The sequence below is a fragment of the Brachionichthys hirsutus genome, chromosome 5 (assembly GCF_040956055.1).
Source record: "Brachionichthys hirsutus isolate HB-005 chromosome 5, CSIRO-AGI_Bhir_v1, whole genome shotgun sequence".
NCBI lineage: Eukaryota > Metazoa > Chordata > Actinopteri > Lophiiformes > Brachionichthyidae > Brachionichthys > Brachionichthys hirsutus.
Window position 1 is genome coordinate 5,655,833 of NC_090901.1, and position 60,002 is coordinate 5,715,834.

The 60,002-nt window shown below is 43.5% G+C and overlaps 9 protein-coding genes and 1 pseudogene across 10 annotated transcripts; 8 read left to right on the forward strand and 2 right to left on the reverse strand.

Moving 5' to 3' along the window:
* The first annotated feature begins 606 nt into the window (after window positions 1–606).
* LOC137894474 (protein mono-ADP-ribosyltransferase PARP6-like) lies at window positions 607–6,242 on the forward strand (annotated as a pseudogene).
* Window positions 6,243–8,036: 1,794 nt separating this feature from the next.
* On the forward strand, window positions 8,037–8,932 carry LOC137894477 (ribonuclease P protein subunit p25-like). The gene is given in 3 exon segments (XM_068739955.1): window positions 8,037–8,666; window positions 8,669–8,736; window positions 8,896–8,932. Coding segments are annotated over 3 exon segments (735 nt in total).
* A 380-nt stretch (window positions 8,933–9,312) lies between these two features.
* cox5aa (cytochrome c oxidase subunit 5Aa) lies at window positions 9,313–12,080 on the forward strand. The gene is made up of 5 exons (XM_068739372.1): window positions 9,313–9,445; window positions 10,252–10,368; window positions 11,273–11,394; window positions 11,492–11,610; window positions 11,688–12,080. The coding sequence occupies exons 1-4, from the start codon at window positions 9,373–9,375 to the stop codon at window positions 11,603–11,605; spliced, it is 426 nt and encodes a 141-aa protein (XP_068595473.1). The 5' UTR covers window positions 9,313–9,372; the 3' UTR covers window positions 11,606–11,610; window positions 11,688–12,080.
* Window positions 12,081–13,468: 1,388 nt separating this feature from the next.
* Window positions 13,469–19,916, forward strand: LOC137894181 (AT-rich interactive domain-containing protein 3B-like). The gene is made up of 9 exons (XM_068739660.1): window positions 13,469–13,492; window positions 14,084–14,662; window positions 16,385–16,459; window positions 16,583–16,655; window positions 17,404–17,587; window positions 17,822–18,051; window positions 18,579–18,845; window positions 18,937–19,026; window positions 19,777–19,916. The coding sequence occupies exons 1-9, from the start codon at window positions 13,469–13,471 to the stop codon at window positions 19,914–19,916; spliced, it is 1,662 nt and encodes a 553-aa protein (XP_068595761.1).
* Window positions 19,917–22,096: 2,180 nt separating this feature from the next.
* On the forward strand, window positions 22,097–24,501 carry edc3 (enhancer of mRNA decapping 3 homolog (S. cerevisiae)). Its single transcript, XM_068739639.1, has 6 exons — window positions 22,097–22,260; window positions 22,339–22,565; window positions 22,646–22,984; window positions 23,071–23,224; window positions 23,850–24,067; window positions 24,167–24,501. The coding sequence occupies exons 1-6, from the start codon at window positions 22,097–22,099 to the stop codon at window positions 24,499–24,501; spliced, it is 1,437 nt and encodes a 478-aa protein (XP_068595740.1).
* Window positions 24,502–30,672: 6,171 nt separating this feature from the next.
* Window positions 30,673–34,668, forward strand: LOC137894331 (tyrosine-protein kinase CSK-like). Its single transcript, XM_068739811.1, has 12 exons — window positions 30,673–30,735; window positions 30,813–30,926; window positions 31,072–31,184; window positions 31,331–31,550; window positions 32,039–32,132; window positions 32,243–32,308; window positions 32,492–32,591; window positions 32,676–32,766; window positions 32,852–32,925; window positions 33,146–33,341; window positions 33,429–33,515; window positions 33,881–34,668. The coding sequence occupies exons 1-12, from the start codon at window positions 30,721–30,723 to the stop codon at window positions 34,064–34,066; spliced, it is 1,356 nt and encodes a 451-aa protein (XP_068595912.1). The 5' UTR covers window positions 30,673–30,720; the 3' UTR covers window positions 34,067–34,668.
* Window positions 34,669–35,040: 372 nt separating this feature from the next.
* Window positions 35,041–38,112, forward strand: mapda (N6-Methyl-AMP deaminase). The gene is made up of 10 exons (XM_068739812.1): window positions 35,041–35,164; window positions 35,290–35,420; window positions 35,926–35,986; window positions 36,080–36,167; window positions 36,268–36,349; window positions 36,465–36,591; window positions 37,000–37,080; window positions 37,156–37,294; window positions 37,374–37,474; window positions 37,879–38,112. Exons 1-10 carry the CDS (start codon window positions 35,120–35,122, stop codon window positions 38,068–38,070), a joined length of 1,047 nt encoding a protein of 348 aa, XP_068595913.1. The 5' UTR covers window positions 35,041–35,119; the 3' UTR covers window positions 38,071–38,112.
* Window positions 38,113–38,350: 238 nt separating this feature from the next.
* Window positions 38,351–44,663, reverse strand: nat10 (N-acetyltransferase 10). The gene is made up of 28 exons (XM_068739810.1): window positions 44,550–44,663; window positions 44,368–44,459; window positions 44,110–44,281; window positions 43,877–43,999; window positions 43,730–43,791; window positions 43,513–43,627; window positions 43,229–43,336; window positions 43,003–43,136; window positions 42,821–42,914; window positions 42,633–42,731; window positions 42,408–42,544; window positions 41,998–42,122; window positions 41,755–41,905; window positions 41,365–41,461; window positions 41,165–41,281; window positions 40,778–40,879; window positions 40,602–40,676; window positions 40,407–40,523; window positions 40,182–40,315; window positions 40,036–40,084; window positions 39,856–39,952; window positions 39,667–39,774; window positions 39,409–39,581; window positions 39,209–39,328; window positions 39,001–39,099; window positions 38,774–38,847; window positions 38,597–38,677; window positions 38,351–38,511 (listed from the first exon to the last, which is right to left on the reverse strand). Exons 1-28 carry the CDS (start codon window positions 44,661–44,663, stop codon window positions 38,361–38,363), a joined length of 3,120 nt encoding a protein of 1,039 aa, XP_068595911.1. The 3' UTR covers window positions 38,351–38,360.
* Window positions 44,664–45,406: 743 nt separating this feature from the next.
* caprin1b (cell cycle associated protein 1b) lies at window positions 45,407–52,358 on the reverse strand. Of its 2 annotated transcripts, none has more exons than XM_068739136.1 (18): window positions 52,222–52,358; window positions 50,932–51,096; window positions 50,769–50,831; window positions 50,569–50,655; window positions 50,241–50,479; window positions 50,049–50,131; window positions 48,974–49,171; window positions 48,829–48,881; window positions 48,654–48,737; window positions 47,886–48,059; window positions 47,710–47,818; window positions 47,554–47,615; window positions 47,385–47,477; window positions 47,125–47,268; window positions 46,660–46,813; window positions 46,338–46,514; window positions 46,063–46,169; window positions 45,407–45,936 (listed from the first exon to the last, which is right to left on the reverse strand). In XM_068739136.1, the coding sequence occupies exons 2-18, from the start codon at window positions 51,094–51,096 to the stop codon at window positions 45,850–45,852; spliced, it is 2,079 nt and encodes a 692-aa protein (XP_068595237.1). In that variant the 5' UTR covers window positions 52,222–52,358; the 3' UTR covers window positions 45,407–45,849. The 2 variants fall into 2 exon arrangements, with proteins under 2 accessions (XP_068595237.1, XP_068595236.1); XM_068739135.1 differs by having other exon boundaries at window positions 46,338–46,517.
* Window positions 52,359–56,979: 4,621 nt separating this feature from the next.
* On the forward strand, window positions 56,980–59,700 carry lmo2 (LIM domain only 2 (rhombotin-like 1)). Its single transcript, XM_068739230.1, has 3 exons — window positions 56,980–57,020; window positions 57,710–57,925; window positions 58,661–59,700. The coding sequence occupies exons 1-3, from the start codon at window positions 56,980–56,982 to the stop codon at window positions 58,884–58,886; spliced, it is 483 nt and encodes a 160-aa protein (XP_068595331.1). The 3' UTR covers window positions 58,887–59,700.
* Window positions 59,701–60,002: the final 302 nt, after the last annotated feature.

The window sequence follows — 60,002 nt, forward strand, 5'->3', positions numbered from 1 at the left end:
ACATGTTGACTCTCCTCAGCACATGCAAGTTTGGATTTGGTTGCTTTACATGCTTGCTGTTCATGGTGATGGCAGCACTGTGAACGATGTCCGCCACATATTAAACACCCACTCATGTCCAATTGGATTACTCTGAGAAAGGTGCTCGTGGAGAGGAGACCTGCACTGATGAATGGAGTGTCTAATCCAGCCAGACTGCAGCAGCAGGCGGCGGCTAACAAGGGTAACTGCTGATTAAGGTCAGGCTGCAGCACAGCAAGCAGACAGGAGCACCAATAAATGTTGAACGAAAATCACCAGGCCTCCAACCAACCGAATCTTCCACCAGGGAACCTTGACTTGAAGATCGTCCTGGACCGGGACACCTTACTCTGAGCTGACGATGCTGACACCACATGGATGGGACAGGCTGGACCGGAGGATTAGGCTGTCAGCATGCAGCCGATCATGTGACACAAGTCCATGAGGGACCTCCCTTCAAAGGCGGAGAGAACAGCAAAGACAAACAGCCAGGAATATTCTGTTTCTGCAGGACGCATGGACACCCCACATCTAGTGGTTTTTAAAAAAAAAATATGTAGATATCGTTATTTGCTCATCGGGTGGATGTGGAGTGGACAGATTGCTTCTTGGGAAGGAAAGGTAAGAACTTGTGTGACTGACATCATGAGCAAATTATTGTTTCTCCTGATGTTTGGATAATTATATCAGACGTTTAGATTATTTCCCTGAAGACGCTGAGCAGGGAGCTAAATAAGCACTACATTAAACCTACAATTATAATCATATTATACTCAGTATGTATGTGACGTTAGGAAATAACTGATTCATGCATGGTTGTCCAGCAGAGCGTTAATTCAGACTTCTGGCTGTTGCCGAAGGGGAGCTGAACACATGGTGAGTGTGTCATTATGATCAATGGTTATTACCATGGTCTGATCTGAATTTTGGGGAAAGTATTTGTTTGCATTGACAAACAGGAAGACACTCTTTTTCAGAACTGAAATCACCAACTGATTGATTAGCTGATTAGTTTTGGAATAAATGTAAGTAATGTAAGTTAATTAAGATCCATGTATTGGATTTAAATGGTACATGTTTTACACTAAATAAAAATAACGAACATCATGGATTGTTGAAGACAGTAATCGTTAGTGCATATTCTATCTTGTTTGCCACTACCGCAATGAGTTGCGTCATTTTATGCAAAACAACTGCTTTATCCTTCAGAGTAGATGTCGTGTCAGCAACAGTCTAATCTGCACGATTAGTCCATTGTGTCTAATTAGCAGCATAAATAAGAGGATCTTTTGCTTTCAAATGTCTTCCAGGAGACTGAGTGTGAGCAGTGGCGCGACAGTCAAACGGAAGACAGCAACACCGAGGACATCCTGAGTGGATTCCATGTAAGCATTTCATGCATTAGTGCAAGTTGTCATCACAGATTTACAATTACAGAAATTGCCACGCGTAAAGTCTTGAAAGTCTCAAGGTATCGAATTCATTATTATAAAAATAATGAAAATGCCTTATAACGCTATATAATAACTGTAAGCCAATAGTTAGGCATTTAAATCCAAGTGTTTAGTTTAAAAAGTGAGAATTTATTATCAGTTCTAACAGTATGTGATCAAGGGTTAAAATTAAACAGTTGATCACACACTGTTGTAAGTTTCTAAATCATGAATAAAACGTTTATTCTCTAGTAGCTTGAAAAAAGAGGACTCAAAATCCAATCATGAGATTTCTCCAGGAGCATTTAGCAACATCCTGAGGCCATCACTATTAATGTAATTAAATTAAATTAAATACAGTTGACAAATACTTTAATAAACCCAGTTGTCATTAGACTTCTTACAATGGTGCAGCTTTAAGTTATACGTTGTTTATGTGCTGACTATTAGTGTAAATAAAATAGGGGTCAGTAGGATGAAGTCTAAAGTTGTAACCTTCAGCCATTGTTCTGAGCGTCTGAGTGGGTTAATCCCTCGGCCTCCTGCAGCTCTGAGCTGTTTGCGCCGTGAGATGAGTGTGTGTTGCCGTTTGTCTTCGACAGGAGGGCGGCGCCGCTAACCTTTGTCGCCACCCCCAGCTGGAGGCCGACATCGCGGCGGTCAGGACTTTGTATTCAGACTCCGCAGTCTCTACTGGGTCAGATCATCTACCTTCATTGTGGCCTTGAAGGAAATCATCTCTGCTGCCTTCATGCAACACCTCTCCTTTTCCTTCTCTCCTATCAGAGTTTACGGTTTAATTGACGGTGTGGATGTCGACTTAAATATAAACACAGGTTTTTTGGATGTAAGTTAAATGTACAAAGCATTCAGTCAAGTAGAGTCTACAGAGATACTTGTTTGGGTTTAAGATGATTACACTGTTTACTACCCACAGAAGGAGGTGACTAAAGCCTGGAGGATTAACCCGTCAGAGCCCATTGTTATCCGTCTGCACTTCTCCCTGTCTCAGTATCTGGATGGGCCGGGTAAGCTTCAAAATCCCTGCTGCAATCCAGCTTCACTGACAAAACACATTGTCTGATTTGGTGATGTTTCTCACTGCAGTGCCTTCTGTCAAAGTCTTTCAATTGCCCAACAAGGATCATTTCTGCCTTGGGAAACAACTGCAGAAGTGAGTGGCCCTTCCTTTATTTCAACAGGAAGGACCTCGGTGATCCAGATTATATCAACACATTTCCTTTTGACAGAAGGCAGATCTCCAGATTTTAGGAATTTGACCTTTTTCTATATAGCTCTGTAAATCTTTTGTTCAGAGCTGGACTTGACAGACCTCTTTGTTTCTGTTCCCCAGTATTCTCGCGGTCTTCTTATCCCAGGAGTGGAAACATTTGACCAATGAGAACATCGTTCGAAGGAAGAGGAGACAAACCTGGTTCAGGCCAAGTGGAACCATCAAGAAAGTTCGTGCAAAGCGTAACATCTGACTCCCACCATCAATGTCAGATGTTTTTTCACTGATTCAACCTGTTCTTCAGTCTCTATTCCACGCTGCCTCACTCGCCATGAGCAGGCCCGATGGACAGAAGGAATCTTCAAGGATCAGTCTACCAGCAATGAAACGCAACCCGTTCTCTCATCGTACAACTTCCTACACCGTCAAGAATCCGTCAGGAGAGCTCTTCGCTTACACACCGAGTGGAAAGGCAGGGATTGTCTCCTCAGCGCTGTCGTTCTCTATTCCTCCCTGTTACATTTGAGTTCTTTAAGTCTTTAAATGTTTGTGTCCTTCCTCCACAGAGGGTGGTGGTGTCAGCGGTTAAATCATCAGCACACCTTAGTACCAGACAGCTGATGGAGCTGCTCTTCTCCTCCCAGGCCATCAGGCACTGCAAGACCAGCCCGACCCTGCAGCATGGCTTCCTGGTTCAGGTAAAGCTGTGAGAAATCAAATGACTTCATCTGACTGTTCCAGACTCGTGGGTGCTTCAAACTGGCATTTATGGCTAAAACAACCTGCAACTTATGCTACATTAAATCAGCCTTAGTAATAAAAAACACACTGGTTTTTATACACCACTATTAGCAAAGGCCGTAAGATTGAAGGTGTACAGTCATCTCTCTCGGGTGTTACGTTCAAGGACCCCCGCAATAGCTAAAAATCCACGATGTAGCGACACCATAAATATTGTATTGTATTGTATTATATTATATTATATTATATTATATTATATACACCTCCCCTGGGAAGCATCCTAAATAGATGCGACAGTCACCTCAGCTGACTCCTCTCGATGCTGAGGAGCAGCGGCTCAACTCAAATAAACTTCCAACCAAGTTAATCATAGATTTCATTTCTAACGTTGATCACTGTGTGCACAGGTGATGAGGTATGCTGAGCAACGGCTGCTAACGCTGAATGAATACTGTGTCCTCTGTGATGAGCGCCACGTGTTCCAGAATGGCCCCATGTTAAAGGTAGGCCCTCACAAAGACACAAGATGGTGGCTTCATCTCGACTGCTAACGTATCACCGCTGCTCTGCCGGGTGTGTTTCTAGCCAGCGGTTTGCACCCGGGAGCTGTGTGTGTTTTCCTTTCATACGTTGGGGGTCATGTCTGGAGCTACAGAAGAGGTTGCCACCGGTGCCGAGGTTTGCAGCACATGTAATCTGTCTTATCATACAATGTTTGAGCTGTACTGAAGCAGCATCTGTTCTACAGGTAGTTGACCTGCTGGTGGCCATGTGCAGAGCCGCCCTTCAGTCTTCACGCAAAAGTATCATATTTGAACCGTACCCGTCTGTCGTTGATCCCTACAACCCCAAAATTCTGGCCTTCAGTCCGCAGGTATAGACTGAACTAATCTAATTGATTTGAATTATCTAATCATTATGTCGGTTCTTCATACTGTAATACTACATTCTTTTATTGTGGCAGAGGAAGAGCTACAAAAGGCTGCAAAAAGCTCTGGACGGCATCTTGTTGATCCGAAGGATGGCTCAGGTGATATTCAAATTAATCATCAACTGGTTCTCTAGTCTGAACGTTGGACAATATGCATTAATTTTACATGGGTTAAACTGAATTTAATCACATTCAGGGTCCATATTCTGAAATAAAGAAACAAATGGACACGATCGACCCTCTAGCACATCCTTTACTACAATGGTAAATGGCATAATCTAATACTTTTGTTTTAAGTCATGTTTTAAAAATGCAACTATTTCTTTGACTCATTTTCTAATTGAATGTTTGTATGATTGACACAGGATTTTAGCCAGCAACAGATCACACATTGTCAAACTTCCACTGAATAAGGTATGATATCATTTAAAGTACTAGTAGATTAAAAATAACCAAATATGACTTTTGTAGTTTGATACAAACTTCACTCTCATCCATTTTTCTTATTCCTTGGTGCACAATAGCAACTTAAGTTCATGCACACACCTCATCAGTTCCTGCTGATCAGCAGCCCTCCATTTAAAGAGGCTCATTTTCAAAGTGCCAGGAAGCTTTATGGCAGCACCTTCGCTTTCCAGTGAGCAAAAGAAAACATAAACCCTTCACATCAACACTACAGTTTCCCTCCTTTGTGCACTAATACCTTTTATTTATTTATTTATTTGTTTACATTTTTTAGTGGCTCCCACATTGAAAACTGGCACTCCATTCTGAGAAATGGGCTTGTTAACGCATCTTACACAAAGTTTCAGGTAGAGTATGATCCTTAAAAAATGGTTTACTATTATCTGACTAATATAATAATTTAAATCTGATGTCAAAGGAGATTTCTGAATGAATATTTGCCACACCTTTACCACTTTTAAGATGCATGGAGCCGCATATGGAAAAGGCATCTATTTGAGCCCTATTTCAAACATATCATTTGGATATTCTGGTAAATATTCACATTTTTTAATAAGAATAAGATCTACAAAGATTACTTATTAGATCTAATTTGTTTTTTTAATTGTCTTTTTGTAAAGAGATGGGTCAAGGGCAACATCAAATAACCAGCAAAGAGCAACTCTTAAAGAAATACAACCAAATAAAAAAAATCCAGGTGGATTATCTCCTTAATTCCTTTACATGTGGACTCAATCTCCTAAATAAAATAATTTATTCTGTGTCTTTGTACCTTTTTTTGCACAACTCCTCTATTCCTGTCTGGTCTCAGGAACAGCCAGGAAAGAGCAGGTTTCTAGAAAGTAGGAACTTGAACTGCATTGCTCTCTGTGAAGGTATATTTTGAATCTAAATATCTGATTTTATTTTATACTACATATTATTTTATAAGAGATGTTTCTATGTCTTGACAGTAATAACTTCAAATGATCTTCAAAAACATGGAAACATTTGGGTGTGTCCAATACCTGACCATGTGTGCACCCGTTTCCTGTTTGTGTGAGTGTCACAGAAAGAAGCGGAACCCTTTCTGCCTCCCAATGTCTAAAGAAATATCCACGCTTCATTTTAGATTTCCACAGCATCCTGCTTTCTTCTTTCACAGGTATGAGAATGGCCAGGTGGGAAACGTCCACATCAACACTCAGGAAGCTGGAATCCACAAGGAAATTTTACAAATAATTGCCTCAAATTCCTGCTGAAGTTGAGAAGCAAGAGAACACACCGACTGAAAATGCATCTGGATTTATTTGTGGTTAAAGCCATTGCATTTTACTTTTCATGGCTAGGCAAGATACAGAAAACAATGAGGTGATGGAGAAAAATACCAAAATCAGTTTGCAGAGAATATTTTCTGTTATCTGCAGATAAATATCAGATGAAGTTTGTCAAATCATGGACACGGAAAGCCTTTGCAGCCTTATATCTTTACACATTGGTCTGAACTGTCCTCCTTGTTGTTACACTTTTTCCATGGCTAATATATATTTTTAAATAAAAAAATTCAATATGTAATATAATATTTGTTCTTGTTGTTAAATCAATGTCACATTTTGCGTTTGCTTTTTGCAGAAACTAAATAGATATATATATATTTTTTCCACTTCAAAAGTTGTGAAATAGTTATTTAAGTAGAGGCATTGATCCCTGGTAGGCCACAAATCCACTTTAGGGCATTAACAGTCGGTGCTATATTTATGTTATATATTAGCGAGAGTACACTTGGCTGTCAAAACGAGCTTACTCCTGTCCTTTTACAATATATTTATTCTTTTTCAAAACATCTGTAAATTTCGGGAGGCATTGAGGAAGGGTAAAACATTGTGAAAACAGGCTGTGTATACGATGGATACAATAAAAACCTTCAATGGTTATAATCCTAATATGTCTGTTTGGCAGGCCGCTCCACTGGTGAGCCTTGCATTCTGCAACACTAGTCAATTGTTCATAGCAAAGCAGATGTGCCACAGGGTCACACATGCATAACAATCAAGTTCTATTAAAAACAAGATAATGATTTTCTTTAGACCACCATCATTATCCACATTAAATATATATTATTCACTGCTGAGCAAATATTTGTCATTTAATTTGCCATCAAGGATAGTGGACTATTCTCCGGGGGGAAACAGCAGTAATTAGCTGAATTGTGTTTACATTATTTAAAAAACATACATGTGCCCGTTGTTCGAGTCAATGAATACGGCGTGTATATCACCCAGTGAGGCAGAAACACACCATTATAACAGCATACTGGTTCCACATGAGGCCAACGGCTGCCCTCTGGCCATCCCTCTTTGCTCAGTTACTTTGAAGAAAGCTTTGAGGAAAACACGTCTCTGTGTATCTTCTTACAGATTAATCTATGCTCTGTGTTTCCTGGTACTGCGGCGAGTATGATTGTCCTCATAAATGTCACTGATTGAAACAAAGCAAAAACTAGGTAGCAAGCATTTTCTGGGTCAGCCCAGCGGGCGATTAGTGAAGACGCTGCAGTAGCCCCGAGGAAGACGTTATGGCTCTGTGATGAGGGGAAGTCATGCTGAAAGTCAGGATTTATTGTGGGTTGCCTTAACTATTATATTAATCTGAAAATGTTTACCGCTGTGAAATTGTATTGCGGGACAATTACATCAAGAATGGACGATGTCAACGATACGCAGAAAAACAAAAGCTTATTTCAGCTGTGTTTCTTGTTAAACTTCCGTTTAAATTAAAGCAAGCGCATGAATGAATAAAATATCTCAGCCCCAAATGCTAATGAAAATGTGCCTTCAAAATCACCTAATATGAGCACAGTAAATGTTGCATGTGCCTTTAAGAGCACTATGTCCTGCTCGCCATGTCTCTCTCTGAGCCTCATGTGTTTGTTGGCATCAGCTGTCCTCAGTGCTGAATAGAGCAAGGACATCTTTTCCTTCACATCAATGGGATTAGAGCAAGAAAGACCCACTTCACACTTCTGGCTGCCAGTTCAGTGCTCAGAAGACCAAGTGGACCCGTCAATTTAGGGCGGAAAGAAGATCTCAAATATCCCACGTTTGGATTATACAAAATGTATCACTTTTTATTTCTATATGATGGAAGAGACACGTGATTCTGATGTCAAGGGAGATACTCAAATAAGACGACACGGCACATCTTCCAGTTACTTTTCATAATTTTCTAAAAGATGACTGAACCCAGTTGCCAGATGAGAAGTTCAAATACTACCAGCAGCTCCATGCTGGAACTGCAGTCTGCTTCATTCAGCTCTGATGCCCTGGCTTCATCATTGTCTCGGCAGCTTGGCCAGAGCAGCTTCAGGAGAGTCAGATGCGCAGAGGACAGCTGTCCCTGTCCGATACCTGGCCTGGCATCAGACGTCCTGCACATGAACGTGAAAGAAGGGAGCAAGATCCGCAATTTGCTGCGGTTTGCGACAACCCGCATGCAAGAGGAAGAAAAGGATGGCCATAGGACGACAATAAGGCAGGTGGTATTTGCTGGCTCAGGTAGAGGAGTCACCAAGACCATCACCTGTGTGGAGATTCTGAAACGAAAAGTGGCAGGGCTCCACCAGGTGTCCAAGCTCTACTACAAGACGATGAAAGAGGTCGGGGAGAGTCCAGAGCAAGGAGCACCAGCTGTAAGAAAGCAGAAGACCGTCCCTGGAATCTCTATTCTGCTCTCTAAAGACCCTCTGGATCCCCAGGAACCTGGATACCAACCCCCCCAAACCTTCAATGTCCCCACGGAGGACGCAGATCACAGTCCTTCCTCACAGCACATAGCCAAGAGAGTCTGTCTGGATGACGCCGCTGTGTGTTCTCCAAGAAGGCGCAAATTCTTAATGCATCACATGAAATATTAGAAACTTCAAAGGATGCATGGTTTGTGAGTTTTAATGATGTCTTTTGGAAGCATTAAATTTGTCTGAAATCTGAAATAGCCCCCAATTTCAGCTTTTTTTAAAAATGTATGTTGGATATTCAGCGTCAAGTGATTGTTTGCCATTACATTGTTGTTATTGCTGTTATTGTTGATGGCAGTCATAAGGGCTGTCCGATGCTCTACTACAGGGAATAAGAGAATACATCTGTTCGTGTCGGTGCTAACGAATGAAGGAATGATGGACACAGGAATATTCATATGTAAAACTCTATGTAATTATACTATGTATGATTTTACTGTCTATATGTATTTTGTGACAGTAAATATTCCTCTATTATTGTCATTATTCCGTCTGGTTATCGTGTCTGTTGGAGAAAAGGTGATTTAAGGATATTTGGTGGACTTGTTCCCGAGTTCCTGTAAAGATAGAATAACTGTTTAAAAAAATAAATAAACATTACACGTATTAGTTGCTGTAGGTCAAAGTTATAACCAGTAGGTCAAAATACAGGAAAACATATGAATATTTCGCATATTGCGCATGCGCAGTTTGGACTAGTTTAGGCGACCGTCAGAGCGAAGGACTCACTTCCTCGTGGGGAATCTCACCGGCTAGTTTTGCTCGTTCCCTCATCATGTTCAGAGCTGCCGTCCGACTCTCGGTCTCCGGTGTCCGGAGTTTGACTCGCACGAAACCGGCGTGTCAAGGTACGCGTTCGTTTACCGATCACCTCTGATTGATATTGTATAATTTGACATTTGGTGCAGCAGCCAGGACGAAATCTAATGTGGCCTTCAGCCCATTGGAGCAGCTAAGCTAGTTATTTTACATTAGCTTAGCCAGGTTATCTTAACCATCATTTAGAGCAAGGTGCGCCGTTGAATGTGTGAATATTTCGGTCAAATCGTGTAGTATTCAGTTCTGATATGCTGACTGTGTTCGCCTATAAAACGCCGGTGTGTAGCGTCTGTGCCCTTGCCATGACCCGGTGGGAAGGATGAGAGTGCGGCCTGCTGAGCTGCTGCGGATGCTAGCATGCTAACGCTGTATTTTTGTTAAATATTTTCTAGCTTTTATAACAGTGGTTTATGGATTATTACAGACAGCAACCACCAGGAAGTACGTGAATTGTGAGAATTACGAGGTTTGACCAATAGTTTTACCTTTTTATACCGGAAGGTTTTTGTTTTACCGGATGCACGATATGCACTTTATGCTAACCGAGTACTCGTTTTCATATTTCCACTTTCTCACACAAATATCGCACCAGCCGTAGTACAATCACGAATGAACAAATATTTTTTGTCCGTATGTACTTTGTGTTGTGCAGTGCGCGTCATATCCGGGTGGTTTAGCTTTAATAGCTACACTGCATTTGCCCTTATTCCACTTGGGCCTAGGCTTGATACCCTTGACTGTGCTCGCCCTTCTGCCTTGCCTCTAGATGTCGCTGTGCTTTGTTTGCTTGCTCGTAAGTCCCAAGTATAAAACTACAATCTTGTTTACTGCACAGCTCTTTTGACCTCGAGGAGTTACTCTCATGAGAAGCAGGAGACCGATGAAGAGTTTGACGCCCGCTGGGTCACCTATTTCAGTAAACCAGACATCGACGCATGGGAGCTGAGGAAAGGTACGTGATTTAATACGCGTTGGTGTAACGTAAGGAAATTCTTGCATACATCTACAGATGTGAATCTGCTTTCTTGCTCCAGAAGGCAGTTTATCTTCTTCTTCATTGTTTTAGCAATATTCCACTGTGCGGCCCTATTCTGTGAACAATGAGCACATGAAACTCAAAAACACACGACTAACTTTTTATACACAATATGAAGTTATGAGGCCCAAGTACTATGGTAGAACAATTTTATAAATCGTGTCCAACATGCGATAGCTGCATATCAGTCTGAGCTAAGGCTGGTGTTTCTTTTCACTACTTTACTCAGACATTTTTACTCGAGACAAAGTGATAATGAAAATTTCATGTGATGTGTGTCTACCTTTTTGATTTATGGAGGTAATGCTCTCTAGTGGGGGGGGGGGGGGGGTCGTATCAGTCCATTGTTGTATTCACTCAATCATCATCTTTTATTTGTTTATTTAATTTATAGAGCTCCTCCCCTACAGGTGGTATTGTTGGATTGTTGTAGAAACACTGAATATGCGGCTACAGTGCGGAGCATGAGTTTCTGTATTGTAGATTGTTTTATGGTTGAAGTGTTCTAATATTTTGATACCAAATTTTTGATTTTCACAAGCAGCAAGCCATAACTATTGAAATAACAATAAGGGCAATGTTTATTTCCATTTGTTTAATAAGTCAAAAATACACGCATTGCACTGGTTCTGTTTTTATTTTATTACAGGAAAAATGAACTTTTCCATCCATCCACGCTCTCGTAGAAGAGGCAGCCTCTGCCGTCTCGTCCGCCGCTTTATCAACGGGTGTTCTCTTGTTTTTTTTAGGTGCACCTGTGGCACCGCTTCTCTTGGTTTCTGACTAATGTCCAGTTAAAACCTGTTATTCCATCTTCCAGGGATGAACACATTGATTGGATATGATCTGGTGCCTGAGCCCAAGATTATCGACGCAGCACTGAGAGCCTGCCGGAGGTTAAACGACTTGGCCAGCGCTGTCCGGATTTTGGAAGCTGTGAAGGTAAGGAAAGAAACTGTCTAATCTTTTTAAGAAACCAGGTTATTGCCTCACAGCTTGTTTGTAGCTGCCTGTCCTAAGTGTTTATTTATTTCCTCAGGACAAAGCTGGACCTCATAAAGACATCTACCCGTATGTGATTCAAGAGCTGAGGCCGACTTTAGACGAGCTCGGTATCTCAACGCCTGAAGAGCTTGGCATTGATAAACTGTAGATCAAGTAAGTGTCAAAATTCTCTATTAAGTTGTATGCAGATTTATTATGGGATGGCTTTCTAATAGAAATGTTTGTTTCAGATCTGATTTCAGTGGATCCCCCCCCGGACACAGAGACCTTTTTATCCTACATCTTTGCCTCAAAAAATATGTGTTGTATTTAATTTGACCTTTATTAAGTTCTTTTGCTTGTATAATATTGAGCCTAATAAAGAAAATGTATCTTCACGGAATCTCGCAAGAATGTTTGGGATATTTTTTTACATCTAAAGTTTGAATATTGTTGAGGTGATACCTCCAGGGCATTGCTTTGCAGTTCGTGTTCTCTGGTCTGGATCGCTCTGCGACTCGTTCTTTACCACAAGGGAGCAGCATTTGTCATGAATGTAATGTAATCATTGTACTGTACTCAATCTACGTGCCGTCGGCTTTCATTTCAGGGAAAACGTGATAAAATAAACCAATTCAAATGCATGTCGGTGTTATTTTATCAAATTCACGCCCGTGGGCCTACCTTTAGTAGCTGTAGGTTGGCTCTGGGACGAAACTGGAAAACCGAGAGAACCCACACAGGCGTGTGGAAACGCCACAGAAAAGATTCCTGGGCACCAACGTGGATTTGAATTTTTACCTCGGCCAAGGAGGTTGTTTTGTCTGTCTGACAGTTAGCTACATAACTCTAAAAAGTTACTGACGGATCTTGACTAAAGTTTCAGGAAATGTTGGGAATGTTACCAGGAAGAGATGGCTACATTTTGGTGATGATCCAGAAGAGATCCTGGATTCTGGATCACTTTTAACCTTTTGGTAACGTTGCGGTCAATGGACCTTCGGAATTTGTCCAATATCTCAGTTGATTATTGACCGGTGTCTGTGGACTTTGACAGTCATGTAGGGTGGAGACCTATCTCACCGCCATATTTTATCCGGATTAGATCTAGATCTCAAGATTTGTCAAATCAAAACTATGGGTAATTTCGAATGGGGAAATTGCCTGCGCAATAATTGGTTTCTGTTTTCTGATAACATTTCAGTGCTTTCGTGTCCAAAAAATACAGATTAAATAAATGTCGGACTAATTTTTGGTGTAAATTACAATATAGCGGGACTGAGCTGCTTGGCGGAGGTCTGCGCTCCGAGTGCTTTTCTAAGGCTGTTGCCTTTTTCTGTGAGGAATAGCAGCGCTACCCACTGCGCCACCTTCCGATTTCAAATCGATAAATTCAATAAAACTCCATGGGTTTTAAATCGACTCGAATTATTCACGCTACTATGAATGCATGAAGTAAAGACGGCCAACAGTCCCTTGAAAACATGTTGGGATCTTTCTTTTACGCTTACTTCACCCTGCTCCGGGGCAGGTAGGGGCACCGCAGGGCAATGAAGGCAATCACGGGGAATGTGCACGTAATATATGCTGTAAAGGTATGGCTGATCTTCCTGAGGAGAAGGTCCAGTCCGCGGGGTTGACTCAAATATGATTTACTTTTGCGCACAGAGTGGAGGGCGCGTTGCGCGAACCCTGTAAGTTAATAGAAGTGGGTGCAGGAAACCCACTTTACGAGCTTTCTGCATGGGGCGGGCCTTTCATTCATCTGGGCTGGGGTGGGTGGGGGTGTAGGCCACTCGCTGAAAGACAATCAGAGATGTTTGCGTTTCCATGCGCAGTGACCAGGGAGGCGCAGCGCACGGCAGAACTACCCCTCCTCCAGCTCCAAATACCCCCCCGACGTCCGCATTACGGGGAGGCTTTAGATCAAATCAGACCAGAAGGATCCGAAATGTTTGAAGACTGGTCCTGAGATGCGATTGAATTCCACGGCAGCAAAGAAGGGACGACGAGACACGACCTGTTGGCGAGGATGGATTACTCGAAGGCGCAAATGGTGAGCGCGTCGACGACTGATTGGAAACGTTCCATCTCGTGATCGTTACAGTAACAAAGCAAACGACCGGTTCTCGCAATGTTCTTTATTCTCAGAAACTTGTCGACCGAGTTCTCTTTGTAGTTATTGATCCGGTTATTTATTGCTTGTTTTATTTTTTTAATGCAGGCTTTTTATTCGCATTCATTGTGATCAGATGTAGAGTTTATCTTTAGTTCATGAAGCCTAAGAAACGTGAAATCAATTATCAGCAGAGCTTTGTGGGGAACTTGCGTCTCTTTCTGCTAAATTCTGCAGCTGAATTATCGTCGGCCTGTTTTCTGTTAATAATTGTCTCAGACCATCGAGCTTTGTTTCTCTTGCTCGAGGCCTTTCCTGTAAAACATTTTCGGTCCAACTTGGATTTGTGTTTGGCTCCAAAATATATTTAGACAGCTTTATGTAAAAAAAAAAGTACTCAACAAGTTGCCTGCTTTATTATTATTTGTTAAGGCAGGATCCGGATGATTTGCTACCAAATATACAGAGTCAACTAACATATCACATTTCCTAATTTAAGAGAGTAATTTGCATTTATTTATTTTTTTCCAGGCAAATTTCACGGAGGGAGTCACTTCAGCTGGATGTGCACAGTCAGGCCCTGCTGGGATAAAGCTGGAGGCAGTGATGGAGCAGCTGCAGAGACAACAAGAGGCCAAGCTGGAGATGAGCCTGCAGGAAAAACATCTCCTTCAAGCTCAGCTCCTGTTCGCTCAGCGCGCCGCAGCAGCCGGAGCCTCTGGATCCAGACCGGATCAAGCGCCTCAACAAGTTCTGGCTAACAATCTCAGTAGAATAGGAAGGGATGTGCAAAACGAACGCTCCGCTGAGGAGGAACAGGAAATGGCCGGAAAGAATAATGAGGAATTGGAGGAAGATGAAGATGAAGATGAGGAGGAGGACTGTGGGTCTCACCGGCATTCTAAGAAACCTAAACTCCAGCGAGACGCAGGCTTTCCTTTCCATCCTTATTCCTCGCCTCATGTGTCTGCTCTGAAGCAAATGTCCGGATCTCCTCCTTCAGCAACGAAGCAGGAGCATGAGATGGAGCTGCCGTCTCCTGCCGGCCTTCAGGCCTTCACATCACCCAATGGCTTCACCGACTGGGGCTACGATGATCCATTTAAACAGGTAAGACATCTGTGAGTTTGCAAATCGTTGTTTTTCTTCATTTGTTTTTTCTGACTGGATGGTTTGCCATCTTTTATGTTGAAGTTTTGAATGTTTTTTCCCCTAGAAGTTATATAATCTGGAATTATTTTTGTGATGAAAACTTGTTAGAAGTATGAAGATCAATGGCTTAAACGACGGTTGTAATGATTTCCTCTAGTTTCCGTGTTTAGTCGCCTCCATCTTTAGCTTTACGCGACCATTTCATGGAATCAACGCGTCTGAAGACCTGGACAAATCTGCACAAGCCTCGCCGGGTCGGACAGCCATCGTTTGCTCCCTGTTTGCAAGCTTACTGTGCGTCCTTAAATGTAGAACAGGCGGGATGAAGGCACCTGTTTGCTCTCAGCCTCGGCTGGTGTAACTCGCGGTAGAGAGGGACTGAGGCGCTCTCCGGGTGCTTTTCTAGCTACATTCCATTTTTTCCAGTCCTTGTGGATTGAACAGATGACGTTACAGAACGGCTTCAAGTGTTGCAGCGTGCATTGACCTGTTAATTTGTCATTTACATATCTAAGGTAATCTAACCCCTAATAAAAAGCAGCCAACAAAAGAAAGCCTCTCCTGACCTGCAGACTGAATACTATCAGCATCCCCAGGCAGGGATACGTGAAAACTCTGTGAGCAATTAACCGAAAGCTCTTTGTTAATAGATCCGCAGTAGGTCTCACTTGCTCATCAATAAGGGGAGGGGGGGGGTTGATTTCCATTTGATGGTGAAAAGACTGGGATGTTTATCTACTTTCACATCAATACACTTTCTGGTGGGGGAGTAGATCCTTTATTGGTGATTCAAGGCTGTAAAGCCGTTAGAATTTGGCACAGCTCTGCCTCCACAGGCAGTTTTAACTGAAAAGCGGACAGTTGAACACCAATTTAACATTTAGACACGGAGTCATAGAAAATAGCCATAGCATCCATTTACTATCCATTTAACTAGATGATGGCGCCTGAAGATGGACGTCTCTACGCTCACACGGAGATCTTTGCTGGCTTTTTTTTTTTTTTAGAAGCACACGACATGGTCTGTGTATTTTATGACCTTCTTTCCTACTCGGGGGGGGGGGGGGGGGGGGGGGGGTGGTAACTCCGATACTGTTTGAACTCTTGCTATTTATCTCTACATTAAGAGCGTGTTGCTTTTTAAGAGGTTTTACAATCTGTGAAGGAACCGATAAATACTTTACTAATCTCGAAAGAGAAATTCACTTATCTGTCTATCGCCACCAAAACATTTGTGCTCGACTAGTACGACTGTGAGAGAGGACCAGATTCTTAAAAAGCAAAGCACCAAAAACAGATGCATATGTGTAAACTGCAAGTCTTCTACTAAAGGTATAATTTTTTATTTTTTTTAAGCAGTCGGCAGCAGTAGGTGGCAGAATTCCTGGTTCCTGGTGACATTCCCAACATTTCATGAAAATTTCATCAAGATCCATCCAGAACCTTTTGAGTTATCTTGCTAAAAGACGGATGGATGGACAAACAAAAACCCCGCCTTGGCGGAGGCAGTGAATGAGTGAAATGCTTGGAGTAACACAGGAGATGAGGAAATGTGCTTTAAATAGGAATGGCTTCCTAATTTTGTGTGAGAAATACTGAATGCTTTTGTCGCACTGTTCTCATGATTTGTCATATAAAGCACACAAAGAGGAGTTTCATTGTGTGTGTGTGTGAGAACAGAGAGGAAGTTCCATCTGGGCTGAGGAGAGCGACGGAGGAAAAGGAAGAGCAGAACCATCGAGGGACTTTGCTAAAGTTAGTAGATTTGGTGTATGCATGGAGCCTGAAGAAGAACATCAGAATGTTTTAGGGAAAATCTAGAAGAGCTGAAATAATAACGCTTGACTATCTTGTTGCTAATGTTCTTTGTGTTCACAGCTTTATGAACTGGACAATGACCCACAAAGGAAGGAGTTTCTTGATGATCTCTTTGTCTTTATGCAGAAACGAGGTAAGTGTCAGTGTCTGGTATTTAAATATGTGTGCAGGTTTTGCAAGCATCCAATAATCCTTGCTAAATGTTCCTTTCCATATCTGTAAGAATTATTTTGAGCATCAAACGAACACATTATTGCTGCTCCTGAGGGACTGCTGATTGGTAGCAAATTCAAAATGCGTGTTTCTTCATTAAGGATTAAACAGCACACACATAAACCCACAGCTGCCCAGCATCTTACTCCCCTCATAATTGGGTTTATTATCAAAAGGTTCTAGATTGTTCTTGGTGTCTTTATACACCAAACATGAAAAGTCAAAGTGAATCAGAGGTGATGTGTATTTTAAACTGATTTTTGAATCCATAAATGGGTTTTATGACTGATTTTTGGTGAGTGAATTAAATGAACAAGATTTTTTTTTATGCCGACATTCTACCTACCATTTCTAGATGTCTTTGACCAGTTTTACTTCAAATCAGGATTGTGCGGTTAGCTGTCCACCCTGTGATTGGCAGGAACTGCTGGCTCCCGGTACCCCTCCCCTCCCCCCAGTACTGAACTCGGTGGCAGCAACAGAGAGTCTTTGTGGAATTATCCCCACCCCCAATAACATAAACTGTCGGCCATCAACTAGATAAATTATAATAAGGATTATTTTCCCTCTTTTTTTACAAGACCACTGCTATTTAGCACCAACTTTCCAGTAGTAGCACACCCAGGAAACGAATCCATCCCATTGTTTTTGGCCTCTTCTATGTTCAGGAACTCCTGTCAACCGTATTCCCATCATGGCAAAGCAGGTGCTGGACCTGTACAAGCTTTATAAGCTGGTAACAGAGAAGGGAGGCCTGGTGGAAGTCATTAACAAGAAGATCTGGAGGGAGATTACCAAAGGTCTGAACCTCCCCACCTCCATCACCAGTGCTGCCTTCACCCTCCGTACCCAGTAGGTGTCTCCTCCGTACAGCAAAGCACAGCAACAACTGTGCTTTGGCAAAAGAAATTGGTATCGGACTATGTTGCTGTTTGGTGACTTTAATTTCTGGAATTAATGTTAAGCAGAGGTCTGCGTAAGCTGCAATGAAACACTCAGAAAATGAATAATGGATCATGTTTTACAATGAAAACGATGCTATTTCTTTTACTAAAAAGCCGTCTCATTTCAAATGTTTCCTTGTAGGTATATGAAGTATCTGTATCCATTTGAGTGTGAGAAGAAAGGCCTGAGTTCTCCTGGTGAGCTGCAGGCAGCCATCGATGGTAACCGCAGAGAAGGCCGACGTCCCAGCTACACCAACAGCCTGTACCGCTACGCTCCCTCACCCGGCTCTGCATCCACCATACAAGCCTCTCCGGCCGGTCACGACGGCCTGAACACAGCCCCCAGCCCCAGTCTGAAGAAAAAGAACGGTATGATATCGGGTGCTGTGCTCTAGATCAGGGGTCCCCAACCGCCGGGACATTGGTTACCGGGACGCACGGAAAGAATAAATCATTTCTAGAATTTCCGTTGTATCGATTATTATCGTCTGACAGGTGTTTGATTTTGAAAAACGATCGGATTTTGTCCAACGTAACATTCACTTGTGAATCTTGACACGTCAAGACGCTTGTCTTGGTCACGTGATATGTTACTCAAAAACATATTAATTTATTTATTAATTAAGCCCCCCCCCCACCCCAGTCCACAGGAAAATTGCCCAGCATGAAACCATGAAAAAGGTTTGGGACCCCTGTCCTAGATCTGATCTTTGATGGATTCCATATTGGTTTGTGATTTCTAGGGGACTGTTTGATTTTTGGATTTTAACAACAGTTCTATAATGACTTGCATGTAAATTTCCAGATGCTCTAGACTGCGTAATTTTGTACATATATTATTTTTATTTAAATTGTAGATTTCTGAGGGTTTTCTTTTCTTCCCCCCCCCCCAGCAGATGAGATGGCTTCTCCAGCTCTACCCAGCCGGCTGCCCGTGGCGCTGGCCCTGGGCCGGCAGCAGCAGCAGCTGGCTCAAGCTGCCACGTTGGAACACCTGAGAGAGAGGCTGGAGCGTGGAGTAGCTGGAGCAGACGCTCCCGACAGGAAAAGGATGCAGCTGGCCGAGGAGCAGCAACGCCTCATGCAGCAAGCCATCCAACAAAACCTCCTGTCCATTGCCTCTCACTTCAACCCCATGAGCATCAAACCCAACAACGGACAAGGTTGTCTATCTCTGCTGTCATGTTCCCAGCGTTATTGTGACTTTACTCCGGGAAGCCCTATTAACATAAAGATTTCCTTCTTCTCTCGCAGAAATCAAACAGGACTTGTCACTGAGCATCTCCACTAGTGGCTCCAGCGGTATCAGTGTATCTGTAGAGTTTAACGGCACCGTTTATTCAGGTGAGAAATGAGCTCTAAGGGAAAACGCTGTTGCGGCCTTCCTAAAATGTATCAAACATCTTGAAGGACATTAATATGAAATCAAATTATGTATTTATATAGCCTTCATTTTTCATCTTTTTTTTTTAACTTGAGGCATATTATTTTATTTTGTATATTTGCACATATAAAAAGTTCAGTTAGTCAGCCATTCTCTTATTAGAAGAATTCAACATAACTGGAAATGCATATTTGCATTCTTAACGAGTTGAATGAGAAAATAAGTTTGCTAGTAGCGAGTTAAAGCCAGCTGACATTTATCTTGGTAAAGACTAGTTAGCTCTGTCAGAAGGTGGAATAAAATCTATTAATAACATATCTCATTTGTTTAAATTGTATAAATCCCTGACTGTAAAAACGGTAAAGAGGAATTAATCGACATTTCTTCCACATCTTGTCATTTTTACACTTTGATTTTGCACAGATTAATTAAAACGAGGTAAAATATGTTCATATTTAGTTCTGGCCCAGGGACTTATCAGCGTTGCACAGAGACAATCTTGTTCCTGTGTCCATGCTAACGTAAGCTAGCCTTGTGGCTCTGGCTGATGCCCAGCTATAATGTAATTAAGTGTCTTGTACAAAAATTCAAATTATACAGTTCCCAATCTCTATTTTTGTGCACTGCCTAATCTCCCTAAATAAAATCTGCAAAGTTTGTTATATCTTTTAATGTCTGTTGATTTGAACTTTAACTTTCTCTCTGACCAGGAATGCTTTTTGCCCAGAAGTCTGCTGCTCCTGTGGCGTCACAGACGGTGACACAGGCAGGAACAAGTGCTTTCAGCGCGCTCTCTTCATCACACAGTCCCTCCTCTTCATCTTCCGCCTCTTCAAAAGGACCAAATTAAGATTTACTGGCTAATGAAACGGTCCTGGTTACACAATATACCTCTATTGTCAGACATGAGTTTTGGTAATTACAGCAGAAGGCTTCCGACATTTATTTGCATTGCTTCGACTGTTTTAAGATGAGTCTTGTCAAGAGGACATTGATGTTTGACCTCAAAGGCTTCCATAAATTCATGTCGTTTCAGATCACAGTTTACCTTAGTGCCTGTTAGCAGCGATTTAAATGTATTGGGGTTTTACACGTGTCTTTAGAGCTGAAAAGTACACAATGAGAAGCAATGGCCTCTTGATGCCACTGATTATCAAAGAGCTGCTGCCTTTCTCTAGAACAGAACGGTTTGATGCCACTGAAGACCAAAAAGCCTTACCTCAATAACTCTTGCCTGTAACTATTTTTGCTCAACTGCATACATGAATCCATTTATTGTAGCCATCAGGGATTATTTACACGGAAACGCTGACTCGAATGAAGCAGAAAATAAATAGGCTGCAGGTTGGTGGGATTTTCCTCTGAATTGTGATCGTGTGTTATTTTACTTATAACTATTTTGACTTCAAATTAGAAAGGTTTTTTCCACCCATATAAACTGTGAGTCAAAGGCAAAATGTTTCTGTAGGATGGAAGTGATACAGATTTACCTCAATGTAGTTCCCTCGCCTCTCAGATATCGTCTGAACTCAGGGATGTCCTCTGGACGTGTCACTGTTATTCTGTATCCTAATATTTTTGTTGTGCTGTATTTGATAAATGAAGATAATGTATTGTGAATGACCTCAAGTACGCACTGAAATGGTCCTACCTCAGTCTTCTAGACCAGTATGCAATACCCAATGTGTTGATTTAGCCATCGACTGAACACTCCTGTATGCGGACAATCAAGCACACACGTCATTGCAAACGAATGTCACTGTAAACTCACCAAATGTATGTAACTCTGTTGCTCTTTGAGTAATGTATTGGCGATGATCAATAAAACAATCATGTTGTCTGTATAAATAATTGTCTCTTGCTTTTTGTGATAAGTAGAACGTTACGGTTCCCGTTCAGTCGTCCCTACCCACTTCCTCTTCACTAATTAAATTAAAATCACCCCAGTATGCTTTCCTAGACACCCACGGAGCGTGACCCCACGCCCTCCCCCCGGAGGCCCCTTAGCTTGTCCCCCCACCAATGTGCACATTACCGGATAGTGTGATATGGAAAGATCTTTCACTAAAGTGCATGGGCTGAATAACTTGTCTGAAGCAGGACTAGTCTCCATCCGGGAGTGACAGGAAGGAAGGAGGGGGAAGGTAGTGAGCTGGAAGAGCCTTTCACCATGGCAGAGATGATAAGAGCAATAAATAATGGTCAGTAGAACATGTGTTGCTGGAATGCAGGGAGTACGTAGGCCAAAGGAAAGTGATGAGGGACAAATTGAGGCGTTTGGGGGCCCAAGGATTTGAGATGAATGACGTGCATGGAGAGGGAGGTGCAGCAAAAGCAAAGGTGGTGATGGAGTTTATTAAAAGCACAGGAATATTGAGGAGAACATAAGGGAAATGTAATGACAGTATATTATTATTAATAATAATTTATGTTATTGTTTTATTTTATTTTATTGTATTTATTATAATATATATAGTAAGTTATGACTCACGAAGGACAGCTACATTCGTGTTGAGCTAGGAGCCTGAGCCATACCCCGGATCAGTAGGTGGCGGTAATTCATTTCGTAAAGGTGGCCAGCCGCCCATAAGGAAGAAGAAGAAGAAGCTTGAACTTTTATTTTGAAAAATGCCTCATCTTATCGGAAGACGGAAGTCATCATTCAGGAGCTAGCGACAGCAGCATTAGCTTTAGACCTTTAAAGGGAGTTAAAATTGGTTTCATTTCAGCACTAAATTTGATACTTCATTCATTTTTATTCTTGAAGAGTGTGCCTCGCATTAATTCTATCAAGGTACAACACTTTAAGCTCGGGGTTTTAACCAATTACAGCGTAAAGTGTGTGCTAACTTAAACGGATAGCAGGCCGATGCTAGTCAGTTAGCATAGTCGCTCGCTAGCAGTAAATGTGTGTACTGTTCGCATTTTACATATCATAATTAATTAACACAGTTTGCCTCTAACGTAAAGCTTATTTCTTTGTCTTTTTTTTATTTATTTAAATCTCCAGTTGTTCGTCGTTGCACAGTCATGGCCGCGGATTGGTTGGGTAGTTTGGTGTCAATTAACTGTGGCCCATCGCTTGGAGTTTATCAAGGAGAAGTGACGTCTGTGGACCAGTCCACGCAAACAATCTCCTTAAGACAGCCTTTCCACAACGGAGTCAAGTGTCCTGTGCCAGAAGTCACATTTAGGTAGGAACTACCTTGTTTTTTCTGTTTGTGCACTGATTGTTTACTACCTTCTCGTGACAGTTGTTTTCCCCCCTGCAGTGCCATTGACATAAAAGAACTCAAGATCTTAGAAATCAGATATGGCAATGCAAGGACCAGTAAATCGGCTTCTACGAAGGTTAATAGTGCTCCGCTTGTAGTTCCAAAAACTGACCCCAGGTCTGTTGAGAAGCTAAACTCTCCTCAGCACTGCTCTAAAAGCTATGGAGAACGTCACCTGGATGTACCTGGCCAGCCAAAAGCATTCAGACGAAGACACAACTCTTGTAAGTGCAAGAAACTTATTAAAAAAAAAAAAACGTTAAATGTCGGCATGCTCAAGTTAACAACATATTTTTCCACTCAGGGTCATCTAGCAGTCGAGGGGCGAACCAAGTGACGCCTAAAAAGAACGGGGTTAAGAATGGTCCGATGAAGCAGAGAGACGACGAGTGTTTTGGAGACGGCATGGAGGATGGGCTGGACACAGATTTTGATTTCGAAGGAAACTTGGCTCTTTTTGACAAGGCTGCAGTTTTCACTGAGATTGATATATCCGAGCGGCGTAACGGTGCGAGGTCGCGTGGGACACCTCAAGAGCAAACGCCCTCACGGTACCGTCACGACGAAAACATCATAGAGGCCAAACCTATTGTGTACAGACAGATAACCGTACCACAACCGGGGGCCAAGGAGTACTGCACTGGTAACTAATAATGTATTAACACAAACTGCAGTAGCCACAATTGGTCTGATGCAAACTCATGTGCTTGTATTTGTTTGTCCATGCAGACTCTGGGCTTGTTGTACCCAGTATATCCTACGAACTACACAAGCGTGTGTTGTCAGTCGCTGAGCGTCACGGCCTCTCGCTGGAGCGAAGGCTCGAGATGACGGGCGTGTGCGCCAGTCAGATGGGGCTTACTTTGCTGGGTGGGCCCAACAGGTAAGCATGTAGTAATAGTATATCGACGGATATAATAATACGTATGATATAGCATGGCGTGATGATTGGCCAAATCAGTAGCCAAACATATTCATACCAATAAAGCATTAGATGACTTGTGGCCCAATATCATTTTGTGCTGATACTTTTTTCTGAAATCTGCAGCGTCTGCAGTTTCGATTATATTTTAGGAATTTTCTGTTGACTACGTATCGTGTAATTGTGACTTGTACTGAGGCTATTTATTTGTCTGTCGCTGTATTCTTTACCTTTTGGCATGGTGGATTAAGAAACCTGAAGCACTGGAAGGAATAAATGTTTCGCTGCACACACAGAAGTGTGTGGAGTTTGTTTCTTGGGATGCGCGTCTGACGGAGAGCCCTGAGTTTAGCATCCAGATTGACATTGCTGCTTGGCTGTGTGTGATTAATAAAAAAAAAAACATAGATAGCATCAATGTTGAATGTGTTTATCTCTTCTGTTCGACTTATGTTAAATATTGTTAGTATTCAGTTCAACAAAAACATGTGTCCATTTTTACCAAGTAAGAATTTGTTGATATTAAGTCCAAAGGCAGCACAAGATTCAGGAAAGCAATGCCATTTCTTTTTTATGTTCCTTCTAGATTCACTCCAAAGAATTTACACCAGCATCCCACAGTGGCTCTCTTATGTGGCCCCCATGTTCAGGGAGCTCAGGGAATAAGCTGTGGTCGTCACTTGGCCAACCATGAAGTGGAGGTAGTCTTGTTTCTGCCCAACTTCGTTAAGATGCTTGACTCAGTCACCAGCGAGCTCACTCTCTTCATTAAGACCGGCGGGAAACAAGTGTCAAATATCAAAGGTGGGTATATATTTTATTTTTCCCCATGGGAGGTGGTCAAGTCAGTAAATTGCTTCTTCTTTTATCTCTCTCTCTCTCTCTCTCTCTCTGACTTTCCAGATCTTCCAGACACTCCGGTGGACCTGGTCATTAACTGCCTGGACTGTCACGAGAACACATTCCTGATGGATCAGCCCTGGTATCAAGCAGCAGCGGACTGGGCTAACCAGAATAGAGCACCTGTGCTCAGCCTGGACCCTCCTGGTAACGGGCAGGGCCAGGCAGTCGAGGCCAAATGGTCCCTCTCTCTCTGCCTGCCGCTCGCCCTACCGGAGGGAGCTGGCAGCGTTTACCTGTGTGACATAGGCATCCCTGGGCAAGTGTTTAAAGAAGTGGGAATCAAATACCATTCTCCTTTTGGGTGCAAATTTGTCATCCCATTGCATTCTGCGTAATGATGATAATAATGACCGACTTTACAGGATGAATCTTTCACTTTCCATGACCCTTTGCGTTTTGGCGCCTCGCTGTATATTCCAGGACTTTGTTTTTCATTTGTTTATCAATTTTGGTTCATTGATCATATTCCAACCTATCAACATGTGAACAGGGCTTGTCCCTCATACTGTTTGGTTATTGTTGGGGGTGAAACGGTAAGTATTCTGACCATTAGAGGCTTCAGCAGTACTTCTAGTTACCACTATATTTACATTGTGGGCCAATATCTGGTACTTACGATGCTGCTCAAGTTAAAACTGTTTCATTCAAAGTGGTTTAGAAATAAATGGGACAACCTCTGACTTAAACGTTGAAAAGTGTAAGTGTAATATAAGCATCATCTTATCGCCGCTATGCTGATGGATAGTCGTGATAAGATTTGTACAAGTTAAAAACCTCCGGTCTAGTCTGTTACGTTCAAAAATGGCATTTTTGATTGGCCGGTTTACGTACTTGATCCTTTCACCGTGAAACTAAAGTACGGACTGGAGATGCTTGTTTTGTCCCCAGAGGAGCCTCGTCAGACGAGCTGTAAGCAGCCCTTTTGATCTTCAGACTGATTCATGTCCTTGTCTCGTCATCAAGGTCAGTGTAATCTAGAGAAGGCTGAAGCGATGCAGAGATTACAAACCATCAGGGTTATGCTTTATGAAGTGGGGGGGAATCCTTTCCTCTCCCTCTCCACACGTCGTCTCAGGAGGATTAAAAGTACTTTCATTTTGTTTTTTTATTCACTTTCTTTGTTGATTTGTGTGGAAATATATTTCATGCACAAAGGCTTAGTCCTTTCCACAACATTCCACCTGCGTGACGTGTTTTGTCACGTCTGTTGAGGCGAGTCGAGCCTGGAACACGAGCTGATGTTACTGAACGTGAACGTGTTGAGTTGAGTTTCTCTCTGGCCGCTAGGGAGCCTCGAATCCTCGTGGAACGGCAGCGCGATGCCCCCACGGCCGTTTCCTTAGAGAACAGTTATCTCCCAGAGAAACTTTAACACAATCTGGATTTAGTTCGAAAGTTAGTTTTATGTAAATTCTCAGATAAGCACATGTGACATCTGTTTGCAGTTCATTGATCAATGGCTGTTTGTTTGTTTGTTGGTTTGTTTTTTTTGGGGGGGGGGGGTGATATTCACTGTCAAATGTGTGCAAGAATAATATGCAATCAAGTCACATCTGCAGAGGGAAAAAATAATTAAAAAAAACCCCGTTCACAATGGTTGGTTGTTTGTCTGCTTTCTTAGAACGCATTGATTTCGTTTTTCTTGGCTCGGAACGTAACGCGCATGCGCGCTGCAGAATCAAGGTGGGGCAAAAACTCCGACGCTTCTGAGAGGTGGAGGAATGGGTCCGACTGAAGTTCACTAATCCGTGGGTTCGATGCTGCGGCGCGTGGAGCCGTCACGCCCGGGTCGCCGCGTGTTTCCTGGATCCGTGGAGGAAATCTAAAGGACGTTTTCTAAGGAATGCCGACAGAAGAGCCGTTAGCGACAGCCTGGTTTTATTGAGGTACTTTTGGATTGGGGGGGTCACGTCACCTGAGGCAGGTTTCACTTCCTCGTCTTTCTGGATTTGATGTTTTTTGTTGTTGACATCGGCTGTTTGGATGTCCGGCTGCCAAATACAGCGTTTATACCTTCAGAGGTGAGATTATGTAGAAGTAAAGTCTCTAAAATGGATCTGCAGGTTATTATCAGGCGCGCGTCATGATGCGCCTTATTTATTAGATCGGTGCGCTCATTAAAGCCATTTCCTCTTGGCGCAGCAGATAAATCTCTTCTCATTGGATGATCTGAAATGTACAGAGAACTAGAATGACTTTCAATAACGTGATAAGTAATCTTAAACCCTATAATCATAATTAAGAATATCCATGTTTTGTTCGCAAGAGTGGATAAAGTAAAGACAGCTGGTAGTCACGAGGTTTTATATTTAATAACTTTAAAAGTGCTTTAATCAACTCCTGTTTTCTCCTTCAAGCCTTCAGCCTTAAAAGATGAGGGACCATCACCAGACTACTGTTGCCACAGCAACCTGCATCACTATTAATTCTGATAATGACCTGACACATGTCACATTTTCTGATATTCATTATAGCAGGTTTATTGTAAATGTTTCTCGGGGCACGGAGCTGATCACTGATGCAGCTCGTGTACAAAAATGAGTCGAGGACAACATTTTGGGTCTGTTTCAGGACGCTGCTGCCCCAGCTGAGAGGAATTTCCTCAAAGGCCAACGTTGTGGGGGGAAAAAGCTCAACAACTGTTGCTAAAACGGCCTTTGAGCCTTTTCCACAGTCAGTTCCTCCTTTCGAGTGAAACAGAGGGAGTAAACCGTTAAAACGACATGACGAGAGCTCAAAGCGTCGCCGCTGTCCTGTAACGTGGCTGCAGCTCTGCAGTGCATCGTACATGCACAGTGCAAGAGTTTCAGTGTTTGCTTAGAAAAATCATTCATCGCCCGGCCTGCCGGAGACATGAATACTTTTTTTGTGTGTTGTTTGAACTTTGTTTAGGAGTTGAATTCCAATTAGCTTTAATTTATAGACACCGAATTAAGGGGGTTCCCCTGATTTGAAGCCATTGATGCTCGTCTTCCTCGTCCTCTTTTTTCCATGTTGACCTTTGTGTTGATTTATTATCAACAGGATGTAGCTTCAGGTCTATGCTCTGCTTTGTACTTTCCTGGCTTGCAGTAAAACTGACATTAAAGCGGTGCAATGGCAGCTTGTGCTGCAGGACGGTGAACTGTTGGTATCACTTTACACACGTTTTCATTTCTCCGCACTCGGTTTGTTGGTTTGCCAAACAAAGGCTCAGTGGATAGGGACAGGAATGATATGTACCTCTATCTGTGTATTTAGCTCTGTTTGTATATATATATATATATATCCCAATTCTTAGACATGATGCTCATTGAGAAGCTCTCAACTCTAGAGGTGTAAGTAGGTTAATTTATTTAAAGTTATCGATACATTATTATAAGAACAAAAGTTAAAGTCTTGCACCCAAAATCCTTCTTTAGGAAAATCATGGCTGAATTAAATATAAATACCATTAAAGTACTGTATATCGTACCGTGTAAATACACTTCCCCTTGTCTAGTACTGATGTATGAACGTGTACTCTAAGCATCGTTTTGCCGCTAGTTTAGTGACATTTCAAAAGGTTATATAAAGCACGATGCCTCTCAAAGAGCACGAACAGCTCTTCCTCATTCGGGAATTATTAGAAATACATCATTTAATTCTGTTCGAGCCTTTTCCTGCAATCAGCCAGACAGACAAACCATCCTCGGTGCTGATAATAAATCTGAAGGCCTGTGGGATCTATTCTGAAGCACATGACCTCCAGGCCTGCTTTGCATGTCGCAGCAGCGCCGGTAACGCCCACCGCCGTCATCAGCAGCTTCACCTCGGCTCGCGTCTGCAGCTAGGCGAGGGAGCGGCTCATTAACCCGAGGCCAGAGAAGATATTTCTGCATTCCTGTCCTGTCTTGCTTCACGCTGCCAGCCTACCACTCATATCTACGCTGTGGACTCTGACTGACTTGCATGCAATGAGAGTTTAGTGTTGAGGTATGACCGGGTAAGATGAACAGCTCTGTCTGTTCGAAGTGATACGGCTGGTTTTGTGGAACTGTGAAAGTCTGATTTGGGCTTTTTTTTTTCTGACTCCTGTTTCAGTCTGGTTGTTTTTGAGTTCAGCGGTTTCCTGTTGCTGACAGTTGCTTATGTCATGCATCACCTCTCTCGTAGCAAACGAGAGGGCTCATTCACTGCTTCAGTGAAAGTGCTCGGGCATGCACAACTTTGTATTTATTTTTTGTGTATTTTTAAAGAAGATTTCTCATCATAATTAAAACACAAGTTTTCCATTGCATAATAAAATACAGAGAACGAATCGCATCCTCAGAGCAACAGCGCTGACGCGTCGCTGCCCTTCATGCTGCTCACATGGATGATTGATGAAGATGGATCTCAGCGAGACCGAGGTCAGATTCGAGCCATCCAATCACAATGGCGGCTTTGTCCACTGTTCGAAGTGAGCGAGCTGCGTTTCTGAGTCCAGCTCGCTGGAAATGACAGAGTGACATCCTGACAGACTGAGCTCTGTCCCGCTCAGTCCGCCGCTGAGATGCATTCACTGTCCCCAAGAGAGCCACATTAAAGAGTGTTCTTGTGTGCCAGGCTGGGCCCTGCTGATCAGCTCCTCTCGGGGTGAGATCACTTTGTTCTTTCACCGAGTGACTCTGTTCAGACAGTCTGTTGCACTCGACAACTTCTGATGGCTCCGAATATTTCAGAGCATCGTTCACAAGGTGTCCTTATTCCATTTAAACCCATACTGATGTTGATGTGCAAGATTCGTTTTTCCAGCTATGTTCGCTGCATGACAGTGTTTAAAAATAATCAAAAATACACATTTGATGTTTAAAGCTGATATTTGATCCGGACGCTGATGCATCCCAGTGATGCTGTAAAAATCCCTGGACTTTACCTCTCGCTCCACCAGCAAGTTAACAGAAGTGACACAAGGTGAAATGCTCATGGTATTGATTCAACTATTTATATTATATGGTAAAAGTACTAACTATGGTAGGGTATTGATGAATAAGATGTGTTTTTCTATTGTAGCTGCCTCAGATAGAAATTATTTTTAAACTTCAGGTTTAAATGTTGCCTGGATTGATTCATTTGGTTCTCTTTACGAGAAACAGCTTCAATATTTCCTGTTATGATTTTCTGCACAGTGTGAAATGTCAAAGAGTAACTTAGAAAAGATGGGCCCAGTGAACTGAGGCAAAATTTAGGCGGCCTTCTCAGGTCGATGGGCGTGGGAAACGGTTCCCGATAGTTTTGACTCTTGATACACAAAGACAGCTGCAATACTCTGATGGGGCGACATCCGCCACATCCTCGTCTCATACCGGGTGGTTCACATTTAGTGATTCTGAAAAGGCATGTTTGTCATTTAATTTGCCACACTGGTGAGATGTCAGAAGACACAAGCTCATTATCCCAAAGGTTTGACAATTGTGTATGTGATGACTCAAGCAATGAAACAAAGACTGTTAGTTTTATTGGGAACGACTATTCAGCATACATAAGTATAGTTCATCTTGACTGACATGACATAAGCAAATGATAATGTTATAAAGCAGCAGAGAATTGTATGAACGCAAATGATACATGTCCAAAAGCTTTTACAATGTGCTCAGAGGAAGGAGAAATTGCTGCTATGATGTGCACAAATGACTAAATGTGGAGGTTGATCTAATAGTTATGAGAATTTTCATTCTGATCTGAGAAAAGCTGTATTCTGTATGGGATCTAATGCAGGAAGTGGGTGTCATCGTATGGCTGGAGGATGTGACTTCAATGTAACTTGACAGATCTATCAGCCAGGATTTTCCCGGAGCTCTGACCACGGAGTCCGGCTATTTCTCCATGGGGGCAGATGCAGGAAGCGATGAAGTGGGCGTATCTGGGTGGAGGGTGAGATCTGACGCTGTGAGCAGGACTTGGATATTATTTCAATACAACACCTCAGCGCTAATATGTTGCGTATCATGGAAACAGCCCTGGTTGAGCCAGAGGATGCTGCAGGCCGCACGAGTCCCTCAGGGAATCAGATCCTGCTGCAAGTTTGCATTCCAGTGTTGAAGAGAGCTATCTTAATTCCAGTCAGTTCATTCTGTCCAATTTTGGTCAGAATGAACCGGGAATCATATGACCTTAAAAGAAGATAGAGGAGAATATGTTTTATTGATCAGCTGGGATAGTATATATAAAAAAAACTTTCATATGAGTTTTCTGTTCCTTGAAGAAACTGAAACCTCCTCTTTCAACTATGATCCTGCGTCATGGAAACGGTCTGCTGCAGTTGTGAAAGTGTGATTTAAAAAAGGAGACTTGTTAGTTCTGCTTTCTGTACCAGTGAGTTATTTTTACTGACACCGTCTGATCTGGTGCTGCTCTAGAGCGTTCAGACTAAGAATAGCCTTTCTGGGTCTTCCTGAAAATGTGTTTGTGGAAAAGTGAAGGCCTCTAAAGCATGAGCTGTCAAAACTGACCATAAACGCTTTCTCCTGGTACTTTAGGCGTGTGTGTGTGTGGTCGCCAGCTCTGATGGTAGCAGCTAGAAAGCATCTGCGAGAGGATTGAAGCGCCTCACCATGACAGAAGTCCAGGTAAGGAAAGCCTCCAACAGCGTTGACTAAAGAGGGGAAACGTCCTTCCGACTCAACGATCTGCCATCTTCCTGCAGACCCCGTGGCCCCAGGGCACAGACTGCGTCGCCAGGTACAACTTTAAAGGCACTTCGGATCAGGACCTGCCCTTTAACAAAGGAGACCTGTTGACCATCATTGTCGTCACAAAGGCAACGTTTTCTCATTCTGCACTTCTGGCTATATTTAATGTTCCCGGAAAAGATTCACCCTTTTTGCTCTTTGGATTTGGATGAAATATATGGATTTTGTGAAGTTTGAAAGAGTTTTAAAATTTCTGACATTTTTATTTTACAGGATCCAAACTGGTACAAAGCTAGAAATACTGCAGGATGCGAGGGAACGATTCCTGCAAACTACGTACAGAAAAGGGAATGTGTGAAATCCGGAGGCAAGCTGAGCCTAATGCCGTGAGTTCGCAGATGATCTAGCTGCATTTATTTATATATGGTGTTGGGATAGATTTGAATCTTTCGTCTACGCCGTTGTCAGATCAGCATCGTACTCGTCTCTTCTCTGGATCATTTTCTTCTTCTCTGCTTTTCCCCCCTCTCAGCTGGTTTCATGGGAAGATATCCCGGGATCAGGCAGAGCAGTTGCTCCACCCTCCTGAGACAGGGCTGTTCTTGGTGAGAGAGAGCACCAACTTCCCCGGCGACTACACGCTGTGCGTGAGCTGCGAGGGCAAGGTGGAGCACTACCACATCATCTATCACGACGGGGAGCTCTCCATCGATAAAGAAGCGTTCTTTGAGAACCTCATGCAGCTGGTGGAGGTACAACAAGGCGTTGCTGCACTTTGCTCTGGCGCTCTGTGGAGCTTTCGGCGGTTGCTTTTTTGCATGACGGCTTTCATGTTTGAGAGTCCCGCCATCTTTGCGCCACCACAAAGACCACACACGGTTCCTGGAACACAGAATGAACAGGAAGTATCAAAGAGGAAGACTGAAAAGTATGCTGAGGTTAACAATTCTTAACTAAGACAAATACACTACGGCTCATTTTCTTGTGTAATGCAACCATACTTCAGTGGAACCTCGGTTCTCGAACTCAAACCGTAATATTTTTGGAAAACTGAAAATATACTTCCCGTAAGAAATAACATTAACAGCTTCAGGTTTAGCTAAAAACAGACAAATAAACAAATGGCGTCAAAAACATAACCTCCCTAATGTCAGGTTATTTTGTTCTGGTGTTATCTATATATTTAATTTTAAAAAGGCTATAAACACGGTTTGGGGATCTCCTCTTCTTATATTTGTAGCACTACACCAAAGACGCAGATGGCCTGTGCACCAGACTACTGAAGCCAAAGGTGGAGGAGGGGACGGTGGCTGCGCAGGATGAGTTTTCCAAGAGTAAGTCTTGGTTTGGTGCTTGCTTTGTGTCTGATGCATCTGCATTGTTGCAGCCTTTTCATTTTGCCGGAAGCCGCTGTGTTCCATCCGCATGTCGTCTCGTCCAACAGGCGGCTGGTCAATGAACAGGAAGGACCTCAAGCTGCAGCAAGTTATTGGAAAAGGAGAGTTCGGAGGCGAGTAGATTAATCTCCGTGTGAATACATTTGGTTACGTTCGCACTGCAAACTCGCCACATTAGCACTCTTCACCATGAGGTAGCAGTCGGTCGGATGTCATTCTTTTGGTCAGCTGCGTGTCACGTGCGTGTGTCGTCCGACTCATGGTGAAGTGTTCGCCGTTGCATGTGATCATTCCAGACGTCATGGTGGGAGACTACAGGGGGACCAAAGTAGCTGTGAAGTGTATAAAGAACGATGCTACAGCGCAGGCATTCGTCGCAGAGGCTTCCGTCATGACGTAAGGAAAATAGCATGAGAATATTGATTGGAGAGGTGGCGCGTAAACGAGACGACGTGTTTGTGCGGCCCTCGCCTTCCTCAGGCAACTACGGCACGATAACCTGGTGCAGCTGCTTGGAGTGGTCGTCGAAGAGAACGGGAGTCTGTATATAGTTACTGAGTACATGGCCAAGGTAGGAGCCGGGCTGTCTGCGTGTTGGTCAACATCTGGAATCATGTTGTAAGAATGGTAAATGTTTCCTTATTTCTGTCTTACAGGGGTGTCTGGTCGACTACTTACGGTCCCGAGGCCGCTCGGTACTCGGTGGAGATGCTCTTCTTAATTTTGCACTGTGAGCATACATGATATTGTCTATGTTATCAACACTGTGTTGAGGTTAAGGAGCTGAAGGACGCGTTGGAAGTAAAGTGCAGTGTTGTTTTATCACTTATTGAAAGAGTAGAAAAGCTAGTAGATCAAAAAACGTTGTGCTGCGTTCTTATGATTCCCAGAATTACAGTATAAAGAAAAATGTCTTTCAGGTTTGGAGCTGATTTATTGCTCTTTTCCAGAAATGTCTGTGAAGCCATGGCGTACCTGGAGGCTAATAACTTTGTCCATCGAGACTTAGCAGCCCGCAACGTTCTGGTGTCGGAAGACAACATGGCCAAAGTCAGTGACTTCGGCCTGACCAAGGAGGCCTCCTCCACTCAGGATACGGCTAAGCTACCTGTCAAGTGGACATCACCAGAGGCCCTCAGGGAGAAGGTCGGTCACAAGGACGCTTCAGCTGCTGCGTAACATAAACGAAGATTAAACAGACTCTTACATCAATGATTTTCTTCTAATCCTCAGAAATTTTCCACCAAATCAGATGTTTGGAGCTACGGCATTTTGCTGTGGGAGATTTACTCCTTTGGCCGAGTACCTTACCCAAGAATTGTAAGTATGAATTAATATTTTTTTAGAATTTGAAATACATTTAGAGGTATGACTCCAAATTATCAACACATTTACTGTCTTTACATAACATGGGAACCGTAACGTAATGTTCTTTAACATTTCTGTCTCGTTTACCAATGGGTTTTTTTTTTACAATGAGGACAATAGCATAATCCTACTGTATGCTGCTATTGTTGTTACTGAGTAAACAAACAATACATTTCAAAGAGTTCTTAGTCATTCTGGGTTATATTTAATTCTGCTTAACTGGGGCCCTGTGCTCACATACAAGGACACCTACACTATGATCTACTATCATCATAGATAGATAGATAGATATCAATAAATCTTTTTTGTTTTTGCAGCCATTAAAAGATGTTGTACCACGAGTGGAGAAGGGATACAAGATGGATTGTCCAGATGGCTGTCCTGAAGTGGTGTATAACATCATGAAGCAGTGCTGGAACATGGAACCTGCTGCTCGACCGAGCTTTCAGATGCTGAAGGAGTGGCTCCAACACATCAGACAAGGGATGGGGAAAAATCAGTGAAAGATTTGGCTGAACAGACACAAAAAGTGAATTTACTTCTCCTCAACTTCCACCACTTGGACTGTAAGAAATCATTTGTTTCAGACTTTAGTGTTTTGCCAGTGTTTAAGTTTTTTTTTACTTACTTTTCTAATTGTCACCTCATCCCTTCGATTGTTCAAACAACAATGGCTCTTAATGAATGGCTCAGTCTCAAGTCTTGACTTGACCAATGACTTTCATATAGTCGATTCCTTCTTGAGAGTATGGTGCCTTAACCTGTTTTTTTATTTAAAATATATTTTGGGTTTTTTTTAACATAAAAAGTGTCTGTGGGTGTCATCATCATTTTGTTTCATGAACATTTAAACAGCAACCTCTTTTGACTTAAAAAGGAAAAAACATGAATCACATTTGAACATTTATTTACTTGCTGTATTCTTTTTTTTTAACAGATTCAAGGTACATTATTTTGCATGTATGTAGAATTATTTTTTATATGTGAATGAGTTCAAAACAACTGTAAAAATGCAGCTTTATTTTTTCATCATTATGTAATGTTAAGTATGTTATGTATACCTTTGGATTCTCATGCAAATCTAAAAAGGTAGCACAATTTTGAATAAAACATCACCTTTACTACTGAAGCAGTCGCATCATTCAGCTCATTCACGCAGCCTTTTTTATTTTTTAAGGATTAAAAAAGAAAATGTTATTTTACTTTTCAACAACAAGCAAGTCAATTTAGGCAAAACCATATTTTATGCATATTTTACAAAATATGATTTTTTGAAAAAGCAGGAATAATTATGAGCACTTAATGTCTTTAACAAGTTATGAATGAAATCAGGAAACATTAGAAACAATTTGTTTTTCTTTTTAACTCGCGATCGAAGAATCTGACGCAAAGGTCTCCTGCAATAAGCGGAACCTTTTTGAGGGGGACTTCTTTCTTTGTTGCACTCTGTGGTGCCACCGATAAATGTGACCTGAAAACAAGGTGGTTTGTCAGCAGTCGGTGACAGAAAAGCCCTCAAGCCTCCCGGATTAACTCTGTCTCTGATCATTTTTGTAATGGAAAATGAGGCTGACGTGTTTTATCGGGAGCTGCCTAAAGCGGTAAGTCACAAATGTTAGTCTGTTGAAAATGCTGTTGAAGAAAAAAATATTTTTAGGGAAAATGCCTTAAAAACGCCGTAATAGTTAGCTTTACATGCTAACGTCAGCGCTTTGACTCTTGCCAGGAGCTTCATGCTCACCTTAATGGCTCCGTCAGCTTCCAAACCATTGACAAACTCCTCCGAAGAAAACCACATCTGAATATTGAGCACAGCATGACGGCCATCGACAAGGGCCAGCGGAGGACTCTGGATGAGTATGACTTTTTCTCTTACTTTAACAGGAGAGGAAGCGGCAGAGTTTCATTCTGATGCACCCCATTCACAATGCTACTAATTAATCTTAGACCAGGATCAATCGAATCAAGTTTTTTTTTTTCCTATTCTGTTTTTGTTTTTTGTACAAGAAACAAACATATTCGAAATTACACATGATTAGATTTCGTTCCCTCTGCCTGGCAGAGTATGGAGTTTATTCGTCCCGTTTGTATCTTTGTTTGTTTTTCTGCATATTTGTACGTTGAATAACGTAAGTATATGAAAACATTTCATGGACATTTCATGAAAATTCGGTAATAAAGCTTATTTATGAGTTATGACATGGATGGAGACAGGATTACTTTTTTTTTTTTTTTGCAAAACCTATTGCATGATGGCATCACCATAGTAGGCGTTATAAAGTCGCTGGGCAGAGGTATCTACTACAGTACACAGTGCCATCTAGTTGCATCTGTGCTGATTACGGTTGAAACATGTCCACAGGTGCTTTCAGGTCTTCAAGGTCATCCATCAGCTGGTGCAGTCAGAGGAGGACATCCTGATGGTGAGAATAGATCCAATTTAAATGAGCTGTTGCTGCCTTTCCCCCCCATTTAATCCAGATCATCATTAATAGAGCCGTTTCCTCATTTCCCAGGTGGCTACTGACGTTATTAAGGAGTTTGCTGCTGATGGTGTCAAATACTTAGAACTGAGAAGCACACCAAGGGAGGAGAAGAACACAGGTATTATATTATATTAAGAGATTACCATGACATTAATATTCTGATTGCACCAAGATTGTTTGCAGAAATTAGGTTCACAAATTTCTCATCTTTGTCATAGGATTGACAAAAAATAGTTACGTTGAGACTGTCCTCAAAGCCATCCAACAATGCAAAGAAGAGGGAGCGGACATTGATGTCAGGTAGGCGGAGCCTGTCTAACCTCATTATGCTGCACATCCGGAAGTGTGAGGAAAAACACAAATGTACTGCACGATCATTCGTGCATGCTTCTAAATGAACCCGTTTCTCTGAAAGGTTTCTGGTGTCCATAGACCGCAGGCATGGGCCTCAGGTTGCCATGGAGACGGTGAAGCTGGCTGAGGAGTTCATGCTGTCCTCTGATGGTTTGGTGGTTGGACTTGATCTCAGCGGCGACCCGATGGTCAGTCAGCCCGCTGGAGCGCTCAGTAGTTTTACTGTTACTGATATCATTCATTTTTAAAGCCCAGATACCCAAAACACAATTTTGGAAGAAAAACGTTTGGAGCCCCATTTGTATATTTTACCTTCAAAATACTATGAACTGCAGTTTAAATGACTCCAGGCAACAGAGAGCATTTTGCCTTATCTTACTCGTGATGCCCTATTTTAAAGTGGCCATACCGAATAAGTCTGGAAATGAGCTGCCTTTTATTTAACAGAGAGCTCAGAGCACCTCTTTTCTGGTGCAGAATTTAGATTTGGATTCACGTCAGTCAGAAGGGACTGCTGGACCTCTGAAGTGGGCGTCTTTAGAAATGAAATACCTGACTCAGGCCTTCTTGTTTTCTAACGCAGGTTCTCTTTTAAGGTTGGCCATGGAAGAGACCTGATCCCTGCTCTCCAGAGAGCCAAGAACTGTGGCCTGAAGACGTCGCTGCACCTCTCAGAAGTATGAGTACGTTCTTCTGTTACTTGTTGCTGCATTCTGCCCCGAGAGCGCTGACGTTACAAGACGCCGTCACAGGTACCGTCACAGCTGGAGGAGTCGGACCTGCTGCTGAACCTTCCTCCTGACAGAATCGGTCACGGAACCTTCCTTCATCCTGAAGTGGGAGGATCGGCAAGTCTCGTCGACAAAGTGGTGAAGAACAACATACCCCTGGGTGAGACGGCGATGAGACGAATATCTGAGGCGCGTAGCGTTCACCTGCTGGCTATTTCTGAACTCCCTTTTTCTTGTAGAGCTCTGTCTGACATCCAACCTCAAAGGACAAACTGTGTCGTGTTACTCCAAACATCATTTCAAATACTGGTACCAGTTGGGACATCCGAGTGTCATTTGTGTGAGTCTTCTCTTTTTGAATGTTTAGTTTATAACTTGAACTTTGTGTTATTGATACACATTTTTGATGCTGAATAATATCAAATTGCCTTTGTAAGTTTTATTCAATCGATTTAGCCACAAAGTAAAACACAGTTTTCATGATCACTTTTGGGACTTGAAAGTGGCGTATTTAAGGGTTCTTTAAAAAATGTATCATTTCAGGTGAATCATTTTAGACTGCTGCTGTACCCAAATCATCAGTTTAAAACAAATATTCCTAGATAATTCCCAGGAAGTGGACGCTCCTCAGATCAAACTATTAAGACTAGTACTCCTAATAATTAGCAAACTGTGTGGTCAAAAACGAAAGAACGTAGAACCCGATGGTACTGATCACCATGAATGATCTTTGTCACATTCCAGACGGATGATAAGGGAGTCTTCTCTACGGACTTGTCTCGGGAGTATCAGCTGGCGGCTTCCACGTTTGGCCTCAGCCGTGAAGCCGTGTGGAAGCTCTCCCAGCAGGCCATCGACTGCAGCTTCGCACCCGACGCCGTGAAACAGCAGCTCAGACAGAAGTGGCTTGAAATGCAGCCTCAGGTGTTCCAGTGAGCCACTCGGGGGAGCCCACATCCACATATACCTCATGTTTAATAGTCTCCTTTAACTCTTAACAAGCCTTTGTAGAAAAGAAATTAAAAGGGATGTCTACAATAAAAATAAAAGAAATATTCCAAAGTAAGTAGTACTTCCTATATTTGGTATTTTCTGCTCGTGTCGTCTGGTTCTTTATGTTGATCACACCTTACAGACATTCCCCAACATCAACAAGTCCAGCCGGGACACGTCTCCAAATAGCTGCTGCTTTACGCCTGCATGTTCTCCCGATGAGGCAGCGCTGCTCACGCTCGCGGCTTCTTTCCAAACTTGCCGCGTTTATCCTTGTTCTTGAATTTGCCAGGTTGCGTTTCCTTCTTTCGGAGTTTCCCGTGCCGAGGGCCGCCATTGTTCGCTGCCGCCGTGCTTGCCCCATCCAGCGTCCTCTTCTTGTCGCTGTCGGGAGTAAGGCGCGATTTACAGACACGGTTTCAACATGAACCGAAACACTCTCGGCAAAGGAGCCGGATGGCCACTGCACCTCTTGATGCTGATGAGCGCCGTGCTTCCCGCTTTCTTCAGCACCTCGTCCCATTCCTCATCGTCCCCACGGATCCTGTACCTATAAATACAAAGACATTCACGATAAATGGAAGCATGGAGACCAGTTTATAGTGACACACGTGATGTTCAGGGCTACCCAGAGCCTCATACTCACTCTTCCAGGTCCATTTCTTTCACTTTCTCTACCTCCTGCTTGTGTCTTTCCTCAAACTCCTTAGCTGCTTCATTCTGTTGGGAACAACAGCTTTTAATTTCCACCGGGATTAATGTGTGGGCTGATTTTAAAATCATCTTAAAATGATGCACTTTCACTCTTACAAGAATGAGGGATCAGCCTTTGAGGAGGCGTTTGATAATGCAGCGTGATGATTGATGACATACCAAATCATCGTTGAGGCTTTTGAGCGTCGGCTCCATGGAAACCTCTTTACTGGCCACCATCTCTGCCTCAATCGCTTTTTCTTGGATGCTGGTGAAGACCTGCGACGGTAAAAAGTCAGGCCGCCGTCATAAAACTATTGCAACAGATCAGAAAGGAAGGCTTTCTGTCGTCGTCTTCTTCACATCGCGTTAAGGCTTCAAGACTTACTTGCACGAGCTTGCGGATCAGACGGTTGAAGAGGCCCATGAGCTGCGAGCTCGGGAGCTCAATCTCCTTCTCGAGCTGCTCAACAGATTTGTGCTGCAGCCCAATACCCAGCAGTAACGCCTAGAAGGGACGGGGACGAAGGTTAGTCTGGACTTTAGGACCAAGAAACAATGACGACCGTGACGCGAGGACACACTCACACACTGCGCTGCCGAGAGCGAGACGTCGCCGAGCTGCTTCAGGAGGAAGATCCGGGCCACTGCTGGGATCAGGTCCATGATCAGGTGATAGTCCACCATGCTCCTTGAATACAACTCCAGGCGTTTGAGGTCGTAAGGGCTGAAATGGGTTGCCAGATCGGAGCAGCTGAGAACTGCAGAGAGGTAGGAGACGATTCCTATCAGATCCGTGAGGCGGGGGGGGGGGGGGGTCTGATTATGTCAGAACAGGAGTCTTACGGCTCGTCCCGTCTTTTGACTTCTTATTCTGCAGGATGCTGAGAGCCAGGCTCGGGTGGAAGCTGCCAAACTGGTAGGAGAGGAGAGACAGAAAGCGCCGCCGGAAGTCTGGGGCGAACAACAAAAACTGTTGAGACACATCCTCAGAAGATGGACCGATGCAAACAAGGAAAGCTGTGCAAGGTCCACCTTTCCAGAAGGCAGAGAGCCACTGGCTCTGATCCGGAGCCTCCTCTGCATTCAGCTCCTTCAGCATCACACAAGAGTGCTCTCCCGTCAGGTCATTCTGGATCCAACCGCAAAAACAAAATGAAGCATGCGACGACAACACAATCCGATGAAACATCCAAGAAGCCGTTTTATACTCACAGGGGTTTGTCTCAGGTAGACCGGAGTATAACCGCCTTTTTTCCAGAACCTGTCGCATTAGAAGAAGCACTTTTGACATTTCTAAAGACTACAGAAAGATTCCGCCCCCCCCCCCCTTCCCATTTTCCGCACCCAAGGCAACTCACTTGAGCAGCTGTGCGGTCAGGCCGTAGGAAACTCCCAGATAGTCGAGCCGCTCTGCTCGCCGCTCGCTCAGCTTCAGCAGCAGAGGAGGGAGCTCCTTCCTCGGCGTGACGACCTCCTCCAGCAGACTTACCGCCTTGGACAAGAGGAGACGGCCGCACGGCTACTGTCAGAGGCAGGAAGCCCAAGTTGATAAGTCCTGGTCGTGGTGCCTTTCACTGCGTTACCTCGCTGCTGACGGAGGGGATCTCATTGTGATTCGAATGTGTGCCGTCATCCATGGTGGGAAACTTGCCCTCGTAGTACATCTGCAGCAGCTGAAGCGCTCTGGAGCCGTAGCCCATCTGGGAGACGGATTGGAATCCAGTTACACTCATCAGTTATAACCGACTCGGCTCAGTGAGGCCTTTGCAGGTCGTTACCCCTTGATAGTCTGGACTGACAGCTATTCGCACCACTCGGCCTCCAGAGAGGCTGGCAAACTCAGAGTCTTGAAACTGCGAACGAGAGAGCAGAGAATGTGAGCCGCCATTTTTTTTCTTTATTGATATTTTAGCTGCTGTTTTTTTTTTAAAGTGATTTCGGGACCAGCATGCACCTGCTCTGACACTGTCCATGGAATGAGGTCACCAGAGGCCTTCTTTCCTCTGGACAGACTGTTCAGGATGGACTGCCGAGATATTTCACCCTCCAAACATACCTGAGGCACCAAAGAAGAAGTGTTTATAATAAACTAGAAAATCACAAGGGAGCGCACAGACCTCCGCCAAGCAGCTCATTCCCTTCCTATCTGGATCTACACCATCCCCATGGTGATCTGGATCATCATCAAAAGGTTCTAGATTGTTCTTGGTATCTTTATACACCAACCATGAAAAGTAAAAGTGAATCGGAGTTGATTTTTTGGATACAAAAGCTGTGAATATAATGAGAGTCCGTCTCTTTCAAATGCACCGAGCAGCTATCACACGTCCTCTCGTCTCACCTGGACCACAGCCAGCACCTCGGGCAGCGAGTTTTGCGTGGCCGGGACGGGCGGCAGGAGGCAGAAGAGGTGATGGGCCGGAGCGTCGGACAACATCTGCAGGTCGTTTGGAGAATTCTGGATCCCAACAAAACATCCGAGTCAGAAAGTAAACGTAGATTGCATCGATAAAGGGACAATGTGGTGAAAACAAACGTCACCTTGTAGTGCGACGCCACGTAGAGAGCCATCAGCCTTTGCAGGAAGGCTTCCGACGCCTTGTGGTAACAGAACAGTGTGTCTCTGTTCACATAGTATCTGAGGAATGCGGGCTGAGGACGAACGCAGAGGAAACCACAACCCCGACCCGAACGGGGTCCTCAAATACTGGCCAGAGATTAAACTCAAGTAGCTTTTTGGTGAAAAGTCGACCATTTCAGTCCAGTTTCACAAAACACAAAACATTCTCAGCCGTTCGTGCCGTTTGTGTCAGCCAGAGCAACTTATCTCAAGACGCCGCGCGTTTTGGGACTCCCCAATGGAAATGTGTCTATAAGTTTCCGACCAGACGATCAAACGAGGAAAGGTTCTTGCAGATTTGTCAAGGATACAAGTCACAGGTCTGTGGAAGTGGGCAGCCAGAAATGAGCCTGGGGATGTTGAGACAGTCCAGACAGAGAAGATCATTGAGCCACGTCTCCACAGCGTCTCCCGGAGCGTAGCGAATGGACTCGTGCAGGGACACTTCATGGAGCGAGCGAGCTGCGTGCGGATACAACAAGTAGGAATGCGGCCGACAGATACCATGGCAACCAAACTCTTTGTGCTCAAATAGAGTGGAAGCAGACGTTTACCTGCTGCTAGCCTCGCCGTGTTGGCGGTCTTGTTCTCTGCCGAGCGGCTCTGCTGGCTGTCGGCACTCTGCTGCCTCAGCTGCTGAATCAGCTTGAGGGAAAGAGAGCGTCCGGTGCCTTCGTACCTGCAGGGATGAAGTAACGCGGTGCGCAGACGTACACGAGACAGTTAATGGTCATCTCAAAACGCAATCTAAACACTAATAATTTGAAATGGCCATGAGATTACAGAACTTGTAATTTGCACCATTAAAAATCACAATCTTTGATTAAGACATCTGTCCAGTCGGCATGGCAACCAGATACGTTTTGTCCAAGCAGAGGTGTCGCATGGACGAGGCAAGCGAAACCTTTCCTATGTAGTAATCTGGTGTTTGATTGTTTAACCGCCAGCCGGCTCCACTACCGACCCGTTGATGGTGGACGCCATGAACACCAGGTAAGGCCCGAGCAGCTTCTTAACCAGAGGAAGAGGAATGGCTGCAGCTTCATCGATGACCAGCAGCTCAGCCTGGCCCAGCTTCACGGCATCGCCTGGGTGGATGTACTGTCGGTCACATGAACAGGAGGGTCAGGTCAGGTCTGCTCGCTTACAGGAAACGGGAAGTGGAGCGGAGCGGTCTGATCTTGTTTACCTGAATTGTCTGCCGATGCTCTTTGAAGATGTTCACCCGAACCACGGCCTTGTGAAACTCCGGATTCAAAGACTGGATGATTTCATAGTCCAGATGCTCCTTCGGATACAGAACGGGGGGGGGGGATGAATCGGCGTGTCCTCGCGGCGCAAGCGTGCCGTTACTGACACTGGGAGGGTTCGGCCTACCTGATACTGCAGAGCGTCAAAGCCTTTGAAGATGAATTCAAACATGGTGTGGAGGTTGTCAGGGCTCGGCGACGTAACAAACATATTGGAGTAGCTAGAAAGAAGTTCAGGCAAACATAAGCAAAAGATACAGACGGAGACAAAACGCTAGATTTGCAGAAATATTAAAAACTTTTCTGCACCCAAAAGCTACTGCCGCAGCGACCGCCAGCCCCAGCGCTGCAGATTTCCCTCGCCCCCGGGCGGCGGTCAGAGCCACGGTGCTCCTCAGAGTCTTCTCGGAGATCGCCTCGATGAACTTCAGCAGGCCTTTCGCCTGGACGACAGCAGAGACATGGACTGACTAAGAAAACGGGATGACTTGAGTAAAGGGGACCTGGTGTCTTTAGAGCGAGGCTCTTTAGTGACCTGGTCCATGGTCCTGCAGCAGTCCACCAGAACACCCACGGGCTGAGTGTCCTGGAGGGACGCCTTCAGATCCTTCAGCTCCTGCTCAAGTGGGGACAAGCCGTCCTCCTGACGGGGACGAGACACAAAAAGATAAAATAAGCCACTATTAAAAACAATAGTCTGAATGCGCAAAGTAAAAAAAAAAAAAAAAAAAAAAGAACACATAGATTTTTGCTTTCTTTAAAAAGTGCCTTGATTTGATCTTCAGTTTTTAAGTTTCGATTCCTCTCTAACGAAGTCACCTGAGCCTTTGCAGGGATTGGCTTGATGCTCGCCATGTGACTGGAGATCGGCAGCATGTTGAGCTGGTCGTCAATGACGACACAATTCTTGCAGGATGCAAGAGACAGAATGAACCTGAAAGCAGCCATAAACAAACTCGATGACGACTCCGTCGCGTTTCCACCGCGAGCAGCGGAGATGCTTCCACGCCTCACGAGAGCCGAAGGAGCAGCTTACCTCTCGTTGAATCTCCCGACCACATCCTGGTGAGCCTCAGTCCGGTATCGAGCGTGCACGTCCTGGAGGAAAGCAAGTCACAACGATCCCGATCGGAGGAGACGACAGAGACGCGTGTGGAGAGGAGAGGACCCGTCGGCGTCTTACCATCGTCATGGTGTACAGCTGCTTGAGAGAATTCATCGTCCTCAGCAGCAGCACCACGATGCCGCCTCCTTCTACCGTCTCGATAGTCCTGGCCAAGAGATTTGGCGTGATGGCTTCAAAATCCTGCGTGAGACGGAAAACGAAAGCGCTTCAGGGTCAAATTATCCCCGACAGTAGAACCAAGTGCCTCTCCCGAAGGCCTGCTGGCTCACAACCACACAGCAGCGACTAACCTGCAAGACGCACATGCCGAAGGTGTTTCCAAGGATCTTGTGCGTCTCGTTGTAGTAACAGTAGCGGATGTTGGTCGCAGCGATGAACAGCTCAAAGGGATCGTCCTGATTCAGATTCAACGTGCCCGTTTTTATCTTCTTTTGCAGCTGCCTCATTCGCTTCTTTCGATTGCTGTTTTCAGGCATTTCACACGTCAGAACCAACGAAGAAAATGAGCAAACAGCCAAATCTCTGAGGGGATTTGTTTTTAAACGGACCTGCTGAATCCCAGATCTTTCTTGTAGCACCAGAGCACCGATGGCCGAGCTCTGACTGCGGCTTTGGACAGCATGTGATGAAGAATGACAACCTGGATCAAAGACAAACTGTTTTAAATACAGGGACAAGACGTGTCTTTAAACGGACCCACTGCCACTGTGTCTGGTGAATTTGCAATGACCTGATCTCTTCCACGATCCCCCACCACCACGATCATGGTCCGGTGCTTCAGAGTGACTCCATTCTCGATCTGAGCACGGATCCGGTTGTCGACCTTCTTCCGGACTGTTGCCATCGTCTTGCTGCAACAAGCAGCCCAAAAAAATAATGGAGAACATCAACACATAAACGATACGGTTTCACCATATATGCTCATTTATAACCAACACAAATAGTAGAAGAGGATCTAAAACGCAGCGGGACTCGAACACAGAACTTCACGCTTCCATTTACCTTCAACTTCAGGCCGTTGTTTAATTTTTATAAAATTCCCAACCAGTCGAGGACGGAAATTACACTCCAGCCATCACTATAATCTCACGTGGAGACGAGCGTCCAAGGACCCAATGTCGTGACGTCATCACTACGCGACGTTTTCAGAGACACGAGCTTATTTTTTGCCCGGATGTTACCCTGAATGAATGAATGAATGAATCCCAGGTAGTAGTCTTTTACAACTGTTTGTTGCATAACAATTCATTTTTGACTAACCGCATTTTAAAGGAAAATTTCGGAACAGAGCTGCTTCTGATTTAAACTTGTATTTGTCACCGTTTTTAGCAATTCGAAGGAGCATCGTTTGCCACTAGATGGCTCCACTTCTAAAAACTCACGCTTTGCGAGCGTCTGTATCAAGTAGTGGGGCTACTTTTGATCATTTCCTTATTTTTTCCTACATTTTTCCTACCAAAATGTGTAGAAAAAACGCGTAGAAAATGTAGACCCCCCCAAAAAAACATCCAAGTAATTACTAGACAGTTATTCACTGCATCACTTAATAGTCAACTGTACAGCGACAAATCGAGACGGAAGCATGTGTATGCAACACAACTTTATTGAAACTATTGAAGCAACAGCAATTTACAAACAAGGAGACGGGAGGATTAAAAATAAAATAAAAAATCCTTTTTAGATCCAAAATGAGAAACAAAACTGAGAAAGGGAAATAATTCCCAAGGATTGGACCAGCAGTGGCAGGTACATTTTATACAAAAAATAACTTATGAAATCTTTCAAGTTTACAGGAATCTTGTGACACATGGCTCGTATAAATCAATTCGATTTACAGCTTAGCTTGTGTGTTAGAATTCAAATGATTTATGTCCAAATACCAAAGCAGACTTTACTTTGATCAGAGACAGTGAAATACCACTGATGAAGTACAAAGAAAAGAACAGAGCTGGGGCAAATGCATTATTGGATTTTGAATTTTCAGTGTGGTGCAAGTTAGTCACAGTCATGATGAATATGAAAAGGCCATTTCAGGATCGAATCGCCTGAGCGCTGCCTCTCGACACTCCTCTGGGTCCCTGACCAGATCCACGCTTGTAGTTCTGTTGGTAACCATCCTTGAGCAAAAGAGAGATAAAGAAGACACTTAAGAAATTGGACAGACAATAAAAAACTATAATACAATTTATTTATAGCACGAACAAAATTACACGAAGCCAGTGAGGCCTGAACCACTTTCATACCCTCGGATAATTGCCATTCGAGTAATCCCGAGGTGTGCTGAACTGAGTCGGTCCATAGCCCGAGTTTGGCGTGTTGGCAAAAGGAGGACGATAACCGTCATAGCCACCTGAAAAAAAGAGCGTGAGGTTCAGAGGAATCAAAAGGCACTGCCCCCCCCCGCCGATTCAGCATTTCAATGTCTAAAAGTGATCAAACATGAATTCTGAACTTCCCAGTAGTTCTTTCATTCATGCTGAAAGCAGGAGGAAATTGATGCATTTGGTTGAGCGTTTACCTCTGAATCCATTCGACGAGCCTCTGTAGCCGTTAATCATGCCCCTGGCATTGCGGGGTCCTCCCCGAGACATGCCTCTGCTGTTGTAGAAGGACTGAGGCTGCCTGCCGAAGCCTGGGCCCTGCTGAGAGGGCTGCTGATGGCCTCCCGACTGCTCTTGAGAATGGAAGGCACCAACTACTAAAAAATACAGGGGTGGGGGGGTCCCAAAATAGATTCAAATCAAAGTTTACAGAATTCAAATAAAGAGTTTAACTAGAGAAGAATTTCAGGAAGAATAAAAATCCCGATCTAGCAAACAATAACTAAAAACTGGGCCCACCCGACTGCAGCTGTTCTGACTGCATCTCCGTCTGCTCCGCAGGAAGCTGTGACTGACTGCTGAAGGCTTGGTTATAGCTGTTCTGGTACTGACTGGCGTGGGTCAACGCCTCCGTCTCACTCGCTGGTGGAACTGGGGCATTGAGGTTGAACACCTGAAGAGGGAACAAAGAGCCACATTATGATGAAGCCAAAGCCAGAGCAAAGGTCACGGAGCTCGTTAGAGTTCATTATTCCCCGTTTCACGGAAGAACTCGCCCCGCTACAACAAACACACACGCAACATGCTGAGCAGGCACTTCAGGAAGACACAAGCGACTCCTAATGGGAGTGATTACTGCGTTTTCATTCCGACTCCACTGGCAGTGACGCACAGAATGCTGCAAACTCCTTTTCAGTCTTCGCAGCAGAGCAGCTAATGTCGCCGCAGACTCCTCCATGCAGCGATTCCGCAGTGACGACTTACTGTTTGCATGGACTGGAATGGTGCCGCGTTGACATTGATGCCGGTACTAAGAGGGGCTTTGGAAACTGGCTGGTAAACCTGCGTTTGAGAGGAAGGTGAGGGCGCTGCAGAAGGTGGAGGCGCCTCCGACGACAACGACATGGTCTGTTTGGAGAGATAAAACAACACGAGACACACCGTGACTCCCCATTCACAGTTTAGCAAAGAAGAGGAGAACCCCTTGTAAACCCTGCAGGGACTCTGACAGCACCGGGATTAACCTGGATGGGGTCGATGGGTTCTGTCGAGGGTCGAGGATCTGGCGTGTGTGAGGTCTGAAACATGGGGGGCGGAGTTGGGGAGACGATAGGAACCTGAGAGCAGAGTAAACATGTTTAAAGCTTCTCCAGGGTGGCCGCACGATCCGTGTGTTCACCTCTGGTTACTTACTTGCGTGGGCTCCGGCTGGACAGGAACGGCGTTGGCTTGCAATAACCGGGACTCCGGGTGGACTAGGAAGATTTAGTTTTGTACCTTTAGTAAACTGAAAAAGCCCTTTCAAACATCTGCAGTCATGAGAACTTGGATGCCTTTATAAAAACATACTTGGTGGGCACACCATCTGGGATAAATCCATCTTCTGGGCAGGTTTCATGGGCTGGGCCGAGACAATGGCAGGGTCGATGGGCTGTCCATCAAACTCCAGCATGGAGTCCTAAAAGCAAAGCAGCGATGGGCATCGTGTTTCACGACAAGGTTGCTCCACACACAAAAGTCCTTACCTGCATGAAGTTGTACGTCCCCTGCATCTGCGCCATCAAGTCCTGCACCACCTGCTTCCTGGCCAATGGGTCAGAAGGCGGCTCAGAGGGCTCCAGAATCAACGGGTGGGTTTCCAGGGTAACAGGGGAAGCCACGGGCTGGACAGCCGGCTGCTGCTGCAGGGCACCGACTGCCTGATGGTGGACGACAGAACAGCTGAATCAGAACCGCACGGCGTCTAAAAACTGGTTCAATGCCTCAGATGTGACCTGAAATTTTATATTGACATCATAGTTTATAGATAGAAACAGCGTACGGAATTGATAAACAACTGAGTATTCCTGTGTATGTCGTCAATCACGTTAGCAATTTATTTCATTTCCTTCTTGCTACTTGTCTGCATTTGTGCTCAACTGCGACAACATGCATGACGTCAGTCACTGCTAGAGTTCTATGCTATTTTATCTTTATTGTGACCATCACCTGCCCTCTTGGTAGACTAGCCCATTATATTTTATTAGTTTTATTTCCTGCTTTCCACCGTAAAGGGCTGTGCACACGAAAGTGAAACACACAACATGGACAAACAAAAAATGACAAATACACAGTGTTCTGAAGAGAGAGAGCAGTGGATTTATTTGTGCAGATAAGCAGATAAGTCTTGAGAACATAACCTCTCTAAAAGTGGATTTAATTCAAGGCTTTGATTTAAGATGCAATTGAAACCCCAAAAAACAAAGCAAGCTAAAAACAGAAGTGAACCGGACTCCAGACAAATTTCAGAATACCTCCGTTTCTACGGTCCACTCGTCCCCGGGCTCCTTCTCAGCGCCGCCGTAAGCGGCGTCTGGAATGAACTGTCTGTTTATGAACTGGAGGGGATAAATAAATGAAAAAAATCAACACCAAAAGGGAAATCTAATCGGTGTAAAGACTTCACCGCAACGTGAAAACTAATCTCACCTCCGTTGTTTCCACGGCGATGGGTTCTGTGAACTCCTCAATTATTTCACTTCCTGTGAAGAGAAAATGGAGTTAAGAAATGCACGACTGCATTAGCGTTTTAAAAAGAATTTCATGAAGCATGATTCCAGAGAATGTTCAGAACCTGGATCAACAACGTGCTCTTCTGATTCCGACGTTTCTGCGACCGCAACTGCTGCCTCTGCCTCTGCCACTGGCTCTTCCTCTTCTTCCTCCTCCTCCTCCTCCTCCTCCTCCTCACACACCCCGTTTTGGTGAGAGGGAGCACGCTCAAAGTACCCACTCAGCAGAACCTGGTCCAAAGTTTCTTTAAGTGCCTTGTCTAGAGGAGGAATAAAAAGAGTAAGCACAATGTCGCCTCCACCAAGGTGTTTGTGTTCTTATTGTCGTCTCAGTCAGCAGAAGTAGTTCAGGACAGAGTAGAAAATGTTTTGTTTTTTTATCTTGGACTTTCATTTTCCTTAATAAGGCAATGCAGGCAATTTATCCATGTGTGTCATAATAATAAAAAGCTACTTGATATCACCACAATCAATTCAAGACTAAAACACAACCAAGGCCAGCAAATAACATCCCTGAGCTGTTCAACAACTTGATCAGCCTGCAAATCAATCAGGAGATTGATTCATTATCCCCTACTTTGTTTTGCAGGCAAAGCATGTCAATGTTTTTCCCTTAAGCCTCATGCTTCAGGCCAAACAGTCTGCAGCTGACTGAACGGGTCACCCTAACCCTCAAAGCAAGGCTTTCCTTGTTAAAAAAGGAGACAATCACAACACTGAACTTGGCCACCAGTCCCATGCAGTTCAAGCAACCCGACCAGCGGAACTATTGGCAACACGGCCACTGGCAACTTGCCCCGCTGCTGAGTCAGGATGAGCCCAAGGCACTCGGCACAAGCAGAATGCTCTGCTCTGAAGTCTTCTGATAACTGCTGCATCACAGAAAGTGCAGCATTTAGAACCGCCGGCCATGCGAAGCCAGACCGAATCACCCGACAGCTGTCAATCTTATTTAAATGATCAACATACTAAATCAACCGACCGACCACATCAAAGTCTGCTCCTCAGATTTCTGTCGAGTGATCTGACAATCAACCATTTTGTTCCTGCTATAATTAAAGCTTGGAGTTCAAATTATTAGCCAGGAGTCCTTTTACAGGCAGCCCATTCTTAGGTTGTAAGTTAACTTTGACTTACATGTTGTTCCAACCACAGCCTTGTCCTTCCCTTCCAGCAGGTCCCAGAGGTGCATGGAGGCCTCTTCATACTGGTCAACCAGCCTACAAGAACAAAAAACATTTGTACAGATCCTTTCGTCTGAGAGAAAAACTGAAGTGTAAAAAGTCTACTGCTTATCCAGTTGCTCTGGTCATCAGTGGCATCACCAACCTGATGTTTTGATCACGGTCAGGACCGACTAACTTGTAGAATTCATCAAAAGCTGCTAGGTCAGCCTCCGTCAGCAGCGGCAAGCCGCCAGCAGCCTGCTTCAGGTCATGCCGCACAGCCTCGTCTCCTAGCCTCTCCAGGAGGTACTGCAGCTCCAGAACCGTCTTCAGCCTCCCCTGCTCCACCTCGTCCCGTTGCAGCTGCTCCCGCCGTGCCGACTTCTTCACTACCTTCTGGATCTAATGGTAACGAACACGAACGACTCGTTACTACGAGTGTGGAGGACAAGTCTGAAAAACCATTTTCATAAAACCTTTGTCACCCTTACATCTTGTCCAAGCGCAATGAAGGTCTTGTGCAACTCTCGGGCAAATTCCAAGTTATTGAGGACTTCCTGATATTTGGATAGGGCCTCCTGAAATAGAAAGGAGAGAAGAAAAAGATAGCTCATATATGGCTAGGTTGTAAAACAATTGGAAAGAGTCAGAATTATTTGTGTTGATGGCTAAAATGCCGACATGTACCCACCAGCTGGTCAGGATTGAGACGCTCCCCGTTATTCTTTCTGACCTGATAATCATCCAGTTTGCTCTGTAACAGAACACAAGCGATGCAGAAAACCTGAGTTTGTACCAATCCCTGATACTTAAAAGCACAGGAGTGATTCTGAACTGGCTGTGGATATACTCACCTTTTTCTTCTCCATGTTGCGGGCCTTCTTGTCGATGACACCAAGAACTTGCCTCAATACTTCAGACTGTCCACAAAGTCCAAAACTGCCCAATGACCCTGGAGCGGACCCCACATCTGGGCTGACGGACTGCATTGTCCCGTTTGCATTCATCACTGACGGCATCTAGGAAAACAAAAACATGAAAGTCAGCTCCGGCTATCATGAGTGAGCTTCATCAAACGTTACTAGAGCAACACGTGCTCAAGGGAAAATACCAATCACAGAATGAGCCAAAGCATCTACCGGACACTAATAAATGCTGCACAGATTACATTTTAGATTTCATATAATAGATATATTACATATATATTCCCTCCTTAGCTACTGTTAGACATTAATAGTAGATGCTGTTACCCCTCCAGGTACACTTTTAATCAACCAACCTCAGCAAGTCAGCAACTTTTACTGCAATGGAAATGCCTGGTTTCGTATTACCTCAGTCAAAAACTACTCTGGTAGAGAGAAGGCTGGATTTGAGCCTCGCGATCAATAAGTAAATACTATCGACAATTTTCCAAATGTCTTCCTTTCTAATCTAACATAACACTTAATGGTGTATGGACACAAACCCAAATAAAATAAGATTCATAGATGAGAGGTTTGAGTCTGTAGAATGTGAACATTTTGAACAAAGACCGAGGCCACAATTACAAATGTTAGTTTTATTATTTTCTTCCTATTCGTCTCAGACACACAGCTAGCATTAGCTCTAAATCACATTGCCAGGACCTCGCCATACATCAGATTGCCATTAGCGGCGTGTAGTTAAGAGAACTACAAACCTGTAGCACAACAAATGGAGGTAATTAGAGATACAGTACTGTAATTTGGAACTAAAAACAACAAAGAAATCTGGAGAGCCATGCATTTCATGCTGGAAATTTATATAACAAGCGCAGAAAACAATGTTTTCAGCTAAGAAACTTACTAACTTTAAGCGAACTCAGGCCAGGAAAGTGAGCAGGCTCCAAAATACTTGTTCTCATTGTAATATTATTAGTATACCTTCAAATATAAAGTTGTACATTCGACTATCGTGGACAGTCCGGAGCCTTAAGGGCGGCCAGCTCCTGTGTTATCGCTGGGGTTTGGTAAAATGGCCCTGGCCGCACTGCGTTAGCACAGACCACTGACTTAGCATCTTTGCACACTTATAGCTCGGTTATCAAGTAGCTACAGCGACGCGTGCTAACTGGCAGGCGGCCGGGAGCCTCGTTACCTCAAGAGCACGGACCCCGAATCACCCACCTTGTTGTTATATATCCACAGGGGAGCTTGCTAGCGACTTATACAAAACGGCCACGTTGTTATTATTGTTGTGTTGCTTTATTTTGTATTTTTTTTTTTTTTACTCTAGTATGGGATCCGCCCCGCCGGCCTCACCGACAACTGAGACGGTTCAAGAGACGAAGAAACTCTTTATAAAGACGAAGGTCCATTTTTAGCTACCAGAGATATGCCTGAGTAAATAAACTGAAAACATCTCTTGATGTAGCACAGATTTGTTAACAAAACCATTATTACAAATGTGAAAAGTGTACTCATTCAATTATTTAAAATCTGAACAATTTTACTGCAGTTACACATCATAAAATTGGTATTTGTGATCAGGCAATATACCCTACAGCCTCCCTCGGGGAAATGTGCACAATCATTAGCTTTGATTAGGCTGCCGGATCTGCTACGTACAGTAGTGCAGCTGTTTCAGCCCCTTTCATGCACAAGTGTGTGTCATTTTACAGCTGCCTCTCTCTCTACGATGGAATGCATATCTCTGCTATCATTTCCACGTTTGTTTGAACTTTAAGTTCAACAGGAAAGAAGTGTTGGAATGTTATTAAAGTTAAATGTCAGTTTTACACTTAGCAAAATATCAGCCTAGTGCCACGACTGCTGTTGTTTTTTTATCTTAGATTATAATAGAGATTTACATTCTCTTTTACCTTTTTGGAAATTATTGATTGTACATAAAAGTAACAAATTGAATAGAAATTTTCAAATTCACATTGTTCAGCAGGAACATTACTGAAAACTATTTGCTCTGTGTGTGCAGCCTGGATGTGGTTTGCCCATTCTGGTGAAATGAACTAATTCTAACATCATATGGATAAAAGACTGACCACAAAAATATTGGTTCTCAGACCAGCTGGAAATTTAGAGCTCCAAAATCCAGCACTTTATAAGAGAAAGAGAAAGCATTTTTTTTAAAAAGCTTCCCAATGACAAATTATTGACGATAGGAATAGGACGAGTCTGAGATACACATCATAAAAAAGCTAAATCCCTTTGGATTTGTCGGCAAATCATTTATTTATTTCAGCAGGTGGCAGTAAAGCGTAGCACTTTATAGCATAACTGGAACATTCAGTTGCTTTAAATAATCTGACTCTGACGTATGCAGACCTGCGTTCAGTTATCAATAAACTACCAGACAAATTTACTAATTGTAGGAAACATTTAATAGCTTATTTATATATTCATCCATCTCTTTTTCCAATAATGTCTTATCCTTTACAAGTTCCTAGGGTGCTGGAGCCAAAGGTTTGAATGAAAATCCAGAACCTTCATGCTGAGAAGCAACAGTGTTAGCCGCTGCAACACCGTGCTACCTACTTGCCTATACAAACACACTACATATCCAGCATACACATAATAAGTATATATAATAAAATAGCTTACAGCTCAAAACAATTGAAGACATTACAGATTTGTCTATATTTGGGATGCTCCCATGTCCTTCTCTGTTGAACACATACAGCGCTTACATCAGTGCCTACAAAGGAAGAAAACCAGAACCAGAACCAACCAACTACAAGAACGTGAAACCAGCTTTCTTTTGTTTTGCCAAATACAGGAAGCAGTTAACATGGCTGCACAGCTTTTTGATTGCACTCTTCCACTGAAAGTGTTTTCCTTTTGGGATAATACTGATTACAGGAGGATCCTGAGGGCCGGTGAAGCTCCCTTTCAACGAATGAGTCATTTCCGAAGCCTGCTGTATTTCACTCAAACAACAACACAGAGCACAGACTGACAGCCATTTTCTAAAAGAATTCCAGGGTGGCTCCTCCATCTGACCTCTGAGCTTCACACCATAACATTTTAAATGTGCAATAAATCCCACAGTTCTCTATTTTAAAACTGGTTACCGTGAATATTGACTATTCCTATTGTTGTAGACCTGCAGCAGCAGAAAGAAGGCTCAGAGCAACTCTCAAATGGTCGCTTCGCTTCAGATAAGACAGGAAGTAGTTGGTTTGTTTTTACTGTTCTAAAGTTTGAGCCGTGATAGAGTCAACAACACATCCTCTTCTTTCAGGAAGTGAGCATTCATGCTTGTGTTCGCGATGTGTGGGTAATCATCTTTGTTCTGCTACTAATTAGAGGCTCTATTGTGCTGTGTAACCCCTGTATATGCGTATTCCTCCTATTCTCGAGGATCATGATTGAAAATATTTGCTGAATGATGAGAGAGAAAAAAACTTTACCGTGTGCTTTGTACTGACATTCTTTTCCCAGCTGCCTTCAAATTCCACACCACTTTCAACTCCACCGCGGGCTCGGGACCAAACAGGAAGCTGGACATGAATAACACTACTTCCCAAAAGATCGACTGCAATCTTAACCGTTTACTCTCCAAGTTCTAGATCTCAAAGGAAAGAAACAAACAAAAATGGCTGCCTGTCTTACTCATGAGATCAAATGAGAGGCTAAATATTACAAGTTGAGTCATCAAGCGTTGGTAACATGAGGAGGCCTAAAGATGCGGATAAAGATTTTAGTGCTCAAAGCCAACAAGGCCACGCTACTCCTATCAGACTGAACCATCTGGAGCCAAGCCGCCTATCTGGGAAGCCACGGCGAGGGGTGGTAGGAAGCGGATAGAGTGTGCTGTGCCCCCCCCCCAGGAAAGCTTCAACTCTGCATACAAGCCGGACATCCTCTGGGCTTTCTCAGGCGACTCTACAGGAAGTGGTGGATGACTTGGGTGTCACGTCAGCACTGACGATCTTCTTTCACTTTTGTTCTTGAGCTCTGCATGTGGGCAGTGTCACATTTTGGGGTGACTGAGACACGTTGCATGGTTTCTATGAACCTCATCAAACGTGGCAACGTTTAAGCAAGCCATTAAAATATCAACCAAATGTCTCTGATGATGAATTGTGTCGTAAGGGTGGAGCTCCTGTTTGTTACTTGATCGTGTTAAAAGTTCTCACCATCACCGTAGTGCCACCATCCATCCATTGTCTCGTAGATGAGACAATCGCCGCTTTTTTGATTAGGTCACGGGTCTACTGGAGCCGTTCCCAGCTTGCTACGGGCCAGAGGCGGGGTACACCCCGAATGTGTCGCCAGTGCATCGAGAGGCCACAGAGAGACAGACAACCACTCATGCACATACTACGGACAATTTGGAGTAATCAATTACTCTTGGAGTAATCAATTATTCAAACTCTGCAAAGATGAGATTCAAACCCAGTGCCTTCTTGCTGTAAGGCGACAGCACGACCCACTACGCCACCGTGCTTCCCTCAGCGCCACATCACCCTATATACAATGAATTTAATCTATGCACTGCTTTCTTTGCTGCTGGCTCATGCTCATCTCAATCCTGGGCCTTTTCAACTTGCTATCGCTCTAGTGTGCACGCCTGCAGCCCTGCGATGCTCTCAGCCCCACCATAGAGTTTCCCTGCGATCGCTCCCTGTTACATCTGGTTGAAGAGCCGACTGTGGCTGCTGGAGTTAAGGTGCTTTATCTCCCTGCCCAGTCCAACTGCTGTCAGCGTCCCTTCCCTCCTACAGGCAGCCCTGGGGCTTTGGCAGCAGATAAGAGGAAGCAGCTCCGGTTTGAAAGAGAGAGGCTATGGAGACACCAACTGTGTAGATCTATCATTGTCACAGAGACAACTTTCAAAAGCTTTCTGTTATAATTCAGAGCATCTTCTCTCTTCCATCAATCCACACATTAACAGTATATTTTCTGTTCAAAGGCCTTCGTAAAAGGAAATGACAGGTGGAAAACTGTGTGTTATTTTATTTAATAACTTCGTATGCTCTCATAATGTTGGTGCTTTATCTTTTATATATGAACTATTACCTTTTTATTTTGTTTCTTACTTTTGCAATAATATCTCAGACTAGTGGATCTATTTCTATTTATTATTGACATTAAAGTGTGTGACTAATGATTATTTTCCTATCAAAACATTTTATGAGAAGTGGAACAATCTTTTTATTTGCTTGAACGAATATGAATTTTACAAATCAGAGTCAAGCTTTCATATTCTATTTAAATGAAATTAAAATATATCTCTTGGATATTTTATAAACTTTACCCAAGCATAAATGTTCACGATACAAAAATGTCTCTGTCACGACGTAAAATTGTCCTAAAAGTTGAAAGATATGTCTTTTATCTTTCCACCCCTGGAGGCTTTTTGGTGAAGACACGAGTCTCAGTCACGACCGGACCGAGCGCGCTGCGCGCAGTTTAACCGGCGCTTTAAGACCCATTTCCTCCCATTGTCAAACAGTCGTGAGCAGGAAGAGGGAAACGAAAGCACAGAACGTGTGTGTGCGTGTGTGCGTGTGTGTGTGTGTGTGTGAGAGAGGCAGTATTTAAACGCGATGCTGCTGCACAATAACAGCGCCAGGGGCTGCGCACCGAGGAGCGCGCACGCATTCCGCGGAGTGGGGAAGACGCGCACAGAGACGAGGAGACACGAGTGACTGATTGAACGGATCGACGGTGTTTTTGTTCAAATTCCGGACAATTCGCAGCAAGAATGATAAAATAAACCTCAGATGATATGGAAGTGTCACCGCTGCGTAATAAGGACGGCGCCCCCCATCGTCGCTGAGCCGCTTAGGGTGCAATTATCCTGCCTTTCTGTCATCAGGAGTTATTTGGCTTTTCATTTATCACCGTAGTAGAAATCGTCTGAAGGAGCAGGTGCAGCGCAGCAGCTTCACGTGGATATAAACCGGACATCAGATTTTAGGTATGACATCCACCATAGAGAGGAAGACACTGGAATCCACTGAGTAAGTAACACACACCGGCATGGCATCATTTAGATTAAAAAATACAAAAAAAAAAAAAACTACCTTCCAGGACGCGACAGTGGCAGAATGTGCAATATCTGTATATGACAGCATGCTGAGGTCAGCTGGAAAGGTAGTCCCAGAGCGGATTGTTATGTGTACTGAGAAAATGATGAGCATGAACAAGTTCAGTGTTTCTTAGAACAAGGGAAATCTAAATGTAGATAATGTTTTATAACAGTAAATATAGCTGGTGTGTAGCCGCAGAACAAATAGGCCCCGACTAACCAACAAGCCATCGTATATTTTAAAGAGATGAACTCTGAATATGTTTTTTTTCTTCATAAGCTAACATTGTAAAACAAGATTTTGTCAACTTTAACCAGAAATAAGCACACTGAATATTAAAGTCGTGCTTTTTAATTTTGGCGGAAGGTCTGTTTCTGGCTGCCTCAGGTGAAAAATGGAACAATGATGTAAAATTTTAACTCTAAGTAAAAAAAAAAAAAAAAAAAGGCAAGCAAAACTCCTATTTCTCAGTGAGTGAGGACTTGTTACTCTATTATATATATGAAAAACAATCCAGCTTTTTCCTTGTTTTCAGACCTTTTTCAATTTGACAAAATTAACACTTTGTTGCAGCGATGGAATATTTGCTTTACCAAGCGCCTCTGCTCTGTCCTGTGCAGCGAGCCGGTGGATGAGGTCCTCCAGATGCCTCCGTCCCTGCTGACGTGTGGCGGGTGTCAACAGAGCATTGGTGACAGATTCTTCCTAAAGGCCATTGAGCAGTACTGGCATGAGGACTGCCTGAGCTGCGACCTGTGCGGCTGTCGGCTCGGGGAGGTGGGCCGACGACTCTACTACAAGCTTGGAAGAAAATTATGTCGGAGAGACTACCTCAGGTGGGTTATTGGTTCTATCACAGGACAAACGCCGACAGCAACATGCTATAGGAGAGTCAAGGTGATTGGAGGATGATCAATAATTCCTCTTTTTTGTTCTAAAACCCAGTGGCAAGGCATTTCTCCTGATCAACCTCAACATGCAGTGTTCTGTTGTAAATGTGAACAAGTACACTGTTTGTGTTGTGGAAATACTCCAGCGTCTCTCTGTTTTAGAAGATGGTCCAACCTGACATTAATGAATCATTTGAAAAGATGTAAATATTCAGTCAGTCAATGAAGGGCTGAGGAGAGATTATTGACTGGTGGGCTGATGTGTTGTTTGTTTCCTGAGGTTTGTGGACAATTAGAGAAAGTAAAAAGTGATTTTTTTTTTGGGACATGGTCAAAAGCTCACATTATTTCTATTTTTGCATCACTTTTTCACAATTGTTTCATGAGTGAATTTTGATGTCTCAAAAGACAGGAGGTAGCCGTTTCTATGTGCTGTGTTCTGTAGGAAAGAGCAATGGCTGATCAGCATTGGTAATGCTGATGCAAATAATGGTGATTTAAATCCCGGACGTTGTCCTTCTATGAATCAGGACAACAGAAAGTAAAGAGTCTTTTTGTCCTAAATATTAACATTAATTTGAAAAGTTGCAGAACTTTACATGTAAAAAACCGAAAAGGATTGCAGCCCAATCGTATGGCCTCCTCTTCATCTATACTGTATGCATTTTCCCTCTTCCTCAGGCTCTTTGGCCAGGATGGGCTCTGCGCTTCCTGTGAGAAGAGGATTCGAGCGTTCGAGATGACAATGCGCGTGCGGGACAAGGTTTACCATCTGGAATGCTTCAAGTGTGCCGCCTGCCAGAAGCACTTCTGCGTGGGCGACCGCTACCTGCTCATCAACTCCGACATTGTGTGCGAACAGGACATCTTTGAGTGGACAAAGCTCAACAATAACAACATAGTGTAAAAGAATAATGCTGAAGGTGAACTAGCTTCAATCTGCGATTCTCCACTGCCTTTGAAGCTAAAGCAAAATCCATAAAAATACTTTTTCTAGCTTCTGCAGGTTTTTTTTTAATGCATCTGACATTCATGGGTGGAATAATTTTGTGCTTAAAGAAGAGTCTACACTGCTGCATTGCTCCATGCTGGAAGCTAATGAAGGCTGCACCGGCACTGACAGTTCAATAAATCCTCAAATGCAATAAAAACCCACTAACTAAAAATACTAAAACATGCAATAATTATAGCTTAACACACTGGAAGTCCATAATTATACTTATGAACAATCAGGTGTCTTCTGTCCAGCATTGTTGCAGCACCTCTGTCTGCTATGAAATGTTTAATTATAGAATTTCAGTAATATATTTTATGCTTCAATAATTTCCTGTGATTTTCCTGGGAAGAACTTTTTAATTATGTAATAATTATAGAGAGCTGCTTAATTTTAAGATAAGACATACTGTAATTTTAATTAACCACTCATTTATTAGTGTAAATTTAATAAATTGTATGCATGCTGTTGCTATTTTAGTTCTCTCCAGGAAACCCACCTAAAAGTTTGATTGTCTATTGCAGTAAAATTCTGTAAAACAGTCCATTACCAGATTTTCATACTATAAATTAAATATAATTTTTTTTAATCAAAATGTACTGTGTTGACAGGCTGAGCTGGTGGCGCCCTCTAGTGGTGAAGAGCAGCAATACTGATTTGACAGACTGAATCTTTTTCTAGCTGTTATAACTGTACATAATGCAACCAAGACATTTTGTATATTTACGTGTGAATTTCTTAAATAAATCACAATTTATTATTATAATAAACATGTTTATGTGAATGAACGCTCTACATTTTATTCTAGTGTTAAGGCCGAAATAAGGTCAGTCAGGTATCATTGCTATAAAATCAAGTTGGGAAATTATGAATTTTTGTAAAATATTTTCCTTATGTTGGCAATAAATTATATTTACAGAGGAAGAAACACATGTCCTACATATTAAGGTTATTTTGAAGTCGCTTAACTCTTATCTATGTTAAAGCTTCAATAGATAGATTTGGCTCCATCGAGTGGTCAGTATGCAG

Bases quoted from the DNA above. Each gene is read 5' to 3' on its own strand.
- cox5aa (XM_068739372.1), top strand. From the start codon at position 9,373: ATGTTCAGAGCTGCCGTCCGACTCTCGGTCTCCGGTGTCCGGAGTTTG. The intron at 9,446-10,251 runs GTACGCGTTCGT...TTTACTGCACAG, and splicing joins CACGAAACCGGCGTGTCAAG to CTCTTTTGACCTCGAGGAGT. The intron at 10,369-11,272 runs GTACGTGATTTA...TCCATCTTCCAG, and splicing joins CGCATGGGAGCTGAGGAAAG to GGATGAACACATTGATTGGA.
- LOC137894181 (XM_068739660.1), top strand. From the start codon at position 13,469: ATGGATTACTCGAAGGCGCAAATG. The intron at 18,846-18,936 runs GTTGTCTATCTC...CTTCTCTCGCAG, and splicing joins CAAACCCAACAACGGACAAG to AAATCAAACAGGACTTGTCA. The intron at 19,027-19,776 runs GTGAGAAATGAG...CTCTCTGACCAG, and splicing joins TAACGGCACCGTTTATTCAG to GAATGCTTTTTGCCCAGAAG.
- edc3 (XM_068739639.1), top strand. From the start codon at position 22,097: ATGGCCGCGGATTGGTTGGGTAGTTTGGTGTCAATTAACTGTGGCCCA. The intron at 22,261-22,338 runs GTAGGAACTACC...TCCCCCCTGCAG, and splicing joins GTGCCAGAAGTCACATTTAG to TGCCATTGACATAAAAGAAC. The intron at 23,225-23,849 runs GTAAGCATGTAG...TGTTCCTTCTAG, and splicing joins TTGCTGGGTGGGCCCAACAG to ATTCACTCCAAAGAATTTAC.
- LOC137894331 (XM_068739811.1), top strand. The intron at 32,926-33,145 runs GTGAGCATACAT...GCTCTTTTCCAG, and splicing joins GCTCTTCTTAATTTTGCACT to AAATGTCTGTGAAGCCATGG. The intron at 33,342-33,428 runs GTCGGTCACAAG...TCTAATCCTCAG, and splicing joins CAGAGGCCCTCAGGGAGAAG to AAATTTTCCACCAAATCAGA.
- mapda (XM_068739812.1), top strand. From the start codon at position 35,120: ATGGAAAATGAGGCTGACGTGTTTTATCGGGAGCTGCCTAAAGCG. The intron at 36,592-36,999 runs GTCAGTCAGCCC...TTCTCTTTTAAG, and splicing joins ATCTCAGCGGCGACCCGATG to GTTGGCCATGGAAGAGACCT. The intron at 37,295-37,373 runs GTGAGACGGCGA...TTTTTCTTGTAG, and splicing joins GAAGAACAACATACCCCTGG to AGCTCTGTCTGACATCCAAC.
- nat10 (XM_068739810.1), bottom strand. From the start codon at position 44,663: ATGGCAACAGTCCGGAAGAAGGTCGACAACCGGATCCGTGCTCAGATC. The intron at 42,915-43,002 runs GTGCAGAAAAGT...ACTTCTTTCTAG, and splicing joins GCTGCGGCAGTAGCTTTTGG to CTACTCCAATATGTTTGTTA. The intron at 40,677-40,777 runs GTGCATGCTGGT...TCTCGTTCGCAG, and splicing joins CATGGACAGTGTCAGAGCAG to TTTCAAGACTCTGAGTTTGC.
- caprin1b (XM_068739135.1), bottom strand. From the start codon at position 51,096: ATGCCGTCAGTGATGAATGCAAACGGGACAATGCAGTCCGTCAGCCCA. The intron at 50,656-50,768 runs GTGGGTACATGT...TTTCTATTTCAG, and splicing joins GTCTCAATCCTGACCAGCTG to GAGGCCCTATCCAAATATCA. The intron at 45,937-46,062 runs GTATGAAAGTGG...CTTTTGCTCAAG, and splicing joins CGAATGGCAATTATCCGAGG to GATGGTTACCAACAGAACTA.
- lmo2 (XM_068739230.1), top strand. From the start codon at position 56,980: ATGACATCCACCATAGAGAGGAAGACACTGGAATCCACTGA. The intron at 57,021-57,709 runs GTAAGTAACACA...TGTCCTGTGCAG, and splicing joins AAGACACTGGAATCCACTGA to CGAGCCGGTGGATGAGGTCC. The intron at 57,926-58,660 runs GTGGGTTATTGG...CCTCTTCCTCAG, and splicing joins TGTCGGAGAGACTACCTCAG to GCTCTTTGGCCAGGATGGGC.